This window comes from Podarcis filfolensis (assembly GCF_964270895.1).
Source record: "Podarcis filfolensis genome assembly, chromosome: 3".
In the NCBI taxonomy this organism is placed as follows: Eukaryota; Metazoa; Chordata; class Lepidosauria; order Squamata; family Lacertidae; genus Podarcis; species Podarcis filfolensis.
Genome location: NC_139606.1, coordinates 39,867,354 through 39,939,442, shown reverse-complemented (window position 1 = coordinate 39,939,442; position 72,089 = coordinate 39,867,354). Strand labels below are relative to the sequence as shown.

Genomic DNA, 72,089 nt, shown 5'->3' with positions numbered 1-72,089 from the left:
TTCAGGGATTTAATCCTATCCAAAAGGATCATATGGTTACACAATCACTTGAGTGACCAGAAGACTATTCTTATTTTACACATTTGATAAAGATCACACAAAGTCATAACAGGACAAACTGTTTTTAATTAAGTTTGCCATTCAAAAAGTACAAACAAATGTTTGTTAAAAAAAGTAATAATGCATGGGCATTCTCTCAATGCTGCTTTTCTCCAAGAAGAACAGACAGTTCTTTCTCACACAGTACACAAATAAGAATATTTATATATCAACATATTAAAACAATGTTTTAAATACAATGGCTAAGATCCAAAGAACTACATTAGGTGTGCTCAGCAATCTGGACATGCTCAGTGGGATTTTTTTAATATATTCACCTCTCCTTTGAACAGTAGATCCCCCCCACACTATATTACAAATGGTTTTTAAGAGGGTTTTTTTCAGTTTCAGAAGAGCTTTGCCATGTGTCCAAGGGCAGCTCTTCAAAAGGCAAAGTACAAGGCTCATTTGACTGTGGGGAAGTAGTTGTCCAGCATCCAAAAAAGCACACAATATATTTTTACATAGCTTACTGAGCCAATGTACTTTCTCCTCTTTGAATCAGTCTTCCAATGACAGCCTAGAACTGTACCTCCCAGATGTTTTGGACTACAACTCCCATCATCCCCAGTCATTGGCCATGCTGTAGTAACACATTGGGGGAAGCTAGTCTAGAGGGATTGACAAACTAATCCAGTGTATCTCAATAAACATTTCCACATAGGTTGCATTCAGTAAAAGGTCTCAAATACAAGCTTTTCAGAAAACAGTGGGGATCATATTCACAGTAGCAAAGAACACTAAAGGGAGCATAAAGCTGGTTCTCTGTCAAATTCAATATTTATTTGGATTTTATGAATATGGCATGGTTTTCCTCGTCACATTTGAATTGGTCCTTTGTCCAAGTTGCTCAAAGCAGAGTTCATTTAACTTTATTCTTGGATTCACCCTGTGGGTTAATTTAAGTAATACACTATGTGGCATTGGGCAAATGAAGTAATATCAGGCAATGTACATTTGTGACTCTTTCCAATCAAAATCCTACAAGTGAACATATCTCACAAATACAAGCTGTTCATTTAAAAGCAATAATGAATATTAGTCTTAACGTTATGACAGTCCACATGAAGGATGGGAAAGCAGCTAATCGCAGCAGCCAATTAAATGGAATAACCTCAAAGGAAGAAGTCTCCAGTCTGAACCTCACCTGTGCTAAGGGGCTTTAGGCAAGCTACTTTCACAGCATCTGAAAATGGGGGGATATTAATATAGACAGAGTTGTTGTAAGGAATGCAACAATACAATGAATGTGAAGTTCTATAAACACTTGAAAATCCTATAAAAATATTAGTCCGTGGATTTCAAAGCATTTACCATGAGTATGATTAAATGTTAGAGATCACCTTCTATTTCCACTGAAACATGCTTAGGGCCCAGCCACAAATTTTCATTTAGATTCCACAAAGCCAAAGAAACATGTATTTGGGGTTGTGGTTTTTCTCCTCTCTCTCTCTCTCTCTCTCTCTCTCTCTCTCTCTTCTGCTTCTTCTTCTTCTTCTTCTTCTTCTCCTCCTCCTCCTCCTCCTCCTCCTCCTCCTCCTCCTCCTCCTCCTCCAAGTTGTAGTTTCTAGGTGTATTTTTCCTCTGCCACCATGGGGATCAATTTTCTGCCTCAAAGAACCTACTTTTCCAGTAATGTTGACTAATATATTCAACACTGTATGCAATTCAAATTAGTTCTCTCACCAGAGACAGATTTATCCTGAGAGATTAGCTGCGCCAAAACAAACAGGAAAAGTCCCTGGACAGTCTTCACTCTTCAATATCATGCTACCCTACCATAAACAGAACTCAAGAACACAGATGATTCTTCCACAACTTTTGTACTATCAAAATTTTATCCTTGTAAAAGCCTACTTACTATTCTTTTAAGCATTCAACGCATAAAATGCAAAGGAGATTTCCATTTATTTCCAGCAGATGGACTAAAACGGCTTAAGGTTTTCATCTGCCTCTTAGGATCTCCTAGTCCTATTAGTCTGTTTTCATTAAAAATTTACCAGGCTGAAATATTGTGTTTCTGCCTTTGAGGCCATTAGAGGAAACCAAGTACATGCACTACCTGACTGAGAATGAAGAGCTACAGTGAAAAGGTAGGTGAGCCACAAAATGCCCTTAGCAAATATACTTATTTGGCAGACGTATGGGAAGAATTGCTTATAGAACTGATGTCGAAACTGGTTTTATTTTGGCAAATTATGTGCAAAAACAGAAGAAGATATCTATTAGTATCAGTATTGTTATTTACTAAATTTGTATACTGCCTTCATCCGAAGATCACAGGGTGTTTCACAACATAAAAATACAAAACAAAAACAAACCAATAATCTGAGAGCAGACCACCCTAATAGGTCCCCCACCTCTGCAGAGGCTGTAAGGTGGTGAAAGCCTAAACCTCAAAAGGAAATGATCTGGCCAGGACAAGGGACTAATTACCCCACTTTCAGATCACCCTCTTCCTGACCTGTTGGGGAAAAAAAACAAGGCCCAGAGCATGGTTTGCCACATCCATTGGGCCAGTGATGTTGATCAGTGATGGTCATCATGGCAGCTATGAAGTTCTGAGCCACCCCAGAGCCTGTAGCCTCAGCAGAGATGTTGAAACCAGCATTCTGGGAATCTTCAACACTGCGTCTCTGCTAGCTCAGGCAGGGAGACTGCTGGGTAGTGAGGCGGGTGTTAAACCAGCAGAATCCCTAATCTGTCCCAATTGCCCAATGCCAGAAACACACACTCTAGATCCCGTCTCAGTTGGGACAGAGAGCCTGGAGAAAGAGACAGAATCTCTATAGGCTACAGCAACTCCCCCTCCTCGACTCTCAAGTCTGCCCCGATGCAGCATCAAGTACCCAGGTGGGCACAACTGGGTGAGACCAACCAGATCTGTCTCCTCATCAGATCGTGGATGAGGGAGGTTTTACTCAGAGCTGAGCAGCTGCAGAACCAAGGGCTGGCTGATAGGACAATCACGATTCCCCAGGAACCACAATTCCCTAGCCTGACCCACCTCAACACCATACTTCCCTTTGCCCAGAGCCATTGCGATTAGTCTCAACCCTGCTCCCCTAGCTCTTCCCTTCCCATGTATATCTTACATCCCTTAATTTTAAAAAACAATAACAGCTATGTAGAATTACATTTATACATCATTTAAAACTAAAGAAATAAGACTAAACATTCTAAAGCAGCTGACAATTTTACCCACTCAGCCTTCTTGATACAGATATAAGTAAAAGGTGAGGGTTGCCACTTCAAAACAAGATGCTTTTGCTTGAATGTGTCCTTGAGACACGACTTTTTGCATGAAGCACTTTTAACTAAATACTTTTCTATGCCAACTGTACTCACATCTACTTATCTCAAACAGGAAGTGGAATCGCACACAGAGAGTAGAGGCAAATGGCCATCAAAAACCTGCTTCTGATATTCATGCAAAACTCATTTAAATGAAACCTATTCCTGCACATTACTTTTAAGTCTAAGGACGCTTCACAGCAGCACCTGCAAGACTGAAGAAGCCATCTCCTGGTTCTCAGGTCAATGAGTAAAGCACACCCTTTTTTAAGAGTTTGCCGCATAACCAGCATGCAAGTGGTCCCCTCCCACTTCCATGAAGGACTGAGACTTGAAATACACCAAGATCCAAAAAGGTAACTGTTGGTTTGCAAGATTTGGGAATACCCCTCCCTTTTGTCATTGTGCTTGTTGCCTATTGGTGCTGCCCTCCTACATTACTTGAGGTGTACCCCAAACCGACTCATTTTCTTCGAAGGAGTATACAGAGAAGTGCAAAAAGGAAGAAAAAATAACCTAACCAACAGAGACTGCTCTTGTCCCCATATAAACACTTCACAGAAAAATAGGGGTGGGGGATAAAATAATAAATGATAATAATAATACATTTTATTTATACCCCGCCCTCCCCAGCCAGAGCCAGGCTCAGGGTGGCTAACAATAGTAAAATTACAGTAAAAACATAATAGGGAGGGAACCAATTTAAAATACAGGTTAAAATGCAATTTAAAATGCAGCCTCATCAAAACCATAAGGGGAGGGAAACATAAGGGTCAGACTGAGTCCAGACCAAAGGCCAGGCAAAACAGCTCTGTCTTGAAGGCCCTGCGGAAAGATGTCAAGTCCCGCAGGGCCCTAGTCTCTTGTGACAGTGTTCCACCAAGTCGGGGCCAGTAATGAAAAGGCCCTGGCCCTAGTTGCGACCAGTCTAACCACCTTGTGACCTGGGACCTCCAAAATGTTGTCATTTATGGACCTTAAGGTCCTCCGCAGGGCATACCAGGAGAGGTGGTCCCGTAGGTACATGGGTCCTAGGCCGCATAGGGCTTTAAAGGTCAAAACCAGCACCTTAAACCTGACCCTGTACTCCACCGGGAGCCAGTGCAAGTTTGTACTAAATACAGCTTATTTTAGTTATTTTTCATATCACCCTTCAGTTCAATAACTCCTAGGCTGGTTTACAATAAAAATAATTCGGGGAGGGGGGGGGGAATAGTTCCAAAGATGTACAAGTATGTGAGTAATGATGAGCGAAATTTCAGAAGCCAGAGAGAACAAAAAGAGGATGCCCAAGAACTGCAGGCAAAACTATGAAACAGTAATGATTCCTACTCATTACTAAGGTGGGGGCACCTTTGTTCCACTCATATCTTAATGCAAACTTACAAAATTTGCTCTTCTCAAACGAATACATGAACAGATCTTTGAAACAGAAATTTGAACTCCTCTGAATTTTGCGATGCAGTTCTCCAGCCAAATCATGCATACAGAAATGCATGCATTTGTAAGAAGTGCTTGGAAAATGTAATGGTTTCTAAGGGGTTGCTCGTGCGTAAGCAGGCACCTATCTCCCTGGCTGGGTGCAAACACCTGGCTGGGCTGCCAAAGTGAACCTTTTCTGTCCGGACCGCCACTCACCCGTGGCTGACTCAGTCGCTGGCAGAATCCGTGAGTGGGCGTTTCTTAAACTTCTTCCAGCAAAGAAGCTCTTTGACGCCTAGTCTCCTCCTACTCTCTCTGCGCGAAAGCCTTCTGCGCAAGGAGGGCGTGGGCAACGGAGGACCCCTACTCTCCCCGCTGGTCCCAGGCAAGGAGTCATGGGACCGCCTCGCCACTTCCCCCACCTGCCCCCCTTCTCCACTGGTGCTACGCTGATTCTCTTCCCCAGAAGATGGGCTGCTTCTCCCGATCCCGGGACGCTCTCTGGAATCCCTCTGGCTTTTGCGCTCTCCCTCTAGTACTGATGGCAGTACCCTGACAGAAAAATAATGCATGAAAATGATATACAAACATGGATTTTATCAGGGTGTGTGTAAATTTCCATGCAAACTTTTTTCATGAAAAGCTTTGCAAATGTTCAGCTGTTTATGAATGATATAAATTGCAAATGAAGAAAAAAGCACAATTAGAAGCAGAGGGGGACTTTGTACTTGTATGTGGAAACGGGACACATAGAATTTAAGATCAGAAAAAGTGGGAAACTGGAAGAATTTGAAACAGAGAGATTTGTTCACTCCTGCACTGACCCCAAAAGAGAATACACACAGACCTCTGAATAACTAAAATTCTATTGTTTTAACATATTGCATGTTTCAATAATGTTTCCCTAGCGGAGCTCCTCCTTTCTGTTTCCAGCACCACCCAAGTTTAAAGCAGCAAAAGTTTCTACTATTAAACAAGCTTTTTTAAACTGTAGTATCTAATCCAAGGAATATTTAACAGTACAGAGTAATGGGATTAGCACACTTAAGAGTCCAACGGACTGCAGCTGTTATTTAATTCTCAACAGCCCAACTTTGCTTTAAAAATGAATTGAGCTCCATTTTTTCTATAAGGCCACACAACAGGGGTAGCCAATGTGGTGCCTTTAAGATGTTGCAGACTCCCACTCTTACCTGCCCCAGCTGGCATGGCCAATGGACAGGGGTGAGTTGGAGTCTATGATATCTGGAAGGCACCTAGTTGGCTACCCCCATCCATTTAAGGATCAATGCACTTTCTGAGTCTTCTGCAGAGGTTTTATTATGAAATCTACACTGACGTAATTACAGGTTTGCTCAACTAAAAAGCCTGGCATTGCAGAATTGCCTGCTCACAACACACATCAGGGTGCCTACGTTAGTCCTCATGCTGGTTGTTGTCAATGCTACAGACTATATATCCTTCGGCATTCAACATCTTGCCTGGGGAAGATAAAGATGTTCCACATCAGCTTCATAATGACCTTGTCTGAAACAAGTTTGGCCAAATACAAGCTATATTTTTAAGCAACAGAGATTAAGCATTTGGGTGAGGAGGAGTATGGCAGTTGTAATTTAATTGCTTCTTGCCCTGCTGAAGTCTTGAGAAAATAAACAGAAATTTATTCTCCCTCATGTTCCGCACCTTCCTTGCCATGACTCTCATCAGGACAGAAATGACATCATTTCTCATCTACAGATATAGATATACAGTGGTACCTTGGGTAACATATGCTTCAGGTTACATACGCTTCAGGTTACAGACACCGCTAACCCAGAAAAAGTGCTCCAAGTTAACAACTTTGCTTCAGGATGAGAACAGAAATCGTGTTCCGGCGGTTAAAAACGGACCTCCGGAACAAATTAAGTACTTAGCCCAAGGTACCACTGTATATATATATTGCTTGCAAAAAGTTTAGTATGTTATGCTAGAAGATGACCTGTCGTCTACATAAAGATACACAGAGTGCCTTAAAGCAGCCTTCCTCCACCAGGTGTTCTCCAGATGTTTTAGACTGCAACTCATGTGCTGGCAGGGGCTGTTGCAGTCTCAAACATCTGGGGAGCACCAGGTTAAGGAAGGCTGGCTTAAAGAAAAGGAATTTGGCTTATCTTGTATGTAACACAACTGCACCAGCAAATTCTTGAACAACCTGTTTTATTACATACATTTAAACCCTAACATGGTCAGGTATGCTCACCTAAAGGCCTGCTTTTGCCCATAATCACCAGCCAGCATTTCAAGATCACCATCTCAGGCCCTGCTCTCTGTTGTCCCTTTAAATCTGGACTCGTTTGGCAAGAGAAAGGACCTTTTTGCAGTGACACTTCAGCTAAGAACTCCTTCCATGGAGAAGCCCACCAAGCTTCTCCCGTTTTCTGGTGCTTTTAAAAAACAAATCTTGGCTACTGCCCATGGTTAGTGAGGGGAAAGTTTAACCACGAGTCTGGGTCTGAGAAAGTTTCTCCGCCAAATATTGGCTTAGCTCAACGCAGCATGGGAGTAAAAAAAATACTCAACAAAGTGCCTGTGGCCTCCTCTCCATGAGCCAACGCGTTTGTCCAGTTGCAGCACTGCATAATTTGGTCTACTGTGTTGTGTGATACCAAGCCCATGTTTTTATCCGTGGTATTCCCCCCCCCCCCAGTTTCTTTTTTAAACTGGACGGGTCAACCTGCTTATTTTTAAAACTGGATGGGTAAACCTGCTTTTCAAACTATTTTTGTTAGCTTTGCTGCTTTAATTATGAGAGTTTTCATTTTTATATCTTCACAGGCCACCTTCTGAGAAGATTTCCTAAAAGACAGAGTATAAATCTATAATCTATCCTCCACAAGCGGCGATAAAAATTTCCATAGAAAAAAGGCTAGCTCTCGAGATTGTCGCATCCCAGGAAAAACAAGGACTGAACAGTGTGATGCAGATGAAAGGGGGAGGCCTGCATTCATGGGAAAAAGTAGGCTTTCATTGCAACTTGGAGGATAAAATAACTATGCCACAAAAACAGGCCACCAGATCTGCCCTATAAATTTCCATCCCCGCTGGCACAAAGTCACCAGGGGCACCCTACAGCTAACCCTTATATGTGGATGGTTACCTTTCCCTGATAAATCACATGGCAAACCGAATGTTTTATTTCATAGAGTTTCTTCCTAGTGTAGGAATAAATCAGTGCTAATCAGAGTGCATTTCATATTAATTATAACACTTTAGTTTTACTTGTCAAGTTCTTGTACTTCTGTTGTAAAATCCATGTGATGCCCTAGATACTGGCCCAGTCTTGATTTATACAGATCCCTCAGGGGAGATCAACTGTACCACACAGGGACCCTGTTTGTAATATTCAGCTCTTCACCTCCAAAATGATAAGCACAATGCTTGCTGCAGAGTAGGCTTGCCCAACAGCTGTGACATTACCTAGCTTTCTAAAACGAAATTTAAGCCTGCGTTGCTGAAGCCAATAGGATCTCACCTTTCACTTGACAGATAAGCTAAAGCCGCAATTCTAACCCCATTTACCTGGGAGGAAGCCCACCGAATTCAGTAGGACTTCTGAGTCAGTATAATTAGGATTGTGCTCTAAGCTCCTAAAGCAAACATCCTTTGCAGTGTCCTCCTATACTGGAAAGAATGCGTATTCACGAAAAACAACCATCCTTTACTTGTCAACAACTCAGTGGAAAAGCACAGCCTATGATTCTCTATTTTGCTTGCATTAGGTCTCACATGGAATCCCTGGCACCTCCAGTTAAAATGAGCTGCGATAATGAGGCGTAGAGAAATTGTGTCCACAATCACTGCCGGTCACTTTAGGCAATATTGAGCCTAGTCTCTGTCAATCCAATGGAATACTTTTTAAAACAAAAAACAAAAATTTGGCATAGCAAAGGATCTAATATGATATTCAACTGGCAATTCTCACTTCACTAACCATCATCCCCTCATATTCAGCTGCCTTCACAGACTTTCACCACATGTGGAAAAGCATCGCCTTTTCATTCTTTGCATATCAAGCACCTCCCATTCTCATTATCTATCTAGTTTATTAATTTTCTAGGTAAGTTAAATGCCATTGCATAGCCATTTTAAACCAATTCATTTTGTAAGTGAAGTACAGGGTAGACTGTAGACTCATGTGTCCAAGAAAAATAAAAATTCCTCATGAGCTAACATCCATACAGGAAGAGACGGAAGACAAATGCAATCAAAATGAGTTTATTTATTATTTTTACAATTTATTTATTTATTTACGGCTATTAGCCCATAAATATTTATTATTATAAATATTATTACAACACTTAACATGAGTGTCTCACCAATGCATCTCTCTTAGACACAAATTTATTTTTATAGCTATATATTTTATGTCAGGGCCTTTCTGCTAATTTGACAATGGGTGAGTTGCTGGGGTGGGAGAAAAGGAGTATCCATCCATCATTACTTTGGTCAGCAACTGCCTAGAGCACTGTTTCCCAAAGCGGGCAATACTGCCCCCTGGGGATGCTGGAACGATCCAGGAGGTGGTAGTAGCCTTGGTTGCAATTGGGGTGGGGGGTTGAATATAAATAAGGGGGTGGTGGAAGCATAAAGAAAGAAGAAATTTTTGAAAAACCATCCATAAAGTCGTCATGATTATTTTCCAAATAAACAGACAAAATGCAAGTTATAACTCGAAATCAGTGGTCAAGTCCACCGACAGATCTTAACAAGCATTTTTTTATTTTAATATTATCCTTTCGAAATTAAAAAATTGTCCAGTAGCACCTTAGAAACCAACTACAGTAAGTTTGTTCTGGGTATAAGTTTTCGTGTGCATGCACACTTCTTCAGATACTTCTTCGTCAGACCAACATGGCTACCTACCTGCGTGTAATGCACTATGTTACTATGGTTGATTTTAATAAGTAATTTTATAATTTAAAGCTTCAAGGTGTCTTATTTACAATAGCATCTTTCTTTACTATGTTGTAGGACATAGGTAGAAATATAGACACATAAAAAAACGCCAATTTGTCACTGCATCTTTCTGTTCATTCACTTAAAGAAGGCAGATTTCCAGGAGGGTGCTACGTAATTATTTTTATGAAAAAGGGGTGGTAGGCCAAATAAGTTTGGGAACCTGTGGCCTAGAGGCAGGTTGAACATTATGATCAAGTCATAAAACCCCATGAAGTCCCCCTCTTTGCTGGCCCCTGTCATAGTGCTGTCATGCTGCCAGAATTACTTAGAGATTTCTCCAGTACCCTTAGGAAGCACTGCAGACATTTCATGGGGAAAGCTACACAGGGTGAAATTCTAGCTGCTCTGCCCTTTTCAATGCACAGTAGCCCTCAGGGCCAGGGCCTGGCAGCTACCTCCCTGCTTAGGCAAGAAAAGAGAGAGTCAAGCAGTAGCCTTCCAAGGAAGCCCCACCCTGAAAGCGTTTGATTAAGGATCAAAACAGCTATGACTAACAGTGTAACAATGCAAAGTCCCAATGGGCAGAGCTGCCAGATCCCAGCTGCCAAGCTGCTAATAGTCAACGAGTTTCACCTGCTACTACCTGGTATCAGGTGCTTCGTGCTCAAACCAGAAGAAGATCATCTCACTGGGTAACTTGGCACAATGACAACCAACGGCAAATGCCTCCTGATACAGGCACACTCTAGAAGGCAAGTTGACCCTTCCAAGTGGCCCTTCAAGAGAGGGAATCAATAATCAATTTCCACTTTGCTCTCAGCTTTAGATTCTCCCATGCATTGTTTGCTTTAATGTTGTGGATGCCCCAAAGGGAGATATCCCTGAAGAAGCATGGAAAATATCCCAGGTTCATTCCCCAACATCTTTAGGTGGGGCTGAGAATCATAGAATCATAAACTTGTAGAGCTGGAAGAGACCATGAGCATCATCTGGTCCAACCCCCTGCAGTGAAGGAATCCTTTTGCCCAATGTGAGACTCGAACCCAGACCCTGAGTTCTCATGCTCTACCAACTGTGGGAAAGACCTGTTTTCAACCATAGAGAATTGCTGCCCTTCACTAGAAGCTTTAGCTACCTACATCCTGGCAAGATTTCTTGACGTAGTCAGTAACACTGGCTACGTTCTCCCCTGCCACCCCCCCCCCATGATATTGTTCATTTTTCTTTTCTATTCTATTTTTAACAGACATGCTGCTCATAATAAATACAACTAAGGGTGCAGCTAAATTACTGTTTATCCATCTTTCTGTGAAACTTTGTTCCCTGTGTATTGTCTACAAAGTTGCCTACAGCTATCCACAATAAGAAAAAAACAGCAAACTGCCTGGGAAAGCAAGCCTTTCTACAAAAACAACAACCAAAAAAACCACTCTCATTTAAAAAAGAAAACCTCTTTTACTGTGGGGTAAATTGAAGTCAGAAAGGCTTTGCATCATTTCTTTTGTTTTGAACTTTTTGCAGGACTCCAGCCTTGGCCTACTAAGTATTAAGCACTGCAATGCTCTGTTGGTTTTCAATAATAAATTGATAAAAATAAGAACTTGATAAAAACCATTCGGAATGGCACAGACCCCTTCAGACAACTGGGCCAGTTCCTTATGAGCTCTACTGCAGCAGTCCTCACACAGTGTGAATAAACTGTACCTCTTATAAAGGGTCTCTCATTTGGTGATATGCTTCAGAATGGCAAATTCCCCCCAGGACTAAACCTGGAGAGATTATTTATACTACTGAGCATGCCTTACATAAATTAGGTTTTATTAAGTATGCTGTGAGTGTGTTTTATTTTTACCTTGTCAGCTACCCTGAAAGGGCTTCTGCCCTTAAAAATGCAGCCTAAAACGCTGTCTAATTAATTAAACATGCAACAGTTTGGCTTTTATTCCAATCTTTCTCTTGCCAGTAAAGATAACAATGCATATTTTTTTAGTTTTTATCATCGACATAATGTTGTAATCCTTCAAAGACTCTTGAGGGATGTTAAAATAACCACCATCAACAATTTATAGTGTACTTGGGTTTTGGCAGAGCTTGTTACTAAAGCTAAATTGGAGAGCAAGAGTCTCATTTTTCACCTCTGTTAATGTGTCATACTTGCAGCACAAGAAGGCTTGCTTCAGTTGTCAACCTTTGTACTCTCCTGAACTGAGGATCAGGTTCACAGGCCATTTTACAACTTAATGATTTCAAGAACTGTGTGAGGAAATTAGCTCATCTCTCCATCAGCATTAGTTGCAAATGACAAGATCTAGTCCTGCTCTGGGATCAGAATCTGTAATTATTCAACTATATTTATTGCTCTGAAAGACACCATATTATCTAGATCTATTACTGCAGTATCTTTAGTTATTTTGCCTCTGATCTGAAGGGTGAAAGCAATAACACCTGTTAGGAACTGCTAGCATCACATTCACTGCTAAGGGACCTCCTGCATATGAGATTTTCCTGCATCTGTTCATATAGTACACCCAAAACTCAAGGGATACAAAGCCCCCATTTACAGCTTGTTGAAATGCCCTTTCTACACAGCACACACACACAGAATCCTGCACTATGGGTGGGTGGTGCCATCTGCATATGGGAAAATATGATGCGAGAAATGCCATGCTATGGAAAATGCACACATTTCCTAATTCAAAGATCACTACTGCAAGCAATTCCCTTCTTCCTTTGCCAAGGAAAGTGTAACATGTAAAAATAATGCATTCTGTCCACAGTCCAAAACAATATGTTGCACCTCAGGTTTCCCTGGTTAATCTGCAAAATATCCAGCACCATCTAATTATGTCATATAGACAAAAGTTCTGTGCTTCAACTGAGAAATATGTTGGCAAGTGGTTTTCACAGGAACATAGGAAGCTGTCTTATACAGTCAGACCATTAATCCATCTAGCTCAGCTTTGTCAACAAAGACTGGCAGTAGCTCTCTGCGATTTCAGATGGGAGACACTCCTTACCCTACCTTGAGATACCAGAGATTGAACCTAGGATATTTTGCATGTAAAGCTCTACATCTGAACACTTAATAGTTTGTGAAAATGCCCAATTAACAATGACCAAGATCCAAATAGAGGCATAGGTTTATGCAAGAGGCTTGTCCTAATCTAATGGAATCTACAGTATAATTTAAGATTCCCTTGCCACCCAATAGCAACATTCTCTAGGTGGCTTGCAGTATCCTAGACAACATTTTAAGAACCTTCACTTACTGATATACATGTACATGCCTCGTTCAGCTTTGCATAATTCAAGAGACAGATAGCATAATGAAAGTCACTCCCCTCTACTTTAAGGAGCATTTGAAATACCATGTCCCATCACCAACAGAGAATTTGTCCAAGGAAGAGGCAGGCATGGTTCTTGACTTTAGCAATACCATTCCAGTGTCTCCACTTTTCCCAATTTCTGTACAAAACTTAAACCCACGCAAAGAAAGGCACAGCTTCCCGAAACAGGGGCCATCAGACAAACTGAAATTTAATATCAACAGCTAATGCAAGACCAAACACTTAAAATGATTAATTTTCTGCCACACACCACAAAGGAAGCAATTTCTCAAGATTCATAGATAACCATCACCCTTCCTTCCTGAATTAATCCATGATAAAATGTATTATATTATCATTTTGTGGCCCAGTTCCTGTTATCTTTCGTTCTCACCTTGCTAACTGTGGGCAGTCAGCACAAGTTACAGCTGCCCTGGAGATGATGCCAGAAATTACCTCCTAGCACCCACTGTGCTTTCTGTCTCCATCTCCTATTCATTGCGGCCTTGGAGCGGGCCAGAATGGCATAGTTAGTACTTCTAAATAGAATGTATAGCTTCTTATAGTACAGCCATGATATACATATACAATAAAATACACTCACTACACAGCAGTTGCTTTTAGTAACATGTATGTGGAGACTGTAATGCAAACTTAGGCTCACTATTGTATCTCCATTTCCTTATCTGTGAGTATGTGCACCAAGGGTACCCAACATGGCTTCTCCAAATGTCACTGTACTCCAATTCCCATCAGCCCCAGACAGGATGGCCAGGGGTTCTAGGATGATGGGAGTTGTAGTCCTTCATTATCTAGGGAGCACCATATTGGCTGAAGAGAATACACATATGCGTATAAATATACACAATCTACTTAGAACACCTGAGAGATTCAACAAGAGATCCAGGCCAGAGTTTGTGAATCACAATTTCTGCCACAGAGAAATGTGTGCACTCTGTTCTCCATCTAGATTATGAGCACTTCCCAATGGGAGAGACCCCACCCCCCAAGTCTCAGCTTCAGACATTCAACAGGAGTCCATAAGTACCACAATACCATTATTGCATCCTGGTAACTTCTCTTTCCTACCTACCAAATATCCAAAGCTATGCCATTTAATGTATCTCACAATTAGTTCCTGGCTCTGAAAGCTCATGCAACTTCTTTTTTTATAAGTTTTTTTATTGTAGCAGACAAACATAGATATTCTTCTGTAACTTGTACTAATAGCCTGTGACCTTTGATCTCAGGTGCGCATTTTGGGTCAGAACCTTCCACCAAATGCTGGTGTTTATCTTTTCCCTGAAAGTTTTGAGGAAGGTTATGTTGTAATAAACATCCTGATAAGGAAGTCTAGCTTTTCCCTGCTGCAAAACCCAGAGCGCATCCTCATTGCTTCCTTCTTTAATTATAAGAGATTACTCAGGTAAGGGCTCAGGACTTCTCTATTAACACCAGAGACTCAGGTTCCACAGTAATCATCACATTCTGAATTAATTAGCAGGCGGCATGTTAATTTAATGAAAGAGGCAGGCAAGGTAACAACCACTGTGTGCAAGGAAACCTTCTTTCGTAGCTATAGTTTCTAATGTTTAGATGTTGTTGTTAAAAATAATAATAATATTTTAAACCTCATGAGTACCCACTATCCTCCCATATCATATGGCAACACACAGCATCAGGAACTTTAAACCCTGCTCCCCATTCTCCAAATACCAACTGCTCTGGAATTATAGCTGTCAACTTTTCCCTATTCTTGCAAGGAATCCTATTCGGAATAAGGGAATTTGCCTTAAAAAAAGGAAAAGTTGACAGCTATGTCTGGAATGTCAGCTTCTTTCTTCATTTCAGAATATCTGATATACCTCAAGCGAGCAAAAAAGCAGTAAACAAACCCAAGGTAAGTGTGTTTGTGGGGCGGAATTTTTTTTTCAGAACTCAGAAACCTTCAAAGTTCTCTTTAGGTCAAAAGTTCTGCAGTCTCTCCCAGCTGCAATCACTTCCTACAGAGAGTAATTACCGCATTTAGAAGTTCTCCTAAAGGTGAGCAATCAACCTTCAACAACTGCCACCCAAAGTTTCCAAAATCAGAGAGAGAGGCTAAATCATTCCATAAAACATGCCGAGAATGACGAACAGGATGGAAAGCCACCCTTTAACCTATATATACACATACATGTAAATTATGACACATATATATGCACAAACATACCGTGTGTGTAGAAAAAAAGATTACTTGCAATGTACATAAAAAAGAGCAGGCTAGTGTATGCTTTTGGAGGTGACTTTTAAAGCGTGTTTGTGGGAGGTGATCTTGGAAAGTGTTAACAACTTCCCCGAACCAAAGCCTATGTTGCTGTTCATATCTATCTATAATAAAACAAGTCGTATTCCAAGCTTTATCTAACAAAAGTCAATCAGGGTTCCCACATGAACAGCGTCAGCAACAGGAGGGGAAAAGCCCAAGACAGAAAGCAGACCCGAATGCAAGGGAGAGAGGGAGGGAGGCGGAGAAAGAGAGAAGAAACTCGGGATGGAAAAAGAGGGAAGGGGCTCAGAGACGGGGAGGGGGGAAAGAGCCAGAAGAGGCGAAAGGGGGGGACAAGGCAGCAGCGCAGCCGCCGGCTTTCTGAGCCGGGAGGGAGGAAGGCAGAGCGCGGGGCTCTCCGTCTGGCCCCCCCGTTTACCTGCAGTCGCCGCCGCCGCCGCCGCCGCGCTTCGTCCCCAGCTGATGCCGACTCGGCCCGGGCGTTGCGCGGCTGCTGCTGCTGCTCCTCGCAGCTCCGCCCCGGCGCTCCTGGGAGCCGAGAGCGGCCGGGCCGGGGCGGGGCCTCCGCTGACGCCACGGCAGGAGAGGGAGGAGGAGGAAGCGCCTGGTGCCGGCCGGAGTTGCAACTTGGAGCGGCGCTTGTCCGCTCTCCTCCCTGGCCAAGGGATGCTGAGCATGCGCGGACCCAGCCGAGCGTGCTCAGTAAGCGGCGCCGAAGTCGCCTGCCCAGTTCGTTGCCCTTTCTCGGACTTCTAAGTCATATACAGTGGTACCTCGGGTTAAGTACTTAATTCGTTCCGGAGGTCAGTTCTGAACCTGAAGCTGTTCTTAACCTCAAGCACCACTTTAGCTAATGGGGCCTCCTGCTGCTGCCACGCCGCCGGAGCACGATTTCTGTTCTTATCCTGAAGCAAAGTTCTTAACCTGAAGCACTATTTCTGGGTTAGCGGAGTCTGTAACCTGAAGCGTATGTAACCTGAAGCGTATGTAACCCGAGGTACCACTGTATGCAAGAAGTAGAACTCGAGCGATCTGCAGCGGGGCAGGAGGACTCGGAGGGTTGTTCAGATAGCAGAGGCTCCCTGCTCAGGGCTCTCCCCTTTGGCTGCCCGCACGAGTCTAATCTTCCGAGTCTGCTGCATGGCAAAGGCAAAGCATCGCCTCAGGCCCCCCACCCCATAGAAAAGGAGAGAATTGGTACCCACACCACGATCATACGCAAAGAATACGGAGGTTTTATCTAGCACAACACCAACAAAGCTTGTGCGCAGCTACAGCAGTCCATGCATTTTAATATTTTATGAAATATTATATTTAGTATTTTATTATCCCTGTCTTTCCATGTATCTTGGTATTTCGAGGTTCAATTTGTGATTCAATATACTGTATTTAGGAAGTGAAGATTGAGTTTTCTTTGTTCATCCAAATGTGACGTTTCCTTCCCCAAACCTTCTTTTTTGAAGAAGTTTTTCCTGTCCTGACATACAGGTTTCTGAGATGAATGAATATCTGTAGCAATAACAAACACTTTTGGAACATTAGGAGAGAAAGGATAGATGTTCAATGTGGGCATTTGTTAGGAAGATACATAAGGAAGGAAGGAAGCTCGGAGCAAGTAGGACTCATGTTGTTTGAGCACAGTAAGGCAATAAATCCCCTGTCCAGCCCAGAATTTCCTGTGTTATTGAAACCAGCTCTGAGCAAGTTTGTTTTCTTTTTCTTTTCATCTTTGTGGGACGCAGAGTGGCGCTTTCAGCTACAAAGCTGACCTGCACATTCTTGCAAAGAATACTTTCCTCTTTGGCCTAGAATGCAGGAGTGCAGGCTCAATGGAACACCTTTTCTTCCCATGCCCATTGTCACAGGAGTGCAGTAGAAACCCCATTTCTAAAATAAAAAGCTAACAAACAAAGTTCACAATTCAAAGTCTGAACAGCTTCACTTCAGGCTTTCCAAAAGCAGTTTCTGAGATGTGTTTGGGCAGGATTCTTACAAAAGGCATGCTTTGCAGCTAATTATGTTCCTCATTCACATAACATGGCATTCACATAACAAAACAATTATTGCTGGGATGGTTAAAGTGGGTGACCCATTTCTGTGATGTCAGTGCAAGGTTATTTCTGCCTTGTTTTTCATGCCACTCCCACTTTTCTTCTTAGTTCCCTGTCACATACCAACAACCTTAGGTGATAACCTCTGTTAGGCTAGAAAACGCCTTCATTTGTTTATTGGCACACACAGAGGCAATCACAGAGCATCTTGTTAATGGGAAATTTACAGGACATAGATGGTCTTTGGTTATTTTTATTTTCCCTTGTGTCAATTGTGTATAAATTTACATAGATTTTGCTCTTCAATATTGAAGGGTTCCCAGAGCAGTTATCATCCAAAAGCAACCAATGACCCAAAAGCCAATGGTTTCACTAACAGAGCAAGCAAACAGCAATAATTTTTAAAATTTTAACTGGCAAGATACCACAGCTACAACCTCACTCCCCAAATTAACCCTTCATACCACAGTATCTTCATCCTTCAGGATGGCACTTAACTATTAATGTCACAAAAATCATAGTAAAACTGCACTAGCAAGCAAAATATATACACTGTGGCAGGCAGAAGAGAAAATCACATCTATTTCCCACCACTGCCCCCCTTTTCCCCCCAATAGTATATAATACAGTATATTATACAATGGGGGTGGGGAATCCCATGGACTGGAAGGTCTGGTAATTATTCAGGTTGCCATAGGTGTGGAGAGAGAATTTAACTCTTTATTAATGTACTGGAGTCCTGAATAAAATTCCTCTCCTAAGGCTGCTAATTGGCACCAGGATTTCCTCACAATGCACAAAGCAACAGAGGAGGAATCTTATTCAGGGCTGTAGCCCTCAAATAAGGGGTTAACACTCACAACTTGCTGCATCTTGGGTAATGATGAGTCGTCCTCCCTGCACAGTTGGTGCTATTAGAATTTGCTTAAAATTTGCCTGTTCAATGCTATGATGCATTTAATGTAATATGTGCTCTGGTGCTCTTCTCTGCTGCATAGTTCATGAGCAGGCTTCACCACTGTGAGTATTTTATGTTACGAAGTGGTCTGCAGAGCATCTATGGAATTTTAAAGAGTTGTTTTAAATTTGCTGTGTAGTGTTTTGTTTTGTTTTGTTTAAAGGGCACAAGCAGGATGCATAAGAGGAAATAGTATGCTGCAGCGTAATGCATTTTAATGTATATAAATCACTCAGTTCCATTCTCTTTTTTTGAGGCCAGAACTGCTGCCGCCCCCAGAACCATCTTGTGTGACAAGATGTGGTAGGCTTGGGGTTATTCCAGTTGTAGCAATGTCCTACAAATATATGCTTCTCCATATACATTTTGGAAGCAGGCCAGGAATGGGTTTTCCCAATACAGTGGTACCTCAGGTTAAGTACTTAATTCGTTCCGGAGGTCCGTTCTTAACCTGAAACTGTTCTTAACCTGAAGCACCACTTTAGCTAATGGGGCCTCCTGCTGCTGCCGTGCTACCGGAGCACAATTTCTGTTCTCATCCTGAAGCAAAGTTTTTAACCTGAAGCACTATTTCTGGGTTAGTGGAGTCTGTAACCTGAAGCGTATGTAACCTGAAGAGTATGTAACCTGAGGTACCACTGTACAAGTACAATTATTGGCAGGCACTAACATAAGAGTGCTGTTAAATTGCAACTCATATAGCACTTCAAAAGGAAGGACAGGGTCAATCCCACTTATAGTGGTGGACTGTGCTAATATGGCACCCTGAACAAGGGCACAGTTTGGCACCCACTAAATATTTATGTGCTCTTCTGTATAGAACCCTGCAAGGCAATTCTTGAAGTTTACACGATCCAATTGCCCCCTTTTAATACAGTCAAACCTCAAACGGCTCAGTTTTTGAACGTTTCGGCTTCCAAACGCCAAAAACCCAGAAGTAACTGCTTCAGTTTTTGAACGATTTTCGAAAGCCGGTCTAGCATTTTCACTGATCCAGCTCCCTCCTCTCCGCAACCTCTTGTCTAGCTATCCAGACGAAAGCACAGCATCCTTTCGTTGGAAGGGTTTTGTCAGAGGGTTTCAGAATACCAGTAACCGACTCTTTAATTGCAAAGGATTTCCCCTAACCAGATGTCAGTAAGGGAAAGGCTTGAGGTTGCAGAAAAAGAAAATAGCTAAGGAAGTGGCTGCAGGGAGGGTGGCTGGTCCATTCGTACACCCCCTATCCCAAACCTGCACATCTCGCCCCTTGGTATTGTACCCAAAAAGACCCATGGTGAGTTCAGATAAATCCACAACCTTTATTACCCTAAGGGTCTTGCTTCCAGTTGCTAGCACCTGGAGCTCAACTGTTGCCCGAACCCTTTCCGGAGCACCAGTGGAACCTTGGAGACGCAAAGTGATTAAGGGAGTATTAGCATCGGTCGCACCCTCCACCCTTAGATCTTACAAAAAAGCGTGGTGCGATTCATGGGCTTCAGGTCAGGGATATTGGGGCTTTTGCCTAGCGTGCCACCCACCACGGATGACGTTCTGCAATACCTTTCCCATCTTGACGATTTGGGACAGGCCCCCCCCAAAACTTTAAAGATACACGTAGCCGCCATCAGCTTCTTTGCTAAAGCCATGTTTTCCTCTGACCCATGCAGTGACTTCCTGATCCGCAGAGCTATTGAGGGTTGGGGCAGGCTACAACCCCCCTAGAGCCGTAAGCCAATTTCTTACGGGCTGCTATCTCAGATACGCACAAAGCTTAGGTCAATCTGCTGGGCCAAGTTCGAGGCCCGCCTCTTTTCCACAGCATATGCAATCACCTTCTTTGGCGCCTTGAGGGTCGGTGAAGTGGTAGCCAAGGTTAACGCAAGTGGGAGGAAGTGCAGTTGACCGAAGCTAGCATGACTGTGCGGATACGTCAATCCAAAACGGGCCAGGCAGGTAGGGGTTCCCTCGTAAAACTTACAGCTTCAGTGCAACAGGGCCCATGCCCGGTCAAAGACACTAGACGGTACCTTTACCTCAGACCGCACAGCCCGCGTCCGCTCCTGGTTCACGAGGATGGGTCACCTTTGTTGAGGCACCAATTCACAAGGGCACTCCGCAAAGCTATTGATACCTGTGGTTTATCTTCCCAGGATTATGCGGCACACTCATTCAGGATTGGCGCCGCCACAACAGCTGCACGCTTGGGCCTGCCAGCGGATAAGATTAAGGAAATGGGCCGGTGGAAATCCGACGCTTATAAAGGTTACATTCGTTAGAATGCGCTCTGCTCCTTTACCTCTACTTACCCGTATTTTTCTTTCCTTTATACTCAGCCGTTCTCAGAAGTGTCTGGATTTGTGGCCATGGTATAGTCCATTGGGCCCGCATACGGTCGGTTAGCTGTGGCCTCACCCCTAACCTTGGATTGCCACCTGGAGTGCGAGTTTCCTGGTTTTCAAGACGAGGCATGCGTTAGGAAGAGCTTATGCCATTGCTGAGGGGGAGAGTTGCCGCGTTTGGCCCTCCTGACATCCTTATCCTTCAATTAGGGGGAAATGACCTTGTTAGCAGAAGAAGTGTGGACTTGTCGTGGCACATAAAGAGAGATTTGGATGAGACTGCTGCCTTGTGTCCCGGAACAACGGTGTTCTGGTCCTCCTTCCTGAAGAGAATTGTGTGGCGCGGTGTGCAGAACTGTATGGCCATTGAAAAATCCAGGAAACTCTTAAATCGTGCAATAGCCCGTTGGGTGCGCTTTATTTATGGCCGAGTCATCTCTCATGACCGTATCCGGATTGGCGACCAAGCCTTGTACCGGAATGATGGGGTTCATCTTTCAGACCAAGGGAATGACATTTGGTTAACTAGCATCATCAGCAGCATCAGGGATTGGTTACAGCTGTGAGGGTATTGGCGGCGAGCCTCTTGGGCTCGGGTGGCGGTTAGGCATTAGAATAATGTGTTGTGGTGTGTCGAAGGGCTAGGTGTGGCCATCGCCTGCACCTTCAATTTTGGGGTATTTCGTTAAAGGAATCCGGCGGTCATGTATTCTGTCCGATGCCTGCTTGGCGGGAGGCCATGGCACGACCCTCGGTGACATCAGGGGAGAGCTTATAGTTGGATTAGCATCAACAGGCTCCACCTACTGGTGAATAAACCCCCCCTGTTTTAGACTCACCCCCCCTCTGAGGGGGTGGAGTCAGCTGACGTAATCCAATGCCTAAGCCAATACCTTTTCACTTGCTGTAATCAATAAAGTTGTGGCCTTTTCTTGCCCATTAACCTTATATCACGTGTCCTTGTGTTTCATTCCACTGCACGGGGTTCGGGTTCCCGAACCACAAGTAACTGCTTCGGTTTTTGAACAATTTTTGAAAGCCGAAGGTTCTACGTGGCTTCTGTTTAGAGTTTCCCTATTGTACTGAGGCTTCCGCTTTCCGTTGTCGAACGTTTGGAAGTTGAACGGTCTTCCGGAACGGATTACGTTCGACAACCAAGGTTTGACTGTATAGGAAAAGCTGTAGTCCTATGTTCCTTTCAAGAATTTGAAGAAAGGACTCAACACTACTTCTTTTTATAAAGCTTTGCATTTAGGAAACAAACAAAACTCAAAAAAGGCAAGATGTGCTCCAACCAGATTGGTTAAATTTTTGGACAAAGTACACAATAATCTGCATTCAACTAATCTTTACTCAGAGTAGACTCACTTAATGAAACAAGTTAGTTGTGGCCATTCATTTCAATGACTCTATTCTGAGCAAATCTTCATGTTTCTGCTTATTTTTTTTAAGAAAAAACCTAGTATGCTTTCTTCTGACCAGCTTTGGTTTTAATGCTATAAAGGAAAATATTTGTAGTGCTTTACAAGGAAAGGTGGGAATGAGTAATCTGATGCATTATTTATAGACTCGAGTACATTCTACCCAAATACTCCAATGAAAAAGGAAATGCTGCCTTGGTTTACTGGCCCACAAAAATGTCTGGTTTCTGTAAAACTTCTCTAATGTTACAAGGGAAGGAACAGATCAAACGAAAGGGCAAAAATGAACAAGAAAATTAGAAATAAGATTTAAGTAGTGAAATGCACACGAGTTGTACATACCCCACCAACTCAAGTGATTTCAAAGGTGCATATACTCACTTTTAACTCTTCGACCTAATGCTTGGACTACCAATTCTAACACAAATCGCCAGGCTTGGTTTCTTATGACAAAATAAAATCTAACAATATTCAGCAAGGCTTCCTAGAATGAGGAAATTTTCCTAGCCAGAATTCTATATACACTGGCACTGTAGTAAGTTCAAGTAAAAGTGTTGGGACTTGCCTCCAAGCAAGATGTGTTTAGATCAGCAGTTCTCAAACGCTGTTGTTTATCTCTGGACCACTTGGAAATTGCTATGGATCTTGGTGGTTTTGCTGCCTGTTTAGCAATTGTGAAGCACTGTGCTCATGGTTCACCATACTGGGGGGAAAGTGACAAGTGTGACACCGCTGGGATCTATCCTGGCCCCAGTGTTGTTCCAACATCTTTATAAATGACTTAGATGAAGGAACTGAGGGGCTGCTCATCAAGTTTGCAGATGACACCAAACTGGAATGGGTAGCTTGTACTGCAGAAGACAGAATCAGAATTCAAGAGAAGACTAACACATTGGAGAGCTGGGTCAAAACAAACAAAATGAATGTCTTAGTCATACCCCACCTGGAGTACTGTGTCCAGTTCCGGGCACCACAATTAAAGGAGGACATTGAGAAGCTGGGATGTGTGCAGAGGAGGGCAAGCATGAGAAAGGGCCTGGAAACCAAGCCTTAAGAGGGATGGTTGAGAAAGTAACAACAATACTACATTCTCCATTTGCAAAACCAAACCAATAGGGAATATCAACCGAAAACAAGAGGAAAATATTAAAGCATACAATGCTTGGGGGAATTTTTAGAGGTCATGAAAGCTGGTGCATAAAGTTTCTCAAACAGTGTCTTCCCACTCCCGCCCCCACACTTTTCCTATCATGTGCTCCGTCATTTTATGAAAACCTGCTTTGAGCACCATCCCACATTTTAAAAGGGGTGTCTGAAATGTTTCTTCAGCTAAACATGTCACGGAGCCTTTGGGAAAGAAAGATACAAACATCTAAATAAAAAGGAAAGTCCTGTTACACTAGATTAACAGGACCTCATTTTAGAATATTCCCCAAACGTTCTGCACTCTTAAGTGTAAGCAGGCAATTCTCTCAGCAAGAAAAATAAAGAATGCCACAAGGGAATATTAAATGTCACCTCTCCTTCTGCCTCTAGCAAATGTTTACCAGCACATCATACATTTTTCATGCTAAGTAACCTAAAACTTTTATAAGAATTCCTAACAGTTATTCTATCCAACATGAAAACCAATACAAGAGAGACATCTAATTAGTAAGCTATTTGATAGCTTTCTCTGAAGAACTCATTCATGCTGCTTTTAATGAATACAGGTCATACTGTCTTAAAGGCATTATTATGCAGGCAAGAATGTATTTTTATAAACACACCCACTAAGAGTACACCTCTGTGTATGTCTACTCAGAAGGAAGCTTCACTGACTTCAATGGAACTTATTCCCAGGCCAGTGTGTTCTGGACTGCAGCCTCTATTGGTGCATTCCCTCCTTTGGTTTCTCTGTATAGGATTTCAGCTCGACTTTTATACTTGAACTCAGGTGCTGATTAATGTCAGATGAGCATGTGCTGTTGTTTTTCAATACACTGTAGAAACAAATCAGGATTAAAGCTTAGGCAACATGCAGCATAAATTACCCAAGGTCTTCAAACTTGTTTTTGACCATTTTATTAAAAAAATAAATTTCCTATATCAACATGTGTATCAGGTTGCTGCATGACTGATCCATTACCATAATATTAAGAGAAACATTGCATTCTTCACATCTCGAAAAGGAATACAAGCTCCAGGACATTCTGAAAAACAGAACCATGTAATCAGAACTAAAGTATACCACAACCTGATTGTTTTTGTTTTTTTAAAAAATCATTTCAACAAAAAACCTTGCCCAGGTTGGTATGCATTTTGCTAAGTCTACTCTTCTAATATAACTTGTTCAAGAAGTCCTATGATTATTATTTTGCCACACCAACAAATGTTTACATTTGTTGTCAATCCTTTTTAGGTTTTACTCTAGCTAGCTTTCTAAAAAATGACTAGTAATTCTCAATTTTGAGGCATAAATGCTGGATCATTAGTGCCACTTGTGCGCTTTTATATCTAATGCCAAGAGTTGTTTCTTCAGAGTCACAAGTTATCCCTATGGATTTCTTGAGTGTAACACTGACAATGCCATGAGGGTTCTACAGCTGGTCTGACCACGGCAAATATTGGGAAAGTATGGAAAACCTAAGGCTGCAATCCTAAAGCTGGGCTCCTTAAATTGAAGCCAATTAGACAGAAGCAGTTTTGTGTGCTGCACTACAGCTCCAAACAGTACTGCACTTGGTCTTCCTCTTTGGACAAAGTAATATCAGAACTAGCTGCGTGTAAAAACAAAAGCAAAAAGGTGTACTGAGCAGGTGACACCGCTGTAAAAATCAAGAACTGATGCAAAAGTAAAAAATCCTATGTATACAGGTTAAAAGGACATAAGGAGTCATGATGGTCTAAAACTCAGCATATTCCAACAGTATATTTCCTCCCATTCAACGTCTCTTTTGGACAAAAGCACTGTTACACCAAAACGTATCTGCAAAGGAGTTTCTGTTCCCCAGTTTTCAATATCAATACCTTGTGAATATTTAAGGAGTTATGGAAGAGACTTGATTTCTTTTGGACTTTTTAGAAAAGCTGGCATCATAAGGCTGTACTTCTTGAAACGTAATTTAAAAATCAAATTACATCATGGAAATATGCCAACAAGTTGTCTCAGTATTGGAAGATAACTCTACTTAAAATTGAGGGGGGAAGGAAGCAAGCAAGCAATGACATCTAGCAATATTTTGGTTTTCTGGACAATACAAAAAAATAGTACTCGTACATTTAAGAAATGTTCCATCAGATAGATAAAGCACATATGAATGCACATTCAGAATTCTGACACAGAAAATGTAATGTGGACAATTTGCTGCTATTTCCAAGCACACTTACAAAAAATACAATTTTATAATGAAAGAATTGTCAAAATACAGTTGAACAACGATCGGGAGCCACGCCCCCAAAAAGGATTCAACAGTATTACTTAAGCTCTGTTTCAGACTGTATTAAATACTGCTTGAGTAAACTTGTGGTCATAAAGCAGCATTATTCCAAGCACTTGTGAAGTTCCTTCTTTCATTATCTGAAGTGTCCTTTACTAAAGATTACACTGCCTGGCACTCGGATTCAAAGTGCAAACTCCTCACCTTGGAAACACAATGCATTTAGACACATTCTTATATTGTTGTACATAGCTGAAGCAGACACATCTTGTATATGGCAACTGTAAATCAAAGTATGGGTTTGATCACCTTGCTACATAGGTATTCCCCGTGCATTACAGAAGTCTTACTGGGAAATGTTCAATGACAACTTTACTTAAACACAGAAAGAGTTAACCAATTCATCCTATAAATATCTTCTTTATTTGCTTTGTGTCTAGAAGTTTCTATTAAGTTCTATTAACAGAAATACATAACAAAAGGTCTTCTATGTAGTGAAAAACTTAATTACAAATATTGAAAAAGGTTGGACTAATTAACATATATACAGATTTGTCTAGTTAATATATTGAGGGGAATCTGTTTAATTAATGACATACATTTATAAGCATCAACAGTAAGTTTCAGTTGATAGTACTCCAAGTCCTTAGTTTGGGCAATGAGGATATGGTAAATTTCAAGATTGTGTTGTTTTTTTAAAATGTAGCCATAACATGCAACAGAAAATATTCAGTCTGAACAGCTGCTGATAAATTGTTCTATTCCTTCCTGAAAAGATTTCTCTGCCAAATTAGTGTCCTTCTGTCCCTTCTTTTCTTTGTTCTGCTGTTCCTGTAGATTCAGGATTATGTTTCGTATTTCTTCTCGTTTTGTTTTCATTCTTGGGCGAGGAAACCAGTCTGTTAAATTCATTGGTAGTTCAAAACTTAGAATAGGAGTCTAGTAGGGACAAAAGAAGTAGGTTTATAGCAACAGGGCCTATAATGTATGACTTTTATACGACATATTCAAAAATTAAGAATATCAGAAAATGCCAGATTTGTTGCATTTCTACCCTTCCTCCAGTTTCCTCTTAAAAGAGCATACACATAGTACAACATACTTCTAAAGAAAACAATCATACAGAAATTCTCAACAAAACAATAAACACTATATTTATTTCCGCTTGCTGAAATGTACAAGGTGTTCATGAGCAGAGGGCATAAACTAGCCTAGCTAAACTAGTTTTGATTACATTGAAACAGTGATTACTATATTTGGTTCTATTCAGCTACCTTCTTAAGGTCCCATCTGCACTATACATTTAAAGCAGTGACATAACACTTTAAACTGTCAAAGCTTCCCCCATGGAATTCTGGGAACTGTAGCCTGACACAGCTGAGAATTGTTAGGAGGACCCCAATACGCCTCATAGATCTACAATTGTGGCTTAACAGTCAATCTATCTTCTCAGGAACTGTAGCTCTATGAGCGGAATTATGGGTCTCTTAACAACTCTCAGCACCCACAACAAAATGCAGTTCCCAGAATTCTTTGGAAGAAGCCGTGACGGTTTAAAATGGCACGATACTGCTTTAAGTGAATAGTGAGGATGGGGCCAGGATAAAGCTGTGACAATGTTCTGTAGACCCGGGGCATTAGGCTAGAATGCTGGCTTAATAAGGGAAGCAGGAAGGTTGTCTTGCTCACACCTTACAGATTAATCTATCGTTAGAAGCAGTTTATGGTCTTCTACCAGAATGCCCTAGATAACTTTTGCACAGGCTCACACAATACGGCAAAAGGGAGTGAGGTGTGTGTTTTTTTGGTCACAAGTGGAGCACAGGTTTGCTTATCTGCCATTGTTGTAGTGCTCATGTTGGATCACCACCTACAAAGAATTGTACAGCTCCAACACTCAGCACAATACAACATGCATTGGAAAGGGTTCCTACTGACACCTCACTACACAATTTAAATGTGTACTTAATCCATTTGCATCTATAAACTTGTTCAAGGCACACTGGGGAACTAGAGTCCCCACAGCATTTTAAAGCTACTTTACATTAAATATGTGTATGTTTATATAACCTATAGAACATTAAATGTGTGCATGTGTGCAGGAAGCTCCTGCAGTCAATCGGAAGCCACGCCTTGGTTTTCGAACCTTTTTGGAAGTGAAACGGACTCGTGGAACGGATTCTGTTCAAGAACCACAGTATGACTGTATAGAAAGCCCAGCTGCATGGAGTTCATTAGGTCACTACCATCCACAGGCTCCAGAAATGTGCATGATGGCTAAATTAAACTTGATAATTTCAAAGTCCCTAAAATTTTAAACTAAAAATACCAGTAATCTCACCTCAAAAAAGCTCTCCACATACTGTAGCACATAAACTCCACAATCACTAAAGTTGTTCTGCTGTGGCACTTTAGGGTTTGAGCCTTTCATAACATCTTTGGAGAAACTTCTTTTAGTGCCTTTCCTGACTTCCCATTCCACCTCCAAGTATCTGCAATATAAAATCAAGAGGATGAGAAAAATGCTTTTATGGGATGTTCCAGGATTGACTGAAAAGGTTTTGCTTGAGAGGTCAACTACTTACTCCCGTAGTGTTCTAACGACGTTTGATCGGGAAGGCCCTCGCAATGAATCCATGAGCAGAATGCAAGGCCTACAAGAAAACAAATTGTTTTGGTCTCATTAGAATTTTGCATATGCCACATTGTTAAAACGAGGAAATGATATTATTTGATGAGGGTTCATATAGCTCTCACAGGTATGTGTAAAAAGAAAGAAGTAGATTTCTTTCATGATCCATACACAGTAGAAGTGTCTTTTTTCTTCTTCACATCTGTGCACCGAGGAAGAAGACACAGGTTTTGTTTCACTCCACCTAAAAGCTATACTGCATTTTGCTTTCATTTCATTGTAAATGCTACATGAATGTAAAGTAAATTACAATGAGATTTAAGACAGGACTAAACACAAATAATTTGAGCAGCCATTTACATGTATTATTTCATTACAATATAAGACTAGATCAGGAACAGGGAGGGAGCTTGCTGCCCTCAGGATGTTGCTGAATGAAAACTCCATTCTTCTCTGACTACTGGTCATATTGGCCATCCCACTGAGTGATGGAGTCCAAAAAACTCTGAAGGACCACAGGTTCCTTAATCCCTTGTCTAGACAAGACCCAGAACTACACTCGAAAGATCAGAACTTTACTTCACTTTCCCTCTAACCTGTATATCTCAAAGCAAGTGGATTTAGATTTGCATAAATATGCCTACATTTTTAATCACCTACTATTATTGCAAAGAGAAAAGTTTATGTCCAACTCTTTATATTCTTATAAGGCAGATGGGAGTTGAGGTTTTGAAAGAGTGCTGAAGGTAATATAATTACTTCATGATGGAGAGGAAATAACAAGTCAGCTCAACTGTAGAGCCACAATGCTAAATAATCTACCTAATTCTTTAAGCTGGAAGGTAATTAACAACTATACAACAAATGTAGCCCCGGTGTGTGTACAAGGATAGCTATCCAGCAGCAATTCCAAGGGTCAGATCCTGCATTAGTATAGCAATTATATTCCCCAAGCACTTCACTGGTAGGACTTTTCAAGCATAGAAAAGAATTATGTACAGTTATATTTACCCATATCAGTTACTCTATGTTTGGCCCATTAAACTTTTAAGAGGAACAACATATTAAGAACAGCTTACACATAAGGTGCAAAACAGAAAAAAAATCAAGTGACTAATAATAATAATAATAATAATAATAATAATATATTTCTATTGAAAAAGCAAATTTAAGGAACTGGTTAGCAACATAAGGAGCCATAGCCTAAAATATGTGGATATTAAAGTAGTTGTGCCCTTTTTGCTAAGCAAAGCTGATATCTGAAGTAGTATTACATCGACCGTTAAGCCTTTGGATTCGAGCTGGATAGAAAGATACTTGAGCCACCATCTGCTTGAGACAATCTATGCCAGGCTGTGGCACAGAGTCACAGTAGCTCTGAATGCGATATTCTAAAAGCTTACAACATTAACATGTTTCTCTCTGGTGGAGCAGGCAGACTGTTAAGAATGCTTCACTGGTGATGCAGATACTTACAGCAAACATAAGTCATAATAACGTTACAATGTATATTAATTCTTTTGTAAACCCAGAATTAACAAATGAAGAAAAAGAGGTTGAGTAAGCTAAATTCTGAAAGAATGAAAAAGCAGAGATTTTATACAAGCTTATTTACAATGTTCAAATCCTGCCTGACCAAGCAGGAATTATTATTTTTTTAAATTTGAGCTCTAAATTTGGAAATGACAGAACAGGGGAACAAAAAGAACACTGGATTAAGAAGACACATCTGTGATTATTAATGTAAAGCCACAAATGTGTCACTTCAAAACTTACTGTTTACATATAGTTGGCTTCAGGTGCCATTGTCCCAATTCTGAATTACAATGATCATCCGCAAGACCATCATCATCACTGCTGTTGTCCTAAAATAGAAAATATGTATTTGTAAGATTCTATCTTAAGAAACCTAGGAGAAGCTAGAATTACATATGCAGCAAGGTGGCATGATCCATGTGGTTATAGGACTCAGGCAAAATGCTAGCTCCCTCCCCTACTCATGCCCTTTATGTTACAGGCATTGAGGCTGATGCACATTGGGATTGGTCGGGCAAAGGTAGTAGGTGAAGCTGGGACCAATGACAGAGAGAGAAAGAGCCAATGAACTTTTCTTCTTTAAGTAACCGAGTTTGGCGGGAGTGGAGAAAAAGAATTTAAACTTTTTCTGCAACAAAGACCGCAACCTGTATTTGAACTACTCCTTGTAATAAAATCAGGAAGCAATTATTCTGTTCCAGGAGAAACATTATCTAGAAATTAGAACTTAGAAACCAAATGAACCTATCAGTACAGAAAACCCCCACATCATATAATGATGGGAGGAAAATCATCACACACAAATAATATGGTTTCCATTTCTGCAGTAATCTCTGCAGCCTGCAATGCAATGTAATGGGCTATATACATTTCTGCCTTTATGCAGGTAAGTGTGATACTTCAAAGTTTTGAAGTTCCACCTTTATGCTATGCTTAGATATTTCACTGTGAATATTTTCTTGGAGGACAACAAATGACCCTTCACCCTTCTGAAAAACTGACCTGTTTACCAAGGCAGGTGCAATCCAAGTACGACTGCAAATATATGAATTATATATGACTATATAATTCAAGCTGCCCAGAACACAGAAACTACACTCAGTAGATTGCCTCTAGCTCTTGAATAAAGGCAGGAGAACTAGCCAAAAGAAAACCTACAGGAAAGGCTAGAAATAACCCAGAAAAAGATTACAAAGTATTTTAAGAATATAAAAGCTAGATAAATGGTTATGTTTAGAAATTTCTAGGTGGAGGACTATAAAGCCAAGCCATCTTCCTATTCAGAATCTAAGTATCACAGGATGAGAGTATTTCAAGTGTACCACAAGGACTATGATAGAACTTCTTTCTTGGCTATTTTTATTTCCTGAACAGCTGCGAAAATGCTTTTCAAAAAGATTCTGAAGTCCCTCTAGGTAGAAATTACTGACCTGCATCCAGTCTCACTATGCCTCACATATACAGCTGATGAAAGGAAAAACAACTCATTGGATGAAGGAACAGGACAGCCTGTAAGTATTAGTCTGTATAGTCTTTGAAACTGCAAACCACACTAGTAACTCTTCAAATAAAGACTGCCATTTAATATATAACTGGACTGATATCCTTGAACAACAGAAGAGAAAGAAGGGAAAAGCAACATTCCCTTGGTGCATGTAATGTGGAACAAGTTCCACATTAAAGTGAAACTTTAACACAGTCTGAAATTTTGTTTAACAAAGAAGCACTTTCTGCTCAATTTTTGATGATTACAATGATGGATAAAGCGCGCCTTCTAGTGGCTGGAGTTGGGAACATAACCATGGAAAGTGCTCCAGAGAAGTACTGGAGAAATGCTAGGCTGTATTTTATTGAAATAGAAATACAGTGGTACCTCAGGTTAAGTACTTAATTCGTTCCGGAGGTCCGTTCTTAACCTGAAACTGTTCTTAACCTGAAGCACCACTTTAGCTAATGGGGCCTCCTGCTGCCGCAGCACGATTTCTGTTCTCACCCTGAAGCAAAGTTCTTAACCTGAAGCACTATTTCTGGGTTAGCGGAGTCTGTAACCTGAAGTGTATGTAACCTGAAGCGTATGTAACACTGTAATGCTGTTTAGACTTTTTACCTGGTTATCTTGATCTTCTGAAAAATCTATTAGTTCATCTTCATTTAGTTTAGTGCTGTCAGTTGAATCCTCACTGTAGTTTAGTCTAATTTTCTGTAAACCATCTGCATTAACCACAACGATTAGTAAAAAAATGAAAACAGAATTGCCACAGACATATACATTATATACATTACCTTCTGGACAGGAAAAGTAAACCACAAAGTGAAATAAATGTTTTCTTGTCAGCATCATACATGAGAACAAATGTCTAACTGAAATCTATACTTCCAACAGTGCAATCCTATCCATGCCTATTCAATAATAAGTCCCATTGAGTTCAACGGGATTTACAGGCAAGTGGGTTCAAGACTTTGGGCTCAGCTATCAACCTAAAAACACTCAGCTAAATTACATCTCACAGCAGTGCTGAGACATAGCTTACCCTACTGACTAGGAAGCAATATAGCACACACAGCAACATAGCAGCAGGATGTCAGCTCGTGAACCAATTTTTTCTGTTGTGTGTTCAACATAACATTAAGCCAAACCACATTCCCAGAGAGGAGATTGCAGCCACTTTGCTCCTTCCCTGGTCCTGGTATTGTGACCTAAATTGTGGTTTGGCTTAGTGCATTGTCAGAACTTGTAATTTGTCTTGCTCCAGACAGAGCAGGAATTGCAGCCAAAGTTTGTTCTTGGAGCTCAGGTTGAAATGACACCCTAAGCCAAACAGTGGCTTAGCTAGCAACAGGACTAGAGGAGGTAGGTAGGTAAACAGTCACAATCTTCCCACTCGCATTGAGTCCACCCATTCGCAGTGAGCCAGTTTGGCTATTATGAATTAGGCAGATGAACACTTTCTATACAAGAACTGCTTAAGCGGACAAATCAAATGGTTTGCTTGATCAGAACTAAGTAGGCAGTTTTACTCTTCACCAGTTGTGAAATGATATATTTTTGTTTAGTGCAACACTGAAATGTTACCATTTGATGCACAGCTGGAGGAAAATGTGTAGAACAAATCTTATTAGTGGCTGGCTGATTCTAAAGAAACGGGATTCTTAATGTGAATCTAGAAAGTGGCCTTATAGTGAGCATATACTTGGCTTATCTAGCACAGTATTGTTTACTGTCACTGGCAGCTATTTGCCAATGCTCAGCAGAGGGCATTCCCACCAGCAATCCCTGATATGCTTTTTTACAAGATATGCTCCATATTGAACTCCCACTTAGTTTTAGCAGTGCTACAGTCTCAACATTCCCCCCCCCCCCCACCATTCACTGGGATTTTTTTTAGCAGTTTAATTATTTAAAGGAAAAAAAATATAAGTTATATTAGCAGTAATAAGGTATCAAATTCCAAATATCAAACATATATAGCCAAAAGTACATACCCGTAGCCTGGATGTGAATTTTATCTTCGTTCTGCATGCCATTTGCCTCTGAAATCCTATGGTCATGTTTATGAAACACAGATTCCACAGTTCTCAGTCCTTCTGGGGTGCTGTTTAACTGATTTAGTTTTTTTAAGCCACTTTTCACAGAAGGGGTTCTTTTGCAATACTGTGATTCAGTCTCCCCGGCTTCTATGCTTGTGTCAGTTAATGCTGCAATATTTTTCTTGTTCAGCACCTTCTTTGTAAAAGATGAAGAGGAGTGATGTAATGTATTCAATTCACTAGGTACAGGAGAAGAAGTGCTTCTTTCTTGATCCAAAGAGGAAGATTTAACCTGCATAGATACGTTTTCGTGGTAGTACGGATTGGTCTCATATATTGCATTTTCTAAACCAGGGAAACAGATGACAGCCAAAAACCAATGGGCCCTGAAAAAAAACCAAAAACAAAACTAAGAATTGACTCAACAGCTATCATCATATATATGTATTACTCATTTAGTATAGATCAAATAACTCCGAAATTATTTGTTCGTTATTTACATTCTTATCATAGACATCTGCTTCACACATTCAGATATGTAAACAGTGTGGTCACATTTAGAGAACAAGGCACAATAATTGTATGTATAAACTGTAAAGGGAAACTTAAAAATTGCCTCCTCCTGGAAATTTCTGGTAAATTGCACTATGTTTTAAACCAGAATCCCTGACCAAGCACAATGCAAAGCCAGGATTCAGTAAAAAGGGAAACCAAATGTTGCTGAAGTACAGTGCAATCACATCTTACGCGTTCCATTTCAAAGCTTATGTGTATAGGCAAAAAAACACATATACTCAAACCCTTAGAACTGAACCCCCAACTGAATTTCCTAGGGCTTTTGGAACTGGTACATTGGCTCTTATGAGATCTTGCAGGGCCATCCAAGTTCCCACGAAATCTCACAGGTGCATCCCTGATCCAAGAAGAGGAGACAGCTATGCTTGGGAAGCAAGGCAGAGAGCTTAAAAAGCTATTTTTGCACCAGGAAAACCTAGCACAAAAAAACCTTGCGGGATTTCAACCAGCTAGCCTTCAACTGCATATATTTGAAATTGCGCAAGTCAGATGTGCTAAGATGTGATTACATTGTACTCATCATGTGTGGTCAGGAGGGGAATGGGGGAATTTGTGCACATGTGTGCCTGATGCTTTGCTTGGGCTCATTCAAGCTCATCCTCATAGCACTACATCATGGTTTAGCACTACGTGCAAACACAGCCAATGACCTGTGCAATCCTAGCATGTGTTTCATTATAAAAACAGTCTGTACCAAAAACACAGCTGGTTTTGCCCATACTAGCTGCACTGCTCAGGAGCAAATGTGTCCTTCAAACAAACTGAGAAGCCGCATTGCAATGCAACCACCTATTCCAATTTTCCCAGATAAGTGATTTATGCAAGGATCTCTCTGTAGACCTAGTTTCCCTATTTGGGGGGGGGGGGCTTGAACCAAAAGAGAATCTTCAAGGACATCAGAGAGGTGGAAGAATACTCAGTTCGTGGTTCTGACAGTTGAAGAGAAGGGGGGGAAAGGTTAGTTGGGGAAAAGGTGTGTATATTGAGAGAGTAATAACTCAGGCCCCAGAGAAGATGGGGTTACATACAGATGATATCCAGGGTTTTCTGGACAGTATGATAGTTGAGAACATGGCTCAGATAACAGACACACAGTCCCACAACCAGTCATAGCAGAACAAATTCTACTTACGCTTCATTAAGAGGAACAAAAATAAAATCTTTTTCAAAGATATCAACATGTCGTGTCCATGTTTTCACTCGTCCATGCCGTTTCTGCTGAATTCTGCGAAAACATCAATATAAAACAATATAAAACACAAGCATTGATATTTACCGTATTTTTCGCTCTATAGGACGCACTTTTCCCCCTCCAAAAATGAAGGGGAAATGTGTGTGCGTCCTATAGGGCGAATGCAGGCTTTCGCTGAAGCCTGCAGAGTGAGAGGGGAGACCCCGCCGCCAGCCCCGCAAGCTCCGGGGACAGCGGGGAGGCGCAGCACGTCTCCCCGCTGTCCCCGGACCTGATCTAAAGGCGGGCGGTGGGGAGAAGAGCGCTTCTCCCCGCTGCCTGCCCCACAAGCTCCAGGGACAGCTGGGAGGCGCAGCGCGTCTCCCCGCTGTCCCCGGACCTGGTCTCAAGGCGGGCGGCGGGGAAAAGAGCGCTTCTCCCCGCTGCCTGCCCCGCAAGCTCCGGGGACAGTGGGGAGGCGCAGCGCGTCTTCCCGCTGTCCCTGGACCTGATCTCAAGGCGGGCGGCGGGGAAAAGAGCGCTTCTCCCCGCTGCCTGCCCCGCAAGCTCCGGGGACAGCGGGGAGGCGCAGCGCATCTTCCCGCTGTCCCCGGACCTGATCTCAAGGCGGGTGGCGGGGAGAAGAGCGCTTCTCCCCGCTGCCTGCCCCGCAAGCTCCGGGGAGCGGGGAGGCGCAGCGCTTCTCCCCGCTGTCCCCGGACCTGGTCTGAGGGCGGGCGGCAGGGAGAAGAGCGCTTCTCCCCGCTGCCTGCCCCACAAGCTCCGGGGACAGCGGGGAGGCGCAGCGCGTCTTCCCGCTGTCCCCGGACCTGGTCTGAAGGCGGGCTGCGGGGAGAAGAGCGCTTCTCCCCGCTGCCGGCACCACAAGCGCCTGGGGGGGAAATAAAATTTTTTTCCTTTATTTCCCCCCCAAAAAACTTGATGCGTCCTATGGGCCGGTGCGTCCTATGGAGCGAAAAATACGGTAGGTGATATTTATGTATTCTCCTCTCCAACAATGAGGATTTGACTATTATCACAATCTTGTGGCACCAGCTATGTGAAGATGTTTAGGACTTCTCCTGCATCTTCAGTTGTTTGGGCAGAAATAATATTTTTAAAAAGTCAAAATGAATTGCCAAGTGGTAAATCATACAGCTTTTACTTATAAAAAGTACCATTCTGTTCTTCTACTCAATTTATGATAAATGAATTTGTCGCATATTAATCTGGGACACGGGTGGCGCCGTGGATAAAACCTCAGCGCCTAGGGCTTGCCGATCGCATGGTCGGCGGTTCGAATCCCCATGACAGGGTGAGCTCCCGTCGTTCGGTCCCAGCTCCTGCCAACCTAGCAGTTCGAAAGCACCCCGGGGTGCAAGTAGATAAATAGGTACCGCTTTATAGCGGGAAGGTAAACGGCGTTTCCGTGTGCTGCGCTGGTGCTGGCTCGCCAGAGCAGCTTCGTCACGCTGGCCACGTGACGCGGAAGTGTCTCCGGACAGCGCTGGCCCCCGGCCTCTTAAGTGAGATGGGCGCACAACCCTAGAGTCGGACACGACTGGCCCATACGGGCAGGGGTACCTTTACCTAATCTGGGTCAGATGTACATGACCCTCTGGCTTGTGTGCTCCCTCCCTCTCCTTCTCTGGTGCAGCCAGAGGCATATGGGAAATTTTTATTTTCAAGCTCCTTATAACCATATAGGAAGGGGAGGGCCTTGAGTCTGAAGTTCATCTTTAAAAATGTCATTGTCCCCACAGGGGATGGATGAGACATGCTGAAATTGGAATTTTATAATACATATTTTAACCAAACTTACGTAAGCTTTGAGGTTTCTTGGAGATTTCTCCTCTCCCTCTGATTAAGGCGTTTGTAAAAGAAGGAACTGAATACATGAATTCTATCAGCATCTTCTTTTTTCAATTGTTCAAGCACCAGATATCTTTATTTTGAAACAGAGAAACAAGAACAAAATAAAGCAATGCTTTCATTCTTGTCTCTTAAGACCTGTTATTCTTGAAAAGACTGCCACATGCTGGCCATTCTATGCAGACAAAAGTAGACAAATGTAAGAACTTTATAGTTTCGGCAGATAATACTTTATTTAGAACTTAAGGTTTGTCCATCAACTTGCCTAAGTTAAACAGACACCACAAAAGGTTTCAATACACTCAAACAACTTACTTCAAATAGAAATCAATGATTACGTCGTTTAAAAATTCTCCTTCATTTAAGCAATGAAGATCTTCATTGGTCACAGAAATACCACCCTTTGCAGGAGGTGGGGGATAAACGATCAACCTGCAAATAAAAAAAAAAAGTTAAATACTGAACTGAATTATTTAGGAAATAGTTACAACACTCAAAAAGACCTCTTACTTTTCTATAGGACCTATAAAGACTGTATGTGGTTCAACACTTTCATCATCATCAAAAAACTGGAATTGTGTTGCATTTCGCAGCTGCATTTTGGATTCAGAGACCTTAGAAAAAAAGAATACTTATTTACAATGCAATACCAAAGTCATAAAATATTAAAATACTTTCCAATTCCCAAATAGCACAGCATGTCCCTCTTTTTATAAAACTACCTGTTGAAACCAAATAGAATATGAATTTGAACACAGTGGGCACATAGAGATGTAATGTACCCAGCATCCTAAAACCATGGTTTATGGTGCAGACAATGAGCACCAGGCCTGCACCCTCCTCTGTTACCCCTTCCCCTTCCCTGCTCTATGTCACCTCCAGTGCAGATTTCCTGGACTGTTTCAACCAGATTCCCCATTATGTATGAAACAGGTAATTAAATTTTAATATCAATTTATTAACCAGGATATTCAGTTAAGATCAGAACCTGACTAAATATTCTGTTTAGTAGACAGACATAAAATAGCTGAAATATCACATTGACAAAATTTGTTACATGGAAAGCATATATTTTGACTTGATAACATTTAATTTTTTCAGTTTTACTATCCAAAAATATATACTTTGGCCCTCTCTTTAATAAAATTTATCTAGAACATGGAAGCAGCAGACATTGCAAAGGGCATTTCTAGACAAATGACTTCACAACTTATTTAACATTTTAATTCAATTTTGAAGAAAAGGAGTAGTACATGTTTTGCTTTGCCTTCTTTATGAGCCGTGCTTCCTCTAGAAGTGTCTTCAAAGGATTTTGTAAAGGCCACAAGCCTACTATTTGCTTCTTCAAATGTAATCTTCACAAAAAAATCAGAAATGTTGTTCCTAACACCAATATCAACGATTATTTTTTCAAATATTGCATTTGCATGTGGATCAAGGCCCGTCTCAAAAATTAAAATGATGTATTGTTCTTCAGGATCTATGGAGGGGGGGAAGAGTTAGGAGACAATGAAAGTATACTTTTAAAACCATAATGCTTACATTTTCAAAATTTAAAGCTGATAATAATAATTTTATTATTTACACCCACCCCATCTGGCTGGGTTTCCCCAGCCACTCTGGACAGCTTACAGCATATTAAAAATGTTTGATATCTAGGAATAACAATCGCAACTAAGAGGTCCCTGGCTGAACCAATTAAAGAAAGTATTCATAAGAAACCGCCATATAAATGGGAAAAAACTAAAATTCAATGCCTCATTCTAAAGAAAAGGTTCTGCTCATGAAAAAGCTAGAGTAGAGCACATTATGTCAACTACTCATGCAAGTTGCTGAAGAGACTGATGGAAAGGGAAAGAAACGGACACCAAACTCAGTTCTGGCACTCCCTTTTTTACTCCACAGCTCAAGTGCTTAACTACTTTCCTATTCTCTGGCATGGTAGCAATGATCACCCAAGTGGGGGGGGGGGAGTAGTATTAAGATACTGATCCTTTTTTTTGTGTAAAAAAGGGCAGCTTGAGCATAACAGCACCCACAGAGTTTTGTGCCGCACACAATTATCTCTGAGTAGAGAAGAGAGAGCTGTGGTTCCTAACCTATTCTGGGCCACAGATCCCTTTAAGAATCTGATGAAAGATATTAACCCCCTGCCCAGAAAAAAAAGGACATAACACATACCAGAGCACCAACTCCTGGGGACCAAACCCTTTTGCACCCCTCCACCAATATTCTTTGGGAGGAGTCACTCCCAGATATGCAGCATAATTGCAATAAAACATTCCAAACCAGTGTGTTACTTAGAACTTCAGGAAGTTGGGAAATGCAAAATATGCTATGTTGTCCTCAACATGATCTAGACAAAATTTTCTAAATATGCCAGACAAAAATATACCGTCTCCATTTATTAACCTAAAAGTACCACTGGATTCTGGTGCTGGCAGAATTCTGCTGCTGGCAGAATATTTAATTAGAACATTTTCAGAGAAACCAAAATAACGTTTAGTGAAATACAGCTCATCTCTAACACATCTCTGTTTCAAAATATTTTAAAGCATCTTAAGTTGCAATACCGTACAAAGGTTCACTTACTTGCACCTTTACAGTCATACCAGACATTATCTTTTTGCCTGTTCATCTTCAGTTGGGATCTCAGGCTCTGACAGGCAGCAGGTATAGTTTGCAGGAAAACTACTGGCAACTTGCGAACACCACACCACTCACACTTTGTAAGGTCAGATGTTCTTAAAGAAATCTCTCTTGTATCGTTTTCTGATTCTAGAAAGGTTCAAAACATATTTTGGTCAGAGTTACTTACATTAACATTATCTGAAAAATGTAACCGTTTGTATGCATTTCAAGAAAATAAAACCTGTTAATCAAAGACAGACTACGTTTCTATCTCTATCTTTGAAATTTGCATTAGGTATATTTGCCCTACTATCAAATATAGCCTCGTAGTGTGTCTCTCTGCCTGGCTTGACAGTTTTAAAACTGAAATTCATGAAGATCTTTTTTTTTTTAAGGAACCACTGAATAGTCATACAACATTAGGTATATTCCCTGCACCATCCAATTGTATTTCCTGCACCATCCAATTTTACTTTACAAGGGGGGGAAATTGTCCCTTAAAGAGTTATGCACTATTTGCATGTGATGATATTCAGTATCCATTACAGTGGTACCTCAGGTTAAGTACTTAATTAGTTCCGGAGGTCTGTTCTTAACCTGAAACTGTTCTTAACCTGAAGCACCACTTTAGCTAATGAGGCCTCCTGCTGCTGCTGCGCCGCCAGAGCACAATTTCTGTTCTCATCCTGGAACAAAGTTCTTAACCCGAGGTACTATTTCTGGGTTAGCGGAGTCTGTAACCTGAAGCGTATGTAACCTGAAGTGTATGCAACCCGAGGTACCACTGTATTTCAATGGGTCTACTATGGGTATGGCTAATATTGGATCTTAAGGCCAAAACAATATATTCAGCAGCAAACACAGGAGCTTGGATCTACAACTGGGCAAGCAGAACTTCCACTCACAGAAGGAGCACATTCTGCGCTTCTGCCATTCTCTGTAGTCCACTCACACCACAACCCGTATCATTCTGGAGTGATTTTGGGGGTACACAGAGGAATGCAGTGGAAGGGGTGAGTGTCACCAACACTTCTTTAGTTCGAATCCAAGATCCCCATCTTGGAATAATGCAGCCTCCTATGTTTACAAGTCAGGCCATCTGTCTCAGTACTGTCTACACTGACGGGCAGCGGTTCCCCAAGTTTCAGGCAGGACTATTCCAACCCTACCGGGATATATTAGGAATTGATTCTGGAATCGTTTGCATTCAAAGCAGGTAAGTCTACCCCTGTTCTTGCCTATTATATGCAAAGCAAGGGCAGGACATGGTAAATTAGGCTTACCATATTTCAAACAGTGAAAAGGTGCTAAACATTTATCTTCTGTGGTAAGCATATTAAATCTGAAACTCCAAATCCAAATACATATTCTTCCACCATTCTCAGTATTTAGTACAGCTGTTGGGCACACTAATAATTCCAAACCAAGCACTGCTAGCTGTCCAAATTATAACTTAGAACAGGGAAATACAAACCTTCCAGACGTATCTTGATATAGTCTAGGCAAAACTGAAAGAGAAGGTCCAAATTACTGAAGTTATACACACAGGGAGAAAATCAACATCACACTCTTCTGATCGTTCTGTCAGCACAAACTTTTCTGCTTGCCAGATAGAACAACCCAATCTTTCCCCCTCCCCCCGTGTGCAGTTCTGGGGATTTTCTTGACCCTCCAGAGCGGATCTGGGGGAGGCATGAGGAAAAGCCCCATTGTACAGGTAGGAGTCCTTATGATGGCTTCCACTAGTGCACTGGGTTAGTTGAATCTAGGGCACTGTCTCATTAAGAACCTTCCCAACCTATTTTTCAAAATCAAAGCCCTAGTCACAAACCAGATTAGAAATTGCATCTCCCGATATAAAAGCCCCACTTTCTAAACCCCAGCATCATTTGATTGTAAAAGAAATGCATTTTAAGAGGTATGCAGGATACAGTGAAGTAGCATCTGTGGTTGGTATACTAATTTTATAGAAGTTTAGGAATGCATGGCTTTCTAAACCTGGAGGAACTATTCCCTTTTGTGTAAACGGAACTACGTTTCATTGTGGTGGAAATGATAGCTGCTTTTCAATCTAAGTAGAACTAGATTTTTTTTTGGTGACACAACTACGTCTCCTGAAGCTCTACTAAGTGATGAACATGGTCCTCTAATACATATGAGTTTGAACATTTGTAGCCTGTGGCAGTTCAAACTAAGCACACTTCTGAATCAATATGTATACGCACCCTGAATTTGCAGTACAAGTATAGGTAGAATTATCTTTAAAATGGTAGCACATGTCTACAACAGTGATGGTTACCATCTGATTTGCTGCATGCAAGTACAGATGGCACGCATGCACAAGACTCTAATAAATGGGCATGCTGTCTTTTTGGCACCTGCTAAAGACTTTCTTCGTTCAAAAGGCTTTCTAAACAGATTTTTATTCCAGTTGGCATCTGTATTGGAATTGTTTTTATATAGGTAATTGTCTTAACAATTAAAACTTGCCATTGTCATAATCATCTTCATATATCCAATTGCATTTAGTTCATCATCTTCCTGCCACCCAGTCAACTAACTGCATTTCCAACCTGTTCTTTAAGGATTTCAAAATTCATCTTGTTGGCTCAGCTATCTTCTGCCTCCCATCCAAATCTCCATATCCTTTGACCTCCATATTTTGAAAGACTTCCCAAATACTGCTATTATCATTCCCTTGTTCTTACCTTCAAGAACTGCTCTTCGCAGCCTTTACTATGGGCTTTTCCTTTAAAAGACAAGGTGATAGAAGAAAAACACTTCCTGTGTTTCTCATACTTTGGCTCCTTCCATGACCTGCTATTGATACTGTAGCTCAGTCATTTTTCATCACTCCATTTTATCTGCTGATTCCTTAAATTCTTCAAAGTTTCCATTTTCAGCTGCTTCCTACCTTCTACTCTCATCCTGGATGCCCCATTAACCTATTTGTTATTATAAAGCAGGAACTAACCAAGCACAATATTAATTCTTTTACTTACAATTACAGGCTCCACCACCATTCTTCGCAGGGTTCCTATTCTTATGCTTCGACAGTTTAGGATGACGCTTTCATAATTATTCTGATATTTTAAAGATACGACGACGTCAGTAGCAAGTTCTTGGGAGAGGACTTTGCGCCGTTTTACTGGAGCATTGGCTACAACATTGCCAAACTGAAAAATAATTATCAGAATTCATCAAAACATTTTTACTTCAAAAGTTGCCTTTAAAATGTGCCTTTAAAGATAATCAGGCATTAAAGGCATTGATGGGGGAAAATGTGCAACTGAAGCTTTTCTTTCTTTAGAAAAAAAAAATCCGAACTTCTGTAAACATTAAAAACATAAATACTGGAAGTATGCAAGAGATAAAAACACTCCAGGGAGGGAGGAGACACACCAGAAGAGTCACAGATGGAAAAATAAAATTCTGAACAAGGACAGCAAAATAATTGTAATGACAAAGGAAAAAGGCATTGTTTGTTCAGAGAAAGAAAGAAAGAAAGAAAGAAAGAAAGAAAGAAAGGAAGGAAGGAAGGAAGGAAGGAAGGAGAAGAGAAGAGGCATCCTAGCCAAAAGCAGTTTTTACGCAAGCTACTGCTGTGATGGTCAAAAGAGAATTGGCTGGAAGGCTGGAGCCACAATCTCTTGATACATGTGTATGGAAGTTAGAGACAAGGAGCCTACCAAGCCCATCGTCTAGCATTAAGAGTTTCCTGAATGAGCTTGGCACAGGCACCAACGCCATATGTAGGACTACACAGAGACTACAAAAAAAATATACATTTTTTGATCTGGTCTGTTTCTCTGCCACATGCATATATTGGCTTACTATATTTACCCGCATCAACTGCACTGCCTATCACCTCACACCAGTTATAGCTTAAGAGTCCTACTCAAATCAAGTTGGGGAGACTGAATAGTAGGGTAGCAGAACAGAGGACGTGCAAAATAACAAAAAGGAAACACTTCAAAACCAACCGTGAAAATAGGTTAGATCGAAATAATGAAGTAACATCAGACTGCATTATTTTATTGTACAGCAACACCATAGGCACAATCCAAACAAATCCCACTGATTTCACCACAAGATTTAATCATGTCCCCCCGCTGAAATCAATGGTTAACTGGGAATGAGGGAGGAGTACGATCCAACTAAGTGACTAAAATACAAAATTGGAAGATCACAAAAAATTATAGAAAGACAATCCAGTAATTTAGGTTCCCTGCCAGAGGTAAAAGAGATATCATATATTGAAACCAGTCTGTTTCTTCTTTTTACATTATTATAAGCCCTGGACAAACACTTTGTGAAATTTATTCCTGTAAAGTTTCTGTGACCCTCTAATTTTGCCAAGAATAATGTATATTAGTGATTTGTTATAATTTCTATTACATAACTTCTAATATTAATTTACCAGGTTTGCCTAACAGTTTGTATGGGTTGTTTAAATGTTGCTTTTTTGTCAGCGTATGTTTGCAGGTCCTCTGTTCAGCGGACTTCTCTGGAATATCTTTTGCATGTTCCATGTATAATATTTCCACAAATCTCAAGAAACCACATATTTAAGAGCTATAAGCAACTTCAGAGGTTTGAAGATAAACTGTTACATAGAACACGGCCTTTTTAAAGAATTGCTGCCACGACTGTTAAGTCTTAAATTAACATACCGTGAAAGTTGTCCCCCTTGACAGCACTGCTCATGGTGCATTTTTGTCTTTGTTTATCCAATTCTTGCAGAGATGCTCAAACTAAAAAACAAAAATCCCCACCACGAAATCCTTATATTAAAGTGCTATTAATTGGGACAATTTTCAAAGTACTTTAATTTTAAGGAAATTATCGTCCTTGCTGGGTGTCACTTTGCTTACCGACAGCTAGTTCACACATACCAGCTGCACTGTTGAAGCCACTTCCCTGTTGCTACTTTCCATACTCCACTGATACTACAGGACTAAAAATAACACATAGGACGAGTGAACCACATGAAAGAATCATCCTCTTCCCACAATCTTACTGATCCGACACTAAAGTTACCTTGCTCCTCTAAAATGGCTCTGACAATGTAAACTACCAGAACAGTGCGAAAAGCAGTCACAGGAAACTGGTTCTCACATGGTTGAAGCAAACTAAAGTCCCAATCCAGGGAACACTTTTAATGATGCATATGGACCTGCTTGTGCCCAGTGTGCTTCCCCACCCCCCTGCTTTTTAAATGCAACTTTCTCTATTCAACCTGCTTCTAAATCTTCCAAGTTTCAAAAGCAGCTTGTCACACAGTCTGTGGGATCCGATGTTTTCAAACGCCTTGCTGGATTTATACTATTAGCCACACACATTTCCAGATTGTGGTCCAGATTTGTGAAATAGCATTTGAAGATGTTAAGACAATCCAATAGAGAGAGAGAGATGAAAACTATAACGTCATGTTTTGTTTCGCTCAAGAGTAGATTATTTCCCCATAAGAATACTGCAGAATATTTGCATGTATTAACTACCATATGTTCACATTTATCTATCAATATTGTATATGCGCTTACACAATCATTTCAAACTACATATGGATGGACTACCTGGTCTTTCATTCTTGATTTTCTTGGTAATATGACTGCAGGTTCTGTGTCTGCTGTAATACTAGTTAACCTTTGTTCTAGTTCACAAGTGTTTTCCTTCAAGGCTGCCTCCACCTTTCCTGTGGAAGGGGCAGGAGAAGAGCAGGCTGAATCTGCTGGACGTGGCGATATGCTCTCAATTCTGTTAGTGCTGCCAATCTCCTCCTCCTCTTCGTCATCACTGGATAGGACAACTAAAAGGAAAAGCATTTGTCTCAAGCTCAAAATACTAGTAACTGGAGGTGGTGACCTTTTAAGATCTAGGCTACTGAGGCCATTGTTACCCCACAGCCCTTTCAGGTAACAAATGACGAACGGTTTAAGACAGAGCTAAAGAAGCCTAGTTTTACAGGGTGATAATCCTCCCTACCTTCTCTACTCAGTATTAATTACATTTATACCCCACTTTTCTTCCATGGAACACAAGGCAGCATTCCTCATATCTCCAGCAAGTCCAGAACTACTTTGCTTGCACCAAAACCAATAAGCAACATCTTGCATTTTGTTTCCTCCTCAGAAATCTCCCTACCAAGAGAGGGACTTTTTACAAATTAATGTATAACCAGCATTATTAGGAAGTCTAAGGGTTCAAAAGAACTCTGTATTTTAATGTTTGAAATCGCTGTTTTATATGTATGCATTTTATTCAAAAACTTAGTCACACACACACACAACCAGCATTATTTGTTCTATGATTTAAAACTTACTTGGATCATTTAGATCAGATGCAGTTGTACTCTTCTGCCTTAGGTTTCCTGTAATTTTAGAACTGACTTTTCCATTCAGCCGCAACATAGTACAGCCGATGTTACGCCTCGCTGTGAAATCAACTGAAACTGCCCCAGGAGAAGATCCATAAAACTTCTTTGTATTTAGTCCTGTGTTTAAAGATTTTTGCCCTGTTGAATTCTCATGTATTGGTTCTCGTGCTAAAGGTCCCAAAGAATCATTTAATTGAACACTTTGCATGGTCTGCCTTTGCAAGCCCCCATTACAAAAATTTCCACACATTTGGCATTTGATCTGACTTTCATTTGGTTTTCCTACGCATAGGCAAACGGTGGAGTAAGTATTCTGTTCCAAGCCCTAGAGATTAAAAAGAAGGTGGGGGGAGAGAATAAGCAGCTGTATTTATTTTGATCACATTTTCAAAATAAACATATTAGACATCCTATAAGGCTTAGGCAGATTTGAAGCGATAAGATGGAAATCTAAGCAATCTTTTTGTGAAATTTCAGGTTGAGAACCTGCCACAAGGACCTGGCTGCATAACTCAAATTATTAGGTCACATGATTTTACTTGGGCCTGTGCCTCCACTTCTAGTCTTCCCTCAAGTCAGTGTTGTTCAACCCCCATTTTACTTTACCTCTGCACTTTACTCACACAGTTTCCAAGTCCTCATATCCTTTTGCCCCCGTCAGCCCCAGAGTTTCTTGCCATTCACCTACCAGGCCTCTAAGCATCACTGTCTACCCAACATCTTCAATAATTTGGAAGCAATGTTAGAATTGTTGAGGGGCAGATGTTCAAAACGTAATCAATATTCATTATGTTTACCATTATTCTATCCCCTCTCCATACAGCAGAGTACATGTATGTGCGTGCAAGCCAAAAAGCAGGAATCAGCAAGTTTACCTTTTGGGGAACAGTACTGGGAAATCAAGTTCTTTGCTTTCCAATTAAGTTTTGACAAGCAACAGTTTTCTGCTAAAAACAGTGCCAGTGCTGTTGTGGTAGCAATGGCACCTGCAGCCAAAGTACAACTACTACAAGATATTCTGTAGCCCAAGACCTAAAAATGCAAATTAACTTTCTAACAGTATCAACTTCTGAATGAATTTAACAGAATTTAAGAAAATTTCACCATATGACCCACCTCTAAGTGAGTTGCACATTTTTTGGTAGCAGGCGATGGAAGCAAACCGGACTGATACAAAGTGCAGTGACGTTTCAGTTGTACCTTCCTCGTAATTCCTGAATCTGACTCTGAGTCAGACTCTTCTCTGTTCTCCATCACACTTTCTGAAAGGGGAGAGTGAAATCATTAACAACTTCCCAATGTCCTCAGCTGAAGAACAATGTAACTCTAATTTACTCCTTTATATCACTCCAAAAACAGCAGGGAAAGTTTCTAACTGCCTAGCTCCATGTTTAAATGGAAGGTCTGAGGTGGTACTTCTTGAAAGCAACTACTGCTCACCCAAAGTGTGTGAGAGAGAACAACAAGTTTTTTCTGCCTGTTGTAGCCATTGTAAGCACTGTGAATTATTTCTACAGATATACTGCACACCACCAGAATGAAACTCAGCTTGGAAACTCCTTCAGTAGGTTAATCTGTAGGTAACCAATGCACAAATGACAATGGCCAGCTATGTGTAATCTTGCAGCATGTATTGCTAACATACCAAACAAAGCCAAGAAAAAGCACTGCAGGCCACAGCTGCCACTTGGAAATCCAGTAACAAATCCAGGTCCAAACTCTGGTCTATACAGTATAGAATAATTTGATCTCATCTAGAACAGGCAGATTTAGCCTACTTAATCTACCCACTTTGATCAACTGTGTGTTACCTGGATGAAGCTTAAGTTTATTCACTCCCATGACGTCTACCACTGATCACCGGCACATTTAATGACCACTGATGAAACCAAAACATACTCCAGTCAGCTCAACTAACACATTTCAGCTACTGACAGAGCAGGCAACATGCGCCATTCTAACATATTTTATCAAGAGTGCTTCTACTCATTCGTTAATGCACTTAATCCATATATAATGTACACCTATTTGACAGACATTTAATGGAAGTAAAAACAAAGGAAAAAACTTACGCATCTCCTGAAGCCGAGACAAATTATCATAGTCATTTTCTATCTTCTGGATGTTAGGAGGATATTCTTTTCTGGGGGAAAATAATTAGAAGCTGTATTCAGAAAATATATGGCTTATTTAAATGGAACAAAAACAAAAGATTTAACACTGCAGAAATCTTAATTTAGAATATTGAAGCTTGCCATGTTCTAAAACAATAAATGTGCATATTCAAACACAATTCCAATGCAAACAAATGAATAGTCAGGATAAATGAGAAAAGATAAGTTTTGCAGTGTTTTTAACGAAATATCTCCCAAAAAAAATGCAGTAACCATATACACACTACTTTTCTGATTGCAAAAGTATCCATCATACAGCACTGCAAACTAAAAGTTTAGCAGAAAGACTACAACTACTACTAGTTACAGGTAGGTAGCCGTGTTGGTCTGCTGTAGTCAAAACAAAATTTAAAAGTTCCTTCCAGTAGCACCTTAGAGGTCTCTACTGTGCTACTGGAAGGAACTTTTTAATATTGTTACAACTACTACTGTCTTGATAAAGCCCAGCTAAAATTTGATTATGTGCAGCATATTTTTAATTTTCCAAATACCTGTTAATTTTCCAAATGCTTACTTACCAGAGCCTGGTAAGGGTCTCCCACGACCTTCCCAGTACCCAGGAAGTAAGGATAACCAACTTGGTGCACAGGTGTGTGTGTTTTATTTATTTATTCTCTCTCTACACGTGGTATGTTGCAATAGTATATGTAAAGTGAGCACAGGTTGCAGGCCCACTGTGGGAAGTGGCCAATATGCAACTGATCTATTATGGATGCAGAAAGTTATATGTTGTTTTATTAAGCTTCTGGATGTTTTCACTCAATTCACTGCATAAAATGTGGCTGTTTTCTCTTGCGACTGTGTGTCTGACACAGCCTTTAATACTTCATATCTTTTTATTTGCAAGATAGACATGTTTATATAGCTGGCTCTACTGTAGTTTCTACCTCAAGCCACTTAAGTGATTTAACAGAATTCCTGCTTGAAATTTTCTCATATTTAATAATTGTTCAACATCTAAAGAAGTAATGTATAAGACATATGACATCGTGTCCATAGTGCACATGTTGCTGTTTCTGGCCACAGGATAAATTCATTCAGCTTAATTCCAGCAGGGGTGGTTAGAATAAATTCTCAAATAAAGTTGTTTTATTCCATTAACAAGTCACATAAATTACCACTTTAGTATTAGTAATCTTTAATGAGCAGTCACAATGAAACCCCTGCCTAAACAAACCCAAGTACTAGGAAAAAAACAATGATTTGAAGATTCCCTCTGCCTGAACAAAACTCAGGGAGGTACATAGAACAATTTTAGTTCTAATAAAATGGACAGCAGCTTAGTGTGGTTTACTGAGAACAAATCTCAGCTTGTGGTTAACAAGCATAAAGCTTAACCATTAGTCCTGGTTTGGCCCACATGCTATGCCATACATTGGCTTATCTAAGCACATTTGTGCTTTCTCTCTAAGTCAAGGTGTAGTTCAGTGTTTCAGACAAACCACATCAAAACATATTCACATGTGAGAACTTCTGGAGAGGCAAGATGGCGAGCACCATGGCCCCGCAGAGCTCCTAAGCAGCACCAGCTGCACTGCTTGACTGGTCCCCGCACCACTAATACAGCCACTGCCGCCACCACGATCCAAGGAGAGTCGGAGTGCTCACCACAGAAACCAAAGAGGCCACACGGAGCCCCCGGGACTCCCCTGACAATCTCAACCCCATTGGGACCAAGAGTGCCCCAGCAACAACTCAGTGGAGCTCCAGGGCCCGGAGGCTCCAGAGCTGAACTAAAAACAAAGCAGAGCAGCCCACCACCCCCCCCAGCCAAGCACCCACCAATTGCCATCGCTGCCATAGCAACCGCCAAGGGAGAAAGGTAGGAGGGGACCAGGAGAGAGTTGGTGCAAAATGAGCAGGCCGGTGCCCAACTGAGAAATGCGTGCCAGGGTTCACCCAGGAAAGCCAAGGCACGGCGCAGACCTTCACTTGCTGGCATGTGGGTGCTGCTGGCTGCCAGAGATGGGCACAACAAGGATCCTAAGACTAGGATTTTTATTTTTTATCCCCTTTTTATTAAATAAATAAATAAAATATTTTATTTTATTAAGAATTGTAAGGGCGCACCCACAAAGGAGGCCTGAACCATCAGAGGCCACTTCCAGGGACTGCAGTCTTAGCCTTGACGCAGGGACCTTCACCAATACCCTTTTTAACTACCGTATTTTTTGCACCATAACACTCACTTTTTTCCTCCTAGAAAGTAAGGGGAAATGTCTGTGCGTCTTATGGAGCGAATGCCTACGGATGGCGGGGGGATCTGCTGCAGTCATGAGCAGAGGATCCATGGTTCCCCTTCCTTCCCTCCTCCGTGGCTTGCTTTGAAACAGCAAAGCGGGAGAAGAGCCACTGAGTGGGGAGGAGAGAGGGACAGAGAGCCTGCTTGCTTTAAAGGAGCAAAGCGGGAGAGGAGAGGAGCCTTCTCCTCTTATACCCCTCTTCTGCATTATTAACAGCATCCTTCTCCACCCACCCCACACGTGTTCCTTGTCCCTTGAGTGCTTTTCCTTCCCTCCCCACTTAAAACATGGTTACAAAGCACGGATCCACATGGATCCTCAGGATTTTTGCACTGGGTCACCCCAAATTCACCATCAGATCACATAGCATGTCCATGGCTACAGCTTGCACCAAAAAAATCACGCACCCACTGTTGCCTGGGGCCGCAGTGGTGCAAAAACGTGGTTACAAAGCATGGATCCACATGGATCCTCAGGATTTTTGCATTGGGCTACCCCAAACTCACCGTCAGATCACATGTCTGTGGCCACAGCATGAACCACAAAAATCATACATCCGCTGTTTCGTTCAGAATATTTGCATGTTATGGTCGGGTGCGTGTTATAGAGCGAAAAATACATATACAAGCCTCCATTTCAACAATACCACTACATTATTACTCATTTTCTACTCATTTTTTATTCACTTTTCTTTTCTTTCTCCCTTTTATCTGTTTTTTTTTAAACTGCCCTCTCATTTTTAACACATATCCACATGTATAAAAGAAAGAAGTTCCCATGTATAAGGAAGTTGCAGTAATGTTCTGTCCTTATTATAAAATGTATAAGATAAATATCCTCAGAATAAAAATCAAAACTGCACTTTTCCTGACAGAAATAACTCTGACTATTGAAAATTTATAAAGGAAAAATGCTATTTTTATCCACTATACTCCCTTCCTAAATAAGTGAAAAAGCAAACCAAACATGTACTTTTGTGTAACAAGAGTAATATTGTGTATATTTGTTTCATATACTGCTTTAAATAAATCTAAAGCAGAAAACACAATGTTGCAAATCAGTTCTGCTTATAATCCAACTACACACACACACAGACTTATATAAACTATGTAAAGAAACAACTTGCACAATGGCTCCAATGGTTTCTTGCACCAACACACTATCTCACCCCCACCTCTAGGATACTAGTGTAAAGGCTCCACCACACCAACCAAGGCACATACTAAAATGCTTCTTCTTTCTAGATCCAATCAAGGTTGAAACATCTGTGAAAGTGAAATTCCCATAGTAGAAAGAGAACTGCCTAAATAACTACAGAACAGGCCCACCTCATGGTCTCACAGAATGGCCTATCTGCCATCAGGAGATCTAGAGCAAGGACTCCCCTTGTTGATATTAACTGACACGAAGGGTGGCATGGCAAGACACTGTCCCTTACGTAGTGGGAACTATGCAGTTTCTGGCTTTACAAATTAACACCAAATGATTGTAAAAGACAAAAATATACACCTAAAAAGTGACTGCAACCCTTTCTATACCCACCCTGATGATCTGCACAAGTCAAGTGCTGGATAGAGTAGCAGTCCAGGATGATATAGGACAAAACTGAGCCCTCTGAATCATTCAGCCAAGTCTCTAATGCAGCTTTGGTTAGCTGATTTTTTACTGGCAGTCAGTTTTGCATTTACCAGCAATAACGCCCATTCTGGTAGACCCAGTAATAATCTTAAGCATGGGTGTGGGCTTGGAGCTAGATCACAAGGATGTAAGATGTCCCAAGTTCCCTTACCTTCCTTCTGAAGCCGTACCTTCTCTTGCTCCAAACCTCCTGCATGTTTGCCCTGGCCAATGTCCTCCTCTGTCCAATCTCAATGGAGACACATTTCTCCTTCTCCACCCACCAGCAAGCAAGATCTTGCATTTAAGATACTGCTACCCATTTTGCTACACTGGAATTTCTGTTTAAATTAGCATGTCACAGAACACTGTTTTCTTGACTAACAGTGCAATCCTAACAAAGTCTTCACAAAGTCCAATTTAATTCAATGGTGCGTGCTTCCAGTTAAGTGGAGTTGCTGCCTTAATGCCTGTGCTACATAGATGGACATATGTAGTGCACAAAGATGTATGCATACATGTATCACAGGTATTTAGTCAAGAAAACACACCAATTTAAACAAACAAAAAATCATTACAGCTAAATGTGTGGTAACACACCAATTGTTATTCTAGCAAAATAGTTTTTTCCATCAATGTTGACCATTAAGCTTGCTAGTGGGGATTTAGCTATCAGACACAACTTCATTATTTCCACCACATTTTTATTACCATGCTCATGTCACCATTGAGCTTACCTTTCTTTTCGATCCAGATTGCTTAAAATATGAAAGAGAAAAATATAATAAGATACAAAGCCCTTAATTTGTAGAACATCAGTAGATTTGAAAAAAGAAATCTGTATCTGGATATCCAATATTCAAATTAAATTTGAACTCTTTGCTGTAAGTAGCATTTAGCATCTAAATTTGCCAAAAAAGATCACACTTTTTAGCTGTGTAATACCATATCATTCCAAGTCTGTCAACAGTTACTGGCATAATGCTCCCTAGAATGTATGTCAGAATATAACTGAATGTATTGTGTCAGCATATTATAGTTCTGTAAGGTTATTTAAATAACAGCATAACAAACATTCATTAACACTATTGTATAACCATTGAGTCCCTTTTGCTAAGAATTTAAAGGCCAAACTATTAAGATGATCCTAGCGAGATGTCCACTAAATAGTGGGAACACATACAAAGGAGATTTTATGATGCAGCAGCATCTAGGCACCAGATCACATTCAAGCAACTGTCTCTAAACTTCCTATTCAGGTCTCACATGAATCTGCCTTCTTCCAGGTCTAAATAATTCCTTAGTGTTTTTAAAAAGTGGTGAAAAGAAAGAGAAAGGGGGACAATCAATCTCTTGTGTTTATATTATATGAAGAAAGAATGAAAAGGAATATCCATGTTGGGCAGCAAGGCCCACATGTTCACATGGTTGGGTTTGTAGAAAAGTTTGGTAAAAATAGGATTAAATAATTAAGGATTAAATAATTACCGTATTTTTCGCCCTATAGGACGCACCGTCCCATAAGGCGCACCTAGTTTTTTGGGGGGGAAATAAAGGGGAAAAATGTATCCCACCCCCTAGGCGCGGGGCTGGGGCGGGGGAAGTCCGAGCTTCCCCCGACCCCAGAACAGGCAACTCTCCGCAAGCAGCGGGAGCCCAGCGCAGGGCTCCCGCGCCTTGCGGAGAGGTGTGCGAAGTCTGGGGGCGCTGAGCTCAGCGCGCCCAGCCTTCGGCATGCAGGCAACTCTCCGCAAGCCGCGGGAGCCCACACCGGGCTCCCACGCCTTGCGGAGAGGTGCGGGAAGTCTGGAGAGCGAGAGGGGTCGGTGCCCACCGACACCTCTCGCTCTCCAGGCTTCAGCGAAAGCCTGCATTCGCCCCATAGGACACACACACATTTCCCCTTCATTTTTGGAGGGGAAAAAGTGCGTCCTATGGGGCGAAAAATACGGTAGGCACAATGGAGTATGCCCATTTGAGCCTCAACATCCCCATCTTATTCCCAGGCTTTGCCATCTTTATTTTGTTTAGTTCCCATCTTGTCTTTATCTTTTCAACCCCTGCTTCCTACACCTGCATCCTTTTCCAAAGACTTGCACCGTACTCTGTCAGTTTCCATTCCCTTAGCCTCTACATACCTCGTTTCTAAGCCAGGTATTAGCATTTTAAAAATCTGAACAAAGTAACACTTCTATTCCAAAATGTCTGGCAATGGTGTATTCACATTTGACAAAGTTGCCATTTTAAAAATATTTATCCTTTTGCCTCTTCATAAAAAACTTTTTAAAAACTTTCTAAATATGGCATTCGAGCTGCATAGGCAACCAAACCTCAAGTCACAAAAGCAATATATGATGCAAATTTGGGGATTCTGTCTCAATTAATTTCAAGAGAAGATAAGTTTCGTTAATCTTACTGAAACTCTTATCAGGAATATATCATTTGGAAAAGAAAAGTTTCACTCTGAATGTTTCACTCTGCTTTTCTGTGGGTTGAATCCAGGCTTGGTCATGCCCAGAGTAGATCTATTTAAAGGTAAAGGTAAAGGGACCCCTGACCATTAGGTCCAGTCGTGACCGACTCTGGGATTGCGGTGCTCATTTTGCTCTATGGGCCGAGGGAGCCGGTGTTTGTCCGCAGACAGATTCTGGGTCATGTGGCCAGCATGACTAAGCCACTTCTGGCGAACCAGAGCAGCACACGGAAACGCCGTTTACCTTCCTGCTGGAGCGGTACCTATTTATCTACTTGCACTTTGACACTTCGAACTGCTAGATTGGCAGGAGCAGGGACCGAGTAACGGGAGCTCACCCCGTCGCGGGGATTCGAACAGCCAACCTTCTGATCGGCAAATCCTAGGCTCTGTGGTTTAACCCACAGCGCCACCCGCGTCCCAGATCTATTTAAACCAATGTAATTTAAGTTAGTCATGACTAACAAGTCATAGATGCATATGGCATAAGTTGTGGACATAACCCAAGTTGCCTGGGAGCACTTGTTATAGTACACAGGTGAAACTAAGTAACTGGTGGACTACCGTTGCCTAAGAAGTTTGGGGATCTTACACCACTCAACTGTATTTTGGTAGGATACAGTAACAATTTCCCCTCAGTATACAAACAGAATACTGTGGTGCAAATGACAGTGCTGGCCCCTCACCAGCTGCTACCCATGGCTCACTTTGGGAAAATCTGTTAAGATAGGGAGTAGTTACCTAAATTTTAAACTATTTACAAACTTAATGTCTGACTGCATTATTTACATGGTATAAGCATGGAATTGTGGGGGGTGGGGTGGGTACATGAGGGCTGTTAACTTTATTTTAGTTTCTAAAAATATATATAAGAGGAGGGAATATTCTATTACTTCATCGCCATCCTCCACATAAAGTTTGAGAGCTTCTGTCTCACCAAAAAACCTCATCAAGGAAAGCAAAACTCAAAACTATTTCCCTCAAAGTCCAAACCTTGATTCCTTAAGAAATGCACTATTAAAACCCATGGTGCAGTAGGAAGACTGCACAATCAACCAGACTTTAAATAAGAAACATTTTTATTTTATTTATCAAATTTCCATGTCACTGCTGCCCCCCCCCGCCCCCATATCTGAGGTTCACAGGGTCAGACTTTAGATTAAGGCTCAAGTGTGGTTAACAAGTTCAGGACCTGGCATATTATCATACAATATCCAAATTTGTGATTCGGTCAGGGTAAGGAAAGGTATAGATGAAAAGCCTACACCACAGACACAGTAAGCAGACTGAGCTTGGTGGACCTTCAGTGCTCAAAATATTTCTTCTTCTAGATTGTTAAATGAGTACTATAAGCTGGTGAAAACTCAAAGCTTCAACAACGGAGAGTTCCATGTATGGGTTGACCCATAAATAATACAAGTAGGACAGAAGTAAGTAAAAGATGACAAGAGATGTGGTGTCTTTATTCCCCAGTGAAGCTTCATTGTGGCTGCCTTAGAAGTACAACTCATTGGGCGCCATGCAGTTATACTACGTACCACTTACTTGGTCTAGAAAAGACCCTAATTCACTTACTCTATCTTAGCCCCTAGCCAGATAAGAAACAAAATATTCTAGAACCTCTTAGACTGGTTGCAATACATACAATTTAAAGTCTCAGATAATCTAAGTGACTTTTGTGCTGTTTCAGCACATGATGAACCCACTATGGCAGCACTACCCTTTTTCAAAGTTTCTACATTTTTGTAAGGTCTGTAATATTTTCTGATAGATCCTTTTTCTCATCAAGTAGTGTTTCACAAGTCTACACCCAACCTGTTTTTGTTGTGCGCATTTAATGCGAGTCTTTAGCTGTTCTATACTCTTGGATTTGGATAGGGAAAAACAAGATGAAGCTCTGGGTGAGAAAACCAGCCAATCTGGAAGGAGGAATCAGCACAATTATACTACCAGTGGGGCTTCTCCTGTCCTCAACACTCACTGTGGAAGCACAGGTGGGATATTTGACTAGGAGTGCCTTTCCTCAACTTCAGTTGATATGCCAGCTATAATCTTAGTTAGAGATATCAGGCCCTGCCTCAAAGCCATGCCTTAGGTGATGCAATCAACAAGGGCACCTTTGAAGACTGTTTGGAAGCTTCGACTGGTGCAGAATACTGCTGCCCTGTAAGTGGGAGCAAGATTAACAGAGTATGGCATTGATTCTGTACCAGCTGCACTGGTTACCAGTTTCTGAGCCCAAATCAAAATGCTGGTTTTGGTTTTAAAGCCCTAAATTATTTGGGATAATTATTTGAAGGACCACCTTTACCTATATGAACTTGCCTGGGCACTGAGACCTGCCTCAGAGGCACTACTCATGTGGCCACCTGTTAGGACAATTTGGTTGGTTGGCGCTATAGACAAAGCCTTTTCTATGGTGGTTCCAAGTTGTGGAACTCTTTCCCCACAGAGGTGTGCATGATCCGTCCCCCCAACACTACTCAGTTCTAAGCAGATATTTAAAGAAAGACCCACAGCGTACAAAGCTGTTTTTTTCACAAGAGAAATTAAGTATGTCCTTTAAGTCTTACCTTTGTGCTGCTGTTTTTACTAAAGATGTTTGTGCATGAGCATGGTGACAGCGTCTAGCTTGTACTACTGTTGCGGAACAAGGAATATTTTGAACATTTTCACTGCAAACAGAAAAAAACAGGTAAGAAAAAAATGTTAAAATTCACAGCATAGAAAGAATTATAAGTCTGCTTAGAGAAACTCCTCCATTACTTCACTTTCTAAGTGATACCTGAATCAGCACTTCCACTATGCTACCTAATCATAGTTACACTGACACTTTTGATTAGCCAGCTGCAGCAAGAAATGAGTCCACAACAACACTTGGATATTAAAAATAGAGCATCTAAATCTATTTTCCAAAGGTGCAAATCTAACAAACTTAAGGTCCTTTCACAAGCAGAATTCTCACAATCACTATTTCCCCCAGAAACAAGCCATTTACTAAATAATTTTTAGTATATTAGGAATCACTATACCTCAATTTCTTGCTGCTTCCCAACATGTTGAGTCCAATTGGGGTTACTCTTAAAGCACCAGGTTCAATTTTGCTTCGTCTAGCATATGTTCTCATAGAATCACCTCTGGCACCAATAGTTCCTGAGTGAAATCGCAGCACCTGAAACAATTAGCAAAAGTTTAATCTACAAAGCAGCAGCTCTCAGATGGAGACATTTTACATTTTTATTGAGCTTTCAAATACTAAGATATTCTCAATCCTCCAAACACCTACAGCCAACACAAAAGTCCTTTTGGACCTGGAAGAGGACAGAACAGGGGATGGGGATGGGGTCATGCACACTCTGCCAACGCACTTGGGGGCCAGGAACAGAACTTCCACACAAACAGTTGCCACCTGTGATAATAATACAAATGAAACTGGTTGTCAGATGAATTATGTTGCAAACTTTAAATATGAGAGAATGTAGTGATTTACTATTTACTGTGTTCCTTTGCAGGAAAACAATGATTGTTTATTGTTTTTACACACACACAAGAAGCCAAAAGTTCCACTTTGCCAAAGCTCCAAAGCTGCAAGGCCATATAGTAAGTTGCTGATAGAGTTTAAGAAAGCATGTGTGTGCTCTTTTTTTAGCGGCATACACACTGCATTAGTTTGTAGCAGTCACCTCCTCATATTAGAACTTCTTTTTTAAAAAGTGACATACTGAAATGTTTCGCTCAATGTGAAATATAAAATATGCATTTTCATGTACATTATATTTGATAAATACTCACTTTTTTCCCACCAGTGGGACTGCAGCTTCCATCACTCTCATCCACAGTCAGCAGACTGGCTTCACTTAACAGGCAAAGAACAGGAAACAAAATATGTATATTGTAATTCAATAATAGCAAACAGGGTTTCAACAACTACTGCAAAAAGGTCCAAGTAATGTTCTCAATCTGTTAAACAATCACGTGGTTTACACTTTCCTCTAAAATATTTTGGTGCTAGTTTGCCTCAAAATAAAGTGTATACAAAAGACAGGGGGAAATACAATGTCAGTAATAGTATTACAAACCTGGTAATATGTAGAATTACTTTAGCAGATGGCTTCACAGTACCACTTTTGTATGAATTTTATGGACATTGTTCTAAGCAAACACAGAATTTGAGATCTAGACCTGAAATTAATTTTGTAACCAGAACATTTGCTTGTAAAGAGGCAGTACAATTTAGCAGTAAATCTAAATATGATTCTCTTCAGAATGCTCAGCAATAAATGTGTAGCTGTTAACCATTTGTGTGTAGATCAAAGTATTTCACACTGAAGGTTGTGCTTCTGTTTTTGGAATATACAGTAAATCTTCTTGGCACCATACTAGGTACCTAGAAAAAATAGTATTCCTCCCAGAGTTAGTACATCCATTGCATTTACAAGGGAAGAATAGAATTAATACAAGTGGAAACTGCAGAAAAATGCATCCTTGCATCCCAGTAAGAGTGCTTCTGTCCAGGATTCTGCCATTCCACTCCCTACCCCTTTTATTTTATCTGTCACTCAACCTTCCATGGCTACAGCATGCTCAGTTTTTAGCGGACTTTTTTGGGGGGGCCGCAAAAACATGCTGATCTCATCCTACTAAGTCAGTTCTTGCATTCTTGGGAAAAGGTTCCATTGTTATCTCAACAGAAAATGGGTTTCAAGATCCAGTTGATACAACCACTTGGGCCTCGAACATCCACTGTTCCTAAACTTTGATACTAAACAATTCTCTGCATTTATGCTATGATTTAGGTTCCTTTCTTTTCTAAATAATTGCAGTATAAAAGGATGGTGGAAATGAAGCACTAGAACCTGGGCAAGAGCAAACACAAACATTAGAAATCTGCGAGAAAGTTACTGAAAATAAAAACACAAAATTCTTTTTGTTAATTAGCAGCACAGTGCACAAATAAGTACTATTATTCTGAAACTGAAGCACCCAAAATGAGTACCAACTGTGGTATATTAGAAGGGGATGTCATGACTGCTTCAAACATGACCTTTTTTAAAAAAAAAGGAATGATCCTAATATAAGAAAAATGTGCACGCAATCACTGGAGATGTACAGCATATGTTACCATGTGCACACATCAGGAAGTCATTGTGTACACTGGCCTATACACACAAATGCCAAACTTCATAAGTATAAATGTCTTCCTATTTACAGGATTATCTCTCTGAGGAAAGTGTCATATGGTATAGAACACACCTGACTTTGAGATTTGTGAGAGAAAAAGAATCACCTATCCTTTGCGTGGGATCCAGCTATCTGTTGTTATGTTTCACTTGTCACTTTTTCACCCTGGTATTGTATTAGTATTTTTAAACGTTCATGAGACCAAATCCAATTATATTGTTAACAAAAATAATTAGCTCGCTTACCAGTAGTTGTTCCATAACTCTTCTCCACCAGTCTATTAAGCAAGGAGGCTGAATGTCAGTCTACCACTCATCCCCAATCAGTAAAATTCAAAAAATGATATACTCCCATAAATATATAGTGTTGTAGGAGATAAGTGAATGGAAGAATTTGTTGTCTATAAACTTTCCAAGCCAGGATTTTTATAAGACTCCAAACTAAGAAGTTTGCAAGACAGTAGTCTTCAGTTTAGGTAAATAGGACAGGGTAGGGTGGAAAGCCATCTCAAGAGACACATAACAGCATGCATGTAATGAAGTTTCTATATGACCTTCAAGTTTTTTTTATTCTAGAAGACGTGCCAAAAAAATTTGAATTCTTTTGCTATTTAAAACATTTCAAATGTTCCTGACTCGATTGTTTTAACCTGAGCGAGGTAGGCTCCATAACTGAACTAATTCCCCAAGATTCTAGTTATTAAAGATTAAAAATAAGAAACCTACTATTTGCTTCTGGAATAATCCGTAACATCTTTAGGCAATAACTAGCCTGAGAAAAACCTTACATGAATGTGACCCTCTTGTGCGTATGAATTAGTGACCCTCTAGAACACTTCCACTTTAGAGAATTAGAATTGAAGGGGTACTCAGTTTTCAAATTACTGTAACGTTCCACATTTTACTTTCTGTAGCCTAGATTAAGGTATCCTTACTCTTTTTCTGCATCTCCTTCACTTTCGTCTGAACAATTAAAGCCCCAGGTATTTTTGAAACCTCCATCTCGCTTGGACTGTGATGTATCCAAAGCTGAAACAAAAATAAGTTAAAATCAGTTCAGGTTCCAAGCAACACATACGAAGAAAGGAAAAATTACAGCTAACAATTCCACTATTTAGCTGACAGATCGCAAGACAATACTTTAAACACTATTTTACTTTTCTATTTATCAGCCTTGGAACATTTGAAACAACCACTTAAGGAGGGTGCAGAACAGGGCCAGGGAGGTGCAAAACCTGGGAAAGTCTTGAGGGCCAAATAGAGAAGCTTGGAGGATCCCATGTCACCCCAGGGCCTGAGGTCCTTCATTCTTGATGTAAACCAAAGTCAGGAACATAATGTTGATGATAGCAATAATGTTTAGTTACACTCTGAATTCCGTTACTGTCATGAGAAGGTTTTTAAAAAGCAAGTTATGTTTAACAGTATTATTTCAATAAAAACCTTAAGGTTTATTTTGGTGAACAGTGGAATGTTTTATTGTAGCAGATTTAATGACAAAATAACTGCTAGAACTTAATGGGTCTAAAAGGCTGATCCACATCTGCTTCCAAATGATAATCATAGAACTCACAGCGCTGCACAGAATGCTTGAAAACTCTAATGTGGTATTTACAGACTTTTCTGTGGAGGGGATATCATTTTTTTCTTAAAAACTGGGGTGGTACAACTGCCAAGACTACACTGCTAAACAATGGAGGTTCCAAAAGGTACTGGGATTCTTCCATTTCAGTGTCACCAACAATGCTCTCTATCTCTACTAGAGTGGTACCTCTGGTTACGAACTTAATTCGTTCTGGAGGTCCGTTCTTAACCTGAAGCCGTTCCTAACCTGAGATACCACTTTAGCTAATGGGGCCTCCCGCTGCCGCTGCTCCACCACCGTGTGATTTCTGTTCTCATGCTGAGGTTCTTAACCCGAGGTACTACTTCCAGTTTAGTGGAGTTTGTAACCCGAAGTGTTTGTAACCCCGAGGTACCACTGTATGTATTTTGCTAAATGGTTTGTCTGCTTGTTTTCTATGTGTTCAGATGCCTCTTGAGATACTGTTGCCAAACTCAGTATAAGGTTGAAGGTGGTGGCCTTTATCCCCATTTGGATGCTGGCCACTATTTTGAATCAAGATGGTTGACCAAAACATCACTTTGGTGTGACTTTGCCTGTTTGGGAGCATAGGTTTGATTGCCTCTCAAAATATTCTCACCAAATTCAACATGAGGATTCTCGAGATGGGGATAGAAGTCTCTGTTGGGCACCATTTTGAATCAAAATGGCGGACAAAAATGTGACTTCAGTGTAATTTCACCCAGTTTTGGGCACAATGGATCCAAACTCACAAATTATACTATCCATTTAAAAATCACAATATATTTTTGGTTTCTAAAAATGTATGGGCAGCACTGGGCACTCCACACTAGTTGGGACTATATGTAGCATCCAAAAAACCTCCCAAAAGAATATTCACTCTATGTATTTCTATCTGCGATGCCACTGTCTTTTACAATATCAGGGTTAAATAATTCTTGCAATTTACCACAAAAGCAGTGTTTCAAGTACATTACAGTGCTATTTCAGATTTTGAAATTAAATTCATATGACTCTCACTACAGATAAAATTCATTCTCATGCCCAATTAGATTCATTCATGAAGTATTCTTAAAAATCTATACAACAGCAAAATCCAACATTTCCTCAAACATGACTTTTTCCTGGGGACTCATACAAATCAAAGAGTCGCCAAGTATTTTGTACAATTTGTACTTTTAGCTTAATAAAGTTGCTCACTGCAACCATGGCAAATTAGGCTGCATACATATGATAATTTTACAAGATTCTGAAGCACTCTTGCATAGCTATTATTACCCATAATATACATAATCATTTTTCTATCCTGCTGTGGTCTCTGATCAACCAGGTTTTCAGGTTTCTGTAGCACTTTAAACAGTATCTGAAAGGGAAAAAACTGGCTCCCAACAACTACTGCAACAGATGCACATACAGCTGTTGCTTAATAGTTAAAAGAAATGTTTAGTAGGCAAAATACATATACATATCCACTTGTGATTCCATTTCAAGAGAAAAATAATAACAAAAGGATACCTCCCCTTCTTCAGTACTTTATTTTATCCTTAGGAGGGAACATTATTAGAATAGTAACTGGTTTCCATCTGGGCTATTCACTTTCACCACTCAACTGAGACTCTTCAATCCACATTAGTGCATACATATATCAAAACGACAACTGCTGGTTCAGGACTACTGCCATGGTAATAGTAATGAAGAGGAAGCTCTCACTGTTCTATATAATAGCTGAATGTACACCACCTTGGCATGCATACCACCTTAGGAATGCAAAGAGAGAAAATGCCACTGTTTTAGAATATGAATTAGCATCATGTTCCTCAATTACTGCTGAGAACTAAATGTACTCTGTATTGCATTGCACTTATGCAGGTAAATCATCTGATGATCATTATTTGAATTAAATGTGAGGATTCAGAATGCTTAGCTACTCAGGAAATAAAGTAATTCACAATCCAGCTTCTATGAAGAAACAGTATTGAGTCAGTCTGGCTGTGATTTAAACTGAATACAGGAGCAAGCACAGGTCAGTCTAGAGGTATGTGATAAACAAAAACTAAAACACAGAAAGCTCAGAGGAAAGATGGTTTCAGAAAAAAAGAGAAACATGAAGGAAAGTGGCTGCATCCCCTCAAGGGTAATCTGTTGGGTGTACAGGTGTCATGTGGGGTCAGATCCAAAAGTGAGCAGTTTGTAGCGCTGCAGAATTGCATTGTTCCTGTTCTGAAACACTACTATGGATAGGCAAATATGTCAGTTTCAATCGGTTTCTCATTTTTACCATCTTAAACTCAGCTCTCTAGATCAGATCCAGATTTTTCTGGAGAAAGAGCCTCATGAAAATTTAACAGCATTTTAATGTGTGTTTTTCCTAATACAATGGTACCTTGGTTTATGAACTTAATCCGTTCCAGAAGTCCATTCTTATACCAAGGCGCACTTTCCCTAATGAGGCCTCCCACCGTTGGTGCCCTTCCACTGTTCGGATTCCGTTCTCAGACCGAGGTAAAGTTTTCAAACCAGGACACTATTTCCGGTTTTGAGGAGTTTGTAAACCGAATCGTTCTTAAACCGGACTGTTCTTAAACGGAGGTACCACTGTACATATACATATGTACCGGTATATATATTTTGTATGCAATTTTGCCTAATGTACACATTCTTGAAGCATTTCCCCTAATTTGATGCATCATGTTATTTTAACTAATATAGGCATTTATATGACCACTTTACCGCCCAAATATATGAATTTTGGTACATATTGCTTGGCTGGCGAACTGCACTGCCAAATTCAGAGAAGTGCACATTTCAAATGATGGCTGTGTTTTTGTTTGCTTATTATTTCAGAAAGCGCAAATTCATCTTCAAATATAAGCTGATTCAAATCCCTCCCATCCGTAGACACCTTTCCCAAGCATACACTTTATGTGGAAGAGGAAGTGGTTCTCAGAGAGGTGGTTCATTGAGCAACAATGGGTACACAGCATCCCAGTGAGCACATGACATATGATGCAAGGCCACAGGCTACCCACCACTGGGTGAGAGAATCAGAAGGGAGGCAAAAATGGGAGCTCTGAAAAAACTGCACAAAGCATAAAAGTAGCAGGTGGCTAGAAGAAATTTGAGCTAGGTAGCCAGTGGCTCAAAATAAAAAGACCTAATAAAACTGCAGGAAATAGAAGCACGAGTTTAAATGATGAGCCAATGCAGAAACACGGGACAGAAGGGGGGAGGTGCTCTTTCAGGTAAGCTGGCCCTGAGTATACAGTACTAGAACACACAGTATCCTAAAGCAGAAGATTTCACTACTGAGAAGAGAGACTTTGCAGGAAACTGCTTAGAATTGGAGGGGGAGGTCACTCTGTCATATTTAACTCCTAGTCATGCTTCAGTACATCATCTTATGTAAATTAGAAACCGGCTTCCACCTTGTTCTCTAACTGCTGATGTCCTTATTACTAAACAACACAGAGGGTGGAGAGAACACTGTCAGATGTGTTTTTTCTTAGCTACCCTGCCTCACAGTGAGCCCATTTCACTTCTTTGCCATTCGGTGTCCTAGCTGGGATAAAAAATCTGCAGGAGCGGCAAAACTGAAACCAGAGCAAGTGCTAATGGAATCCTTTTATTCACTTAAGTCTGAAATAAATATATCTAAGGGGAAAATATTAGAAATTGTTCGCCTCCTTGGAAGTCTGTCTATAAACAGTTTTTAGTCCAAAGTGTATTAATGCTGCCGTACAACAAACTGCAGAGAATGGTAATAAAGCCATGGTTTTCAAAGTGGGAGGCAGTTTTCCAAAATGTGAAATGGTTGCTAGGGAAGACATTACCAAGCACAGAGAATAAAAAAGTGGGGGGTGGGGGATGTGAAACACACACTGCATTTTCTTTTAGATATAAGATCCACTCATCCTACCAACAAAAATCTTTCCTTTTACATATTATGAAGTATGATCTCATCCATCATTAAGTTTGTTACCTACGGCAGACTAGCTTTTCAAAATGTAGTCATGCCCTGTGTTTACCCACAGTGAGCATTCTCTCCAGGCGCTAAAGAGGAAAGCACACGTCCACTTACCTAGCTCAGAAAATATGTTTCAGATATTGTTAGGTTGGTGGCAAAGGCAGGGGAATAAGGGGGAAATAGTTCCTTCACCTGAACTGCCCTCAGAATGGAAATTATTCATGACCAGTGACACTGTCAGAAGTACAAGGCCATCCAAAGTCAGGAGAATAAGACTACCAATGGTTACTAGTCATGATAGCGCTGTATTATCTCTAGTATCAGAGGCATCATGCTTCTGAACACACTGATGGGGATCATGAGCAGAGGAAGACTATGTTCTAGTTGCGGCCTTGCCATAGGAATTTGGTTAGCCACTGCAGAGATTAGGGTGTGGGCCTAGCAGAGCCTTTGGTCAAATCCAGGCAGCCTTTTTAAAACTTACATAGAGGAGTACTGGGCATCTTCCCCTGCCCCAAAACCACAAACCAAATGTAGCCTTTTAGTTTTCCTGATAAGAATGAAGAAGAAGAAGAGAAGAAGAGTTTGGATTTGATATCCTGCTTTATCACTACCCAAAGGAGTCTCAAAGCAGCTAACATTCTCCTTTCCCTTCCTCCCCCACAACAAACACTGTGAGGTGAATGGGGCTGAGAGACTTCAGAGAAGTGTGACTAGCCCAAGGTCACCCAGCAGCTGCATGTGGAGGAGCGGAGATGCGAACCCGGTTCCCCAGATTACAAATCTCCCACTCTTAACCACTACACCACACTGGCTCACGTTTCTGAGAGGAAGTAAAAGGGATGCTTTCAGAGATCATGAGAGTGGGCTCCTAAACTAGCTCCCTGCTCCTGGTGATGCTGACTACAAAGAAGCAAACCTGCTTCAATCTACATAGCTCCATCCTATGTTTCGTTTCTTGGGCATACTAAAGTACCAAAGAACATTTGGAACTTGGTTTTATAAATTGATTACATGTAGGGTTTCCCAGAATCCTGTGCCCCATGATCAAAAGTTCCTTACAGACTCAGAAGTGCAGTGATGCTTTAAAGCTACTGAATTTTTGAAATCAACAGAAGTCATTAAAGAATGCAAACATTAATAAATAAACAGGAGCAGCACAGTAAAGTAAAAGATAGGAAATTGCTACAGAAATGGTTTCATTCTCACTAGAAGTCATTGCTTGCTTGCTGTGGGAATTATATAGAAATACATTTACTCTATTTAGTTATTCTATACAAAAAAAATTATGACAAAATCCTGATGCCCCAAATCCTCATTTTTGTTCGTTCCTATTGGAAATGAACACCATTCATTGGAAACAATAGCAAGAAGGGATTAAACATGCCTAACGTTCTTGACACTGGATGGCCCAGCCACTTTGATAGGGACCATCGCATATCATAGTCAAAATCTGTTCATGCAACTATGTTCCCATAACATGATTGTGTGCACTGTTCAGTTAAGTCTAAAATGTATTCATAGCCTGAAAAGCTGTGCAAGTTGAGACCTATGCCATCTCCTAGAAACTATATAGATGTAGAAGTTTAAAATACTGTTAATCGGGCTTAAGAATACCAACATGCCCTTTCTTGTGAAAGAAAACACTAACTACCAGACCAAGCACTTCCTTCATTTGCAACTCCTGCTGTGGCCACCTGACATAGTCAAATTTTAGTAGCAAGGGACAGGCCTTGCTTTTCTATTTTGTGTTTATTTAAGGTAATTATTTTATGCTTTGATTCTGTTTAGCTACCTTCAGCACACGACTGAAAATAATCACTATTTCATTTAACTGGAACTGAATGAAATATAGTGTATAAATGCAATACCTAGAAGCCTGTCATACCCCATATATATGAGATTACTAATAAAATAAATTTGTAATCTAAATAGTAATCACCTATCATACATTCCAGACTATTGTTTTTGTTGTCATAGTTCTTAACCACCATCACCAATAATGGCACATCTGCAACAGATGGCTTTGTCTGCATATGTTCCATGCTGGCATACTCTGAACTGTTCTTGGCACTCAGTATCCTTGTTACTGACCCAGTCAAGACTTTAAAAATATTAGTCCAATAAACCTTTCTCAAAGAACTGCAAGTCATGGCTTGATTCTGGTTAGCAAGCCAGAATTATAGTCATCACTTCAACCTCTGTTTTCTGATTTAGATGTAAGGGAATAGTGTGGTTTAACAAACCCCAGAAAGTTTTGGATTAAGGAATGTGACCAAAGGGAGGAAAGACTCCTGCCACAACACTCAGTCTTAGCCTGATAAGATGGACCATAGCGATCAGATGAAGAACATTACATCTAAACAGGGACAACTCATGTCCGCTTTCAGATTTTCATGTGGAAAGGAAATATCTCACTGAGGAGAAAATCACTCCCCCACAATATTCCTCACGACACCTACCAAGACTCTGCAATACAATGCCCCCATAAGAATACAGCCTGGAATAGCAAACTGGATTACTTCTTTGAGAATCATAACAACACCCTCATCATCTTGCCAATTTAAGCAGCAGGCCGGTGTGACCAAGCAAACCAATTTGCGGAAACTACAGATGCTGGCTAAAAGAGGTTTAAGCTTGATTCACAGTTGCAAGAGTGCAAGCCTGACCTATTAAATGGGATTGCAAATGTGTAAACAGCAGTACTGCAACTTACTGTGGCAGGGTAGCAGAAACTAGTCAGTTTCTTTGTCCTGATAATAAATCAGCTTCTGCACATATTGGCAATATTAAATGTAAGCAGCCTTCATTCACTTGGAACACGCAACTCTTAACAGGCAGCAGTAGACTCAATTCACACATGCGACCATTCTTGTGAGTGGCAACGTGAATAAAGGCTCCTGTGCATGTAAAACTCATTTCTATATTGAGCACCCACTAGTGTAGATAGTTGCATTTGTGGATCAAGCTTAAACCTTTTCTTTCAGCTTGCATCAATTGTGCAGTGTCATTTTCTGACACTGCACTGCTACATCACCCATCCAAAGAACTGTATCGGAGAGATTCTTCAAATTACCTTCTAGCCATTGATTTTGCTCTTTGTACATTATAATAAATTAGTGTTTCCCTTAACAGATCAATATGAAAGAAAGCATATGAACTTTTACTCATCATTCTCCATCTCTCAATTTGAAGCCTCAGTACTATTTGATTTATGGAACAAAACACTAAAAATAATATGTTTGACAGGATTATCACATATATTATCTCTCTAATTATGTGATGTATAAATGCATACTACCATTTAAAAATAGGCATAACAGGAGAGGAACTATTCTTTGAAATCTATCTCCCAGATAAAGTATTTTTTAGAAGACAGCATGTTGCATTATCACTGTGGGGAAACAGGATGCAAAGCTATCATGCTTGCACAATTCATTAAACTCTCTGTACCCTAAAGAGAAACAGAACAATATTAGAACGAATTATATGAGTACTTGGCAAACTTTTTGCTGTACTTCATACATTTAGTGCTGCAAAAGCTACCTTTTTACAAATAGGACTAATTAAGTCTAAAAACCCTATCTACACTTTTGCTAGAAGTAACACAGTGGGCCCAACCAATACGTATAGGATCATGCTCTATATATGGTAAGTCTTCCCTTACCTTTCCAAGTGAAGCAGGTATGAAAACAGAGAGAGAGAGAGAGAGAGAGAGAGAAAGAAAAGAAAAAGAGAAACCTTACATGGCAATATTCCCACGTTAGGATTCCCACCAACCCACCTGTTCTTCCTTCCCAGTATATTCAACATGACATTTCTAATTTCCTTTAAAATAGAAAATACGAAGAAGCGGCGGGGGGGGGGGGGGGGGAGGAGGAGAAAAGGAGATGAGGTGGAAGGATGAAAAACAGGCCACTGCCCTTAGCAACTGACCACAGCGAACAGCCATACACAAAAAAGTAAAACCCTCTTGAGCTTCTCCCTAAACATTCACCTTTGCCAGTCACCCATCGCCACACACACACACACACACACGCGCGCGCGCTCCCCTTTGAAAGCCCTCGAAACTGCATGGGAAATATTTCTCCTTCTCCCCCCCCCCCCCCCGCGACACACACACCCAAACGGGGAGGGAGGAAACCTGCCGACCCCCTTCTGAACCTCCAGGCTCTCTTTTTCCACGTCTACTCGGAAGCAAGCGGTGTCCTTAGGCTGCCCACCCTGGGTGGGCTCCCCCCCCCCCTTCCCGGCGCTTGCCATAATAAAACAACAAACCCAACTCACCCTCCAGGAAGAGGCTATGTCTGGAGCCCCCGACGCTGCTGCGGCCCACTCCTCCTCCGCCCCCGACACCGCCGCCCCCGACGCCAGCACCGCCGGCCATCTTCGCTCGGCCAGCCCTTTCCTCACACCATCGCGCCCCCGGGGAGCAGCTGCTGCCTCTCGTGCCCAGGCGCCGGCGCCTCAGAGGCGCAGCCACGGCACTAGGCCTCGTTCCTCCCGCTTCGGCCTGCCTCTTCCGCCGCGGCTGAGGCCCACTCGGCGCACGCTCGGCGACTGGATGCCGGAGGGGGGAGGAGAGAAAGGGACTTCCAATGCCCCTCACCGGCCAACCGCCTATTGCAATGGCGGGCGGTGGGGGGGGGGAGGGAGGGAGAGAGACAGACGCCGGTAGACCAGAAGCGGCGGCGGCGGCCCCTTTCCCCCCTCTCTCTGTCTCTCTCCCGCTGCCTCCCCTTATGGTGTGTCCGGCGTCAGCGAAGCTTGCCCCCGCGAGAGAGAAAGGCGGCAGCCACGCCGGCTGCCCTTTCTTCTCCGCTGCCTGGCACCCGAAGGCGGGGGCGGCGAGAAAGAATGGACGGCAGCGACCGGGTCGAGCCGCCCGTCCCGTGTTGCTACTGCTGCTGCTGCTGCTGCTGTGGTCAATGCCTTCCCTCAGAGCGAAAGCCAGCCTCCCGAAGACGACATGCACCGCTCAACACACCACCTCTCTCGCTCTCTCTCTCTCTATTTATTTATTTATTTATTTTCCGCTCCCTCCTTTCCAGAGGAGGAGGCCAGCCCTTAAAACACACGCACACAGAAAGAAGGTGTAGTTCGTCATTTGCAAAAGCAAAACGCAGCACCTCTATCCCTCCCGCCGCCGCCCCCCCCCCCAAATGTTTAAAATGGCCGCAGCAGAGCGAGGCTGCTTGCCACTGTTGCAGCAGGGTTGCCCCCGTGGCTTTTCTCCTCTTCGCAGCTGCATGTGGGGGGAGAGAGCGAGCGAGCAGAGTATGTGGAGAAGGCGACGACATATCAGCGGAGGGAAGTCGAGGAAATAACTTTGAAATTGTTCAGGGTGGGGGATAGGGCGAGTGCCTGGTTGGGCAAGCAAGCTTTCCTCACTCCTTTCCCTTCGAAGCATTAGGGTAGAGCATTTATTTTTAAGCATTATATGCATAAGGCATTTCCTTATATACACATACATGCACAAACATTTACCGGTATTTAGAAACATTTCCTCCCCCCTCCCCACCTCCAGGCCAACCCCAGTTCAATGGGCTCTGGGCTGAGTAAAGCAGCCTCATCATGAACAGGATAAAATATGGGATGTTTCCAGTGGCATAAGTATAGCAATGCAGTGTGTTTTGTTTATTAAAAAAGAAAGAAAAAAGACTGTTGCAGGTGCAACACCCTGCCCTCAAGATGCCTTTTGGTATAACGGATACAAGTCAATACAGAGTATCAAAATGACATTCTTGAATTTTACTGGATAGAACAGTGTCTTATTCAACAGTTAATATGTGCTATAGTTGAAAGTGCGGAAACATCTGCCCAATTTTGGAGTACATAGCTCTAATTACTCCAATTAGTTTATACCAGAATCAAAGCCGCCTGATCTGCTAGTTCTGCAATACCATGATTCTATGGTCAGGGAGATTGTTTCCTCCCTGCTAGCAGAGGGGCACTTAAGCATCACCAAAAAAGAGGACTGATGCTTGTGTAACTTTGCATATGCTAACTAAATAGCCATAATTTGAATATAGTGAAAATGGAGAGCTGAGTGCCAGCTTCAAGGCCTCTGCTCTTTCTTATCCTTAATCCTGGCTTGGACTGGACAGTCATTCAAATAAGGCTTGTTTTATATATAAGGTAAAAAAAGGTAAAGGACCCCAGATGGTTAAGTCTAGTCAAAGGCGACTAAAGTATATGGTTGCCCTACTCTTCACCCAAAGTTTTAAAGGCCACTTGTGTTTATACGTCTGAAGCATATTCCTGTTGTGTTTGTTAAATTACAATCCCAAACCTGGGAGTAAGCCACACCAAATTCGTATGCATTTATCAGAAGGCATGACTAGGATTGTACTGTAAGAGGCCTGTCTCTTCCACAGATACTGAAATATGAAAAAATAAGCCTTTCTATAAATTTGCTTTCTCTTTGGACAGCCATCCCTAGTGCTACTGAAAGTTTAGGTCTTTGCAAGTTTGTCTTCAAAGGCAGCCCCACATAGAGCACAGTGCAGTAATAACCCTGGAAGTTAATGAACCAAATATCAGTTTACCAAAGTCTAACCTAGCCAGAAAGGACAGAGCCTCTGCACAAAGAGCAGGTGGAAGAAGGTCTTCTAGTACCAACGTTCAGTTTTTGGCATCTCCAGGTAGTGTTGTGGGAAAGAAACTTGTCTGAAACCCTGGATAGCCCCTGCCAGTCAATGTGGACAATACACACCCAGATAGATGGACAAATGCTTCCATTCAAGTCATCTGGTTTTCATTTTGTATATCCCTTCCTTGGAGCACACTAAAAGTAATAATGATAATAATGCTGCAACATAGGTATGCACACATTCACACATATTTATGCACCTCTAAAATGCAGGATGAGTAAATATTTGTTAAAGGATAATGTTACTCCTCCAAGATTTATTCAGTAATGGTATTTTTGGCACCATTCCAGTATCCAGCTGTGAGATTCTTTCCCCATGAGAACTCATCACAGAAATCCAGCTTTCCACTTGCCTGTTTAC

General features: G+C 41.2%; 2 protein-coding genes across 12 annotated transcripts in view; both read right to left on the bottom strand.

Moving 5' to 3' along the window:
* MYO6 (myosin VI) overlaps window positions 1-16,016 on the bottom strand; it is a 113,235-nt gene extending 97,219 nt beyond the window's left edge. For 4 of the 8 annotated variants that reach the window (XM_083608105.1, XM_083608107.1, XM_083608108.1 and 1 more), the window contains exon 1: window positions 15,767-16,016. The gene's annotated coding sequence lies outside the window, so the exon portion shown is untranslated. The remainder of the gene's footprint in view (window positions 1-15,766) is intronic. The other 4 variants (XM_083608106.1, XM_083608109.1, XM_083608111.1 and 1 more) reach the window with 2 other exon arrangements.
* Window positions 16,017-24,147: 8,131 nt separating this feature from the next.
* SENP6 (SUMO specific peptidase 6) lies at window positions 24,148-70,215 on the bottom strand. Of its 4 annotated transcripts, XM_083608121.1 has the most exons (25): window positions 69,876-70,215; window positions 69,364-69,806; window positions 60,463-60,556; window positions 58,140-58,203; window positions 57,380-57,519; window positions 56,921-57,022; window positions 52,612-52,632; window positions 47,913-47,983; window positions 46,957-47,102; window positions 45,787-46,165; window positions 45,041-45,273; window positions 42,467-42,640; window positions 40,939-40,972; window positions 39,426-39,611; window positions 38,087-38,313; window positions 37,344-37,447; window positions 37,149-37,265; window positions 36,784-36,906; window positions 34,923-35,015; window positions 33,170-33,600; window positions 31,794-31,897; window positions 29,927-30,015; window positions 28,104-28,172; window positions 27,860-28,010; window positions 24,148-26,457 (listed from the first exon to the last, which is right to left on the bottom strand). In XM_083608121.1, the coding sequence occupies exons 2-25, from the start codon at window positions 69,461-69,463 to the stop codon at window positions 26,248-26,250; spliced, it is 3,462 nt and encodes a 1,153-aa protein (XP_083464247.1). In that variant the 5' UTR covers window positions 69,464-69,806; window positions 69,876-70,215; the 3' UTR covers window positions 24,148-26,247. The 4 variants fall into 4 exon arrangements, with proteins under 4 accessions (XP_083464247.1, XP_083464246.1, XP_083464249.1 ...); XM_083608120.1 differs by having other exon boundaries at window positions 69,364-70,215; XM_083608123.1 differs by lacking the exon at window positions 52,612-52,632.
* Between the last annotated feature and the right edge of the window lie 1,874 nt (window positions 70,216-72,089).

Excerpts from the sequence above, each read along its gene's own strand:
- SENP6 (XM_083608120.1), bottom strand. The coding sequence starts at position 69,463 with ATGGCCGGCGGTGCTGGCGTCGGGGGCGGCGGTGTCGGGGGCGGAGGA. Across the intron at positions 52,633-56,920 it reads GTAAAAACAGCAGCACAAAG|CAATCTGGATCGAAAAGAAA; the intron begins GTAAGACTTAAA and ends TCATATTTTAAG. Across the intron at positions 33,601-34,922 it reads TTTGTTCCTCTTAATGAAGC|GGCCCATTGGTTTTTGGCTG; the intron begins GTAAGTAGAATT and ends GTTTTTTTTCAG.